Source organism: Pyrus communis, chromosome 11 (genome assembly GCF_041283825.1).
Source record: "Pyrus communis isolate YQ-2024b chromosome 11, ASM4128382v1, whole genome shotgun sequence".
NCBI classification, from domain to species: domain Eukaryota; kingdom Viridiplantae; phylum Streptophyta; class Magnoliopsida; order Rosales; family Rosaceae; genus Pyrus; species Pyrus communis.
In genome coordinates this window covers 17,106,938-17,179,026 of record NC_142575.1, presented here as the reverse complement: position 1 = coordinate 17,179,026, position 72,089 = coordinate 17,106,938, and the positions used below count along the sequence as shown (strand labels likewise).

The 72,089-nt window shown below is 38.2% G+C and overlaps 1 protein-coding gene and 1 pseudogene across 1 annotated transcript; both read right to left on the bottom strand.

Annotated features, from left to right (window-relative positions):
• Window positions 1–14,888: 14,888 nt before the first annotated feature.
• Window positions 14,889–17,688, bottom strand: LOC148692991 (uncharacterized; annotated as a pseudogene).
• Window positions 17,689–31,821: 14,133 nt separating this feature from the next.
• On the bottom strand, window positions 31,822–62,981 carry LOC148692990 (uncharacterized). The gene is made up of 3 exons (XM_088680279.1): window positions 61,573–62,981; window positions 32,598–33,023; window positions 31,822–31,825 (listed from the first exon to the last, which is right to left on the bottom strand). The coding sequence occupies exons 1-3, from the start codon at window positions 62,979–62,981 to the stop codon at window positions 31,822–31,824; spliced, it is 1,839 nt and encodes a 612-aa protein (XP_088536405.1).
• Window positions 62,982–72,089: the final 9,108 nt, after the last annotated feature.

Sequence of the window (72,089 nt, the reverse complement as noted above, 5' to 3'; positions counted from 1 at the left end):
CTAAAATGATTTCTAACTAAATTGACATTAAAGTAAAGGGGGATTTAAGTTTATACGAAAATTGAAATAACGAAACAAGTTAAATAAACTAGACAGAATGTAAATATGAAATTGATGAAATGGAATGAATGGATGATAGAATAGCTAAGGGGGTCATCTCCACATATGTTACACTTGCATAATAAAAAGATTTCCAGTTGATCTTTCGATAAATTATGAAACTCATCACCCCGGGTTAATTAGGTCCGCTTAAATTAACCGTCAAGTTTTCCTTAAGTTAATGAATTGGATGGGTTAGCGCAACGCAATTCACAACATTCTCCAAAAGTCCTTTACGTGAACAGCACAATAAAGATACAATCAAAGATCATTAAGCATTATGAAAACTATAAGTGTTGACGAGGCATTCGTTACTATGATGAGCATGAAACTCGTGCCAAGAATTCATTTAACACGATTGTTTATAAGCAACCTCCACTACTTGTGAATATAAGTTCATAACGATTAGGTGAAAATCACTTATATTCTAGCGTCATATTCATGCATGAAAATTAAGCGCGCATTCTTAATAAACATACATAAATAAGTTATCAATCAAACGGTTAAACAAATTGAATCAACAACTTATGAAATGCAATTAGAAGTAATCAAATCAAAATGCAAGCATAAACATATATTTCGAATCACCCCCTAGCTAAGGGGGGGTTTAGTTCCTCATACAAAACAAAGAGAATTAAAATTAAACATTGAAATCAAAGAAACACCTAAACATTCCAACAACTCAAACTTGAATTGTATGAACGTTTAGGCCCTCTTCTCTTCCTCTTTATTGTAGCATAAGGTCTAAGGATAGTTGGTTTGGGGGAATGGAAGTGTGGAATGGAGTGAGGAGTGATGGAAATGGAAAGATGGTTTTTGGATTCTAAGGGAGACTCACGGCTAAGAGAGAAAGGGATGTGTTTGTGGTGTGTTGTGTATGAAATGAGATCTCCTTGAATGAATGAATGCAAGGGTATTTATAGGAGTAGTGGAGGGAACATATGGCTATGTCATTTGTAGGTGAAGTAGGTGGATGTTGTAGGTGAAGTAGGTGGATGTTGTAGGTGAAGTGGATGTTGTAGGTGAAGTAGGTGGATGTTGTAGGTGAAGTAGGTGGATGTTGTAGGTGAAGTGGATGTTGTAGGTGAAGTAGGTGGATGTTGTAGGTGAAGTAGGTGGATGATATGTTAAGTGATAAGTGATAAGTGATATGATATGTGGTTATGATATGTGATAAGTGCATGTGGGTTAACTAATGAAGGAAATGCATGTGCAATGACAATGTGTTAGAATGGATGTGTGTTATGCATGGCATGATTGGGATTAGGAAAGGTTTAAATGTCCTAAAACTAAAGAGAACAAGGTTCCAACACTTTGGCTCCAATTAGGTCTTCAATTTCGTCCAACACTTTGGCTTCAAGCATAAGCTATCCGTCCTTAGCCCAAAAGTGCTCCAAAAGTCTCCAAAATGCATCTTTTTGCTCCTTTAGCCCTTTGGACCTACAAACACACGAAAATAGCTTAAAGTACTAAAATAACTAAAGAAACATAACGTAAATGTACGAGAACAAGCCATTTAAGTCGCATAAATATGCTCCTATCAATAATGACGGGCAATGTCTCATCCTCGCCCAAGAAAACATACTTCAAATGACTAGGCAACGGCTTAAGTTCAAGTGTAGGTGGTTGCACAACTGAGGGAAGCATTTTATTAGCCGAAACTGAACTTTAAATAGGGTCCAAAAACTTACCCGATTGTGATGGCAATGACTCGAGGGCAGCCACCATCTCAATAATATCCTCATTAGGGGGCACGGCCAAGGATTCCTCATGCATGCCGTGGGGTTCCTTGGTGGTTGTTTCCATGTTTTGCATGTCCCTTCCTTGTGCAATGACCAATTCAAGTGCATCGTCCTTCAAATTGTCCAAATGGTTCTGCGCCAAAGAGTCAATTATATCAATAGCAAAACATGAATGATTCTCACTAGGGTACTTCATAGAATCAGAAAGATTGAAATTAATAACTTCCCCATCAAATTCCATCGTCAAAGTGCCATTATAGACGTCAATCTTCGTACGAGTGATGCGAAAATAGTTAAGCACACAAATTAACCCTCTTGTTGTCAAATTGTAGTAAGGATGCAAGTAGGGATCGTTCTAGGCCGGGGATTAGGAGGGCTTGCTAAAACCTCTAAACTGACTCAAAAACATGAAAGAAAGTTAAAAACGTTCATGAAGACTCAAAGGACTCAAAACAGGTTCAAAAGACTCAAAACTACCTAAAAACACTAAATAGGCAGTTTCTGACCTTAAACACAGTTTTGGACGAATTTAAGGTTATGGGTTGATTCAAAACACTTTAAAACACAAATTAAACAGATTCTAAACAATATAGAACAAGAAAGTAAAGGGGGGTTTTGATTTGACGAAAATTGAAATAACAAAACAAAGTATAGAACTAGGCAGATTGTAAAACGAATTTTGAAAACAAGATGATGGATGGATTAGTTAGAGGTCCATTCTCCACACATGACATATTTGTATATGAAACGACTTTCCAATTGCTTTTCATTAACTATGATGCTCAACACCCCAAGTTAATCGTGATGCACTAATTAACCATCAGATTTCCTTATGTTATTGAATTGGATGATGCATGCGACAATTCAAATCATTCTCCAACGGTCCTCAACATGAATGCATAGAAGAGATACAGTGAGAGATCATTATGCTCCATGAAAATCATAAGTGTTGACGAGGCAATTGTAACTATGAATGCATGATACTCTTGCCAAGAATTCAATTAACGCGGTTGTGACTAGCAACCTTCACTACTCATGTTTATAAACTTGTGACGATTAGGTGAAACTCGTTTATAAACTAGCATCAAGTTCATGCGTGAAAACTAAGTATGCATCCTTAATTAACATACAAGAACAAGTTTTTAATAAACAGATAATTGAATTGCAATCACAACTTAACAAATCACAATTGGAAGAAATCAATTCATATTTCAAACATGTTCATGGCTTCAAACTTTCCCCTAACTAATTAGGGGTTTAGCCACTCATGATTACAGCAAACTCAGAGATTAATAACAAAATAAACATTGAAAACAAGAACGAAGTACACCTAAGAACACTCCAATCTGCAAGCATGAAACGTTCAAGGCTTCCTTCCTCTCCTAATTGCTGCGGCACAAGGGTTTATGGTGAGTTTAGGGGGTTATGGATGATGTAGAATGATGTGTTTAGGATAGGGATGGATGTAGGGGACGGCAAGGGTTATTTTTGGGCAGAAAGTATGAAGAATGGTGAAGTATGGATGTGTTAGAGGGAGGGGATGAATTTCTGGCGTGAATGGTGAATGAATGAATGTTTTGTGGCTGCAACAAGGAGGTTTATTAATAGGATTTCAGGAATTAAAACCCTGGGTTATTTAGGTAATAAGAATTTAAATCAAAAGCTCTTTAAAATAGGAAATCAAATCAGAAATCTAAGGGAAAGTAGTGAATAGGTGTGGCAAGGCAATACAACACAAAAGGAATGTGTTTTAATGCAAGGAAACAGGAAAGAAACATCTCCCTTGCACGGCAAGGAAGAGGAAGGGTCCAGGGATGTGCACGGCAAGGCTTTTAAGAAATAGGTAAGTGTTTTAATTCCCTAAATCAATTCTAAGAATCAGGAATTATGTTAAATCCCTTTAGAATAGGTAATTGCAATCAGGAATTAGGGAAACAAAGCTAAGTCTTGCGGCACAAGGGATGAAAAGAAAGGGAAAGTGCATTTAACTTGCAGATTTTGGGAGACAAGGAATGTATAGGTTCGGCTAAGAAAAGAGAAAGGCTTTAAAGTCAGAAATTTGGAGAGAAAAAGGAAGGTAACTCACGGCACACTTTAGGACATGTCTAGGGCTTCTAGAACATGTGATTTAGGCAACCAACATTAATTGGAAACTTGCACAATTGGAAACCTTTCAAGAATAGAAACTCCCCGTAATGGAAACTGGTTTCCACTTCTTGATTCCTCCTTCTTCCTTCGATTCTAGGCTCACTTGGTCTTCAATTTCGTCCAACACTTTGGCTCCAAGCTCAAGCTATCCATCCTTAGCCCAAAAATGCTCCAAAAGGCTCCAAAATGCACTTCTTTGCTCCTTTAGCCCTTAGAACCTAAAAACATACGAAATTGGCTTAAAAGACTTAGAGAACTAAGAAACAACAACATAAATGCACAAGAACAAGCCAACTAAGTCGCCTAAATATGCTTCTATCAACAAGCAGTTTTCATGAATGGCCTTCCAAGGAGAATGGGTAATGACGGGGTGTGGTCCGATTCATCCATCTCAAGTACGTAGAAATCCGCCGGAAAGATTAAATGATTAACCTGCACTAAAACATCTTCCAAAACTCCCTTTGGATAGGCATTAGATCTATCGACCAATTGTATAATAACACCATCATTTTTCAACGCTCCTAGGTTCATAGATGCATAAATTGAATATGGCATGACATTTATGGATGCACCTAAGTCTAACATGGCAGATTCAAACCTAGAATTACCAATAACACACAGAATTGTGAAACTACCCGGATCTTTGCATTTAGGGGGCAGTTTGCGTTGCAAGATGGCTGAGACGTTTTCACCCACTTTTACAACCTCCTTGGTCGAAATCCTCCTCCTATTAGTGCAAAGTTCCTTCAAGAACTTGGCGTACCTCGGGACTTGCTTGATTGCATCCAAAAGAGGGATATTGACTTGAACTTTGCGAAACGTCTCGAGAATGTCCTTTTCCGCTTCCTCTTTTTTTTTTTTTTCTTAAACCTACTAGGAAAAGGAACATTCAAAGGCAAAGCATTAGTAGGAACTAAACTTGACACATTTTTACCTTTATTGGGTGAATTGGACGGTTTAGGATCACATGAGGCTTGCGGCAAAGGTGTTTCCACCTTGGCCGTGAGTGAGCTTTGTTCCTCCTCTTCAATTCTCAATTCTTCCTCCTCGTTGGAATGTGATGTGGGTGGTCTAGGATCAGATCCAACTTGTTTTCCACTTCGCAAACTCATAGCTTTTGTAGATTCGAATCCACCTTTCGGATTGACCACGGTTGAACTTGGCAACCTACCTTGCTCTCGAAATTGTCCCATGAACTCGGCAATTTGCCCCAATTGCTTCTCCAAATTGTCCACCCTTTTGTCTTGGATTTGTCTCTCCTTAGTATGAGTTTGTACTTCCTGCGTCAAAGTAGTAAGTAACTTAACAACTTGATCATTATCCAAAGACATACCTGAGCTTGTTGGGGTAGATTGCGATTGAGTTTGATTGGGGACGAATGGCTTTGTATAAAAGCCTGGTGGTTGCTGCCTAAATCCTCCTTGTTGTTGGGGTTGTTGAGGATCCCGCCATTTGAAATTTGGATGATCACGCCAACCGGGATTGTAGGTAGTGGAGAAGGGGTCACCACGATTTTGGTATTGATTCCCATATCCCACGGCATTGAGTGTCTCCCACCCTCCATGCTCGATCAATTGTGGGCACTTATCCGTGGGATGTCCTTGCATGGAGCACACACCACAAGAAGCTACGGTTTGGACTTTTGGACCGTCTATCACCTGAGAAAGCAAAGTAGTGAGGTTAGCCATTTGATTTTGAAGTTCGGTTATGGCACTTACCTCATTTACTTCGTGTTGCCGTGGGGTACTCCTCTGTCCAACGCCTTGATAGGAGCATATTTATGCTACTTAGTTATGTTGTTTCCTTGCATTTAGTGAGTTAATTACTATTTATTTCAGTCTTTTAAGTTATTTTCGTGTGTTTTTAGGTCCTAATGGCAAAAGGAGCAAGAAAGAGCATTTTGAGGCTATTTGGAGCATTTTTGGGCATGGATTGGATAGCTTAACCATGGAGCAAAGAGGATGGACGAAATTGAAGTCAAGAAGGGCTAGGAAAGGCTACAAATCTGGTGGAGGAAGCCCAAATGCAAAGAGGATAAGGAAGAAGCAAGAAACAAGGAATCTTATCCAACCTTATCCAACCTTATCCAACCTTATCTTATCCTATCCTAGAAATCTTATCCTATCCTATCTCCAACATTATCCTATTCTATCCTATCCAAATCAGGTTAGGACTAAAACCTAGCTAATTAGAGGGAATTAAGTACACATTTAGGCACCTAAATCAGTTTCTAGGAACCTTATCCACTTAATTGCCGCAAAAACTCATTTCCTTGTAGGTTTAGGAATTGCAAATCCTTCTCCTACACAAATTTCATGTATCCTTGGCCCTTTAGGTTTAGGAATCTGCCCTAAACCATCCCTTCTAGAAACCTTATCTCAGCCCTATGCACATGCCGCACCAAAACCTTCTAGAATTCCTAAATCCTAGCCGAACTCCCTAATCCAATTCCCATTTGATTTCTGCCTTGAATTAACCCTTTTTCAATGGGATTGTGCAATCCTTTTCCTTCACTAAGTGTGCCTAATTAAAGCCTATATAAACAGCCATATGCCGCACCATTCAATCATCCACTCACACATTCATTCATTCATACTTTCATCCATCAAACACCACAATCCATTCTACAACACCCTAGTGCCGCAAGCAAGGAAGCAAGGAAAGGAGGAATTGTGCAACCTGTCATCCAAGGGAGTGTCGTGCATGCCATTGGAGTGTGGAGCGTTTTTCTTGGTTCTTTCTATCCTTAGTCTTAGTTCAATGTTTAAATTTAATTATCTTTGCAAAATTTGATGTGAAATATTCTAACACTCAAATTAAAACCCTATGAAAGTAGGGATCGTTTTAGGCCGGGGATTAGAAGGGATGCTAATCAACACAATTAAGACTCAAAAACACTAAACTAGACTCTATAGACTCTAAACTAACTTAAAACACTCAAAACAGCAATAAACACTTAAAAAGACTCAATTTTAGACCTAACAAGTGTTTTGGACGAAAATAAACTTTAACTAGACTCAAAAGACTCAAAGAAAACAGATTTTGACTCAAATAACAAGACTAAATGAAATGGGGATTATTTTTGACGAATTTAAAACTTAAAACAAAAACTTTGTAGAAAACACTTTGGAAAAACGAATTTAAGTGAAATAAATGGGTGAAAGGCTAGTTAGAGGGTCCTTCTCCACACATGATATATGCATACAAACCAATTTCCAGTTATTTTCCTTTAGACTATGAATGACAACACCCCAAGTTAGTTGCACCGCACAACTAACCATCAGATTTTCCTTATTTCAATGAATTGGATGGAATACGCATCTAAACCAAATTATCTTTCTCAAGTTCCCTATATGAAACGCATGATAGAGATACATGTCAAAAGTCATTAAGTTCTATGAAAATCATAAGCATTGACAAGGCATTCATCACTATGAAACGCATGAGACTCATACCAAGGATTTACTTAACACGATTGTGACTAGCAACCTCCACTACTTGTGAATATAAGTGAATAACTATTACGTGAAATCCCGACCACCCTCTACCACAAATTCACACCACACCATCCACCACACCTCAAGAGCCTAAATTCACACAAATCCCCATTGTTGGCAGCAAGGAAGGAAAGAGGAGCCACCTGGAGTGTTTCTAGGTGTATTCTATCTTTGTTTTTAATGTTTAAGTTTAGTTATCTTTGTTTTGTGAACATGTGGAACTAATTTCTTTTTAGTTAGAGGTGAATTCGAAGCCATGATTATATGTTTTATATGAACTAATTACATCCAGTTATTGTTTCTTAAGGCATGAATGTGATTTGCTTATCTAAGTTATTAAAACTTGTTTATGTATGTGGGTTGGGGGTCGACACTTAATTTGCATGCATGAATTTGATGCTAGAGTATAAGGGGGTTTCACGTAATAGTTATTCACTTATATTCACAAGTAGTGGAGGTTGCTAGTCACAATCGTGTTAAGTAAATCCTTGGTATGAGTCTCATGCGTTTCATAGTGATGAATGCCTTGTCAATGCTTATGATTTTCATAGAACTTAATGACTTTTGACATGTATCTCTATCATGCGTTTCATATAGGGAACTTGAGAAAGATAATTTGGTTTAGATGCATATTCCATCCAATTCATTGAAATAAGGAAAATCTGATGGTTAGTTATGCGGTGCAACTAACTTGGGGTGTTGTCATTCATAGTCTAAAGGAAAATAACTGGAAATTGGTTTGTATGCATATATCATGTGTGGAGAAGGACCCTCTAACTAGCCTTTCACCCATTTATTTCACTTAAATTCGTTTTTCCAAAGTGTTTTCTACAAAGTTTTTGTTTTAAGTTTTAAATTCGTCAAAAATAATCCCCATTTCATTTAGTCTTGTTATTTGAGTCAAAATCTGTTTTCTTTGAGTCTTTTGAGTCTAGTTAAAGTTTATTTTCGTCCAAAACACTTGTTAGGTCTAAAATTGAGTCTTTTTAAGTGTTTATTGCTGTTTTGAGTGTTTTAAGTTAGTTTAGAGTCTATAGAGTCTAGTTTAGTGTTTTTGAGTCTTAATTGTGTTGATTAGCATCCCTTCTAATCCCCGGCCTAAAACGATCCCTACTTTCATATACTACAATCATAGGGTTTTAATTTGAGTGTTAGAATATTTCACATCACGCCTTCGTATTGTTGAGCGTTCAATGCTCGATTAGCAATCAAGGTCTTTGCAGCCGTGGGGGTCTTGTCCACCAAGGCTCCTCCCGCTGAGGCTAGCATTTGACGTTCGATTGGTAGAAGTCCCTCGTAGAAGTATTGTAAGAGAAGTTCCTCCTTCATCTGATGTTGTGGACATGAAGCAACAAGAGATTTAAAACGTTCATAATAAGTAGGAAAAGATTCACCTTCATCTTGTTGAATTCCACTTATCCTTTTTCGTAGGAGGATGACTCGAGAAGTTGGGAAAAACTTCTCCAAGAAAGCCTGTTTCATGCTCTCCCAAGATGTGACAGTTCCGGGAGCCAATTCATACAACCAATCTTTAGCTTTATCCATTAGAGAGAATGGAAAAGCTTTCATCTTCAAGATGCTTTCATCAACATTCACCGGGGTCATGCTCAAACAAACAACTTCGAACTCCTTTAAGTGTTTGTTTGGATCCTCCATGGACAGCCCATGGTACTTCGGAATGTGATGTAACAAACTTGACTTCAATTCGAACTCGGCAGTCTTATCTGGAGCCGCCCTAGGATATTGAATACATAGGGCTGCGGCATTGTCCAATCCCGAAGCGAAAAGCTCCTTGATTGTTAGGTTGTCCGCTGCCATGTCTACTTCACCCACTCTTGTCGTGGGTTCCTCTTCTTCAAATTCAGAAACGGACTCAGAACTTTCACTTGATTCGCTAGGTTCTTGGTTCTTTTTCTTTCGTCTCAACTCTCGCTCGAAATCGTCGTCAAAGTCCAAGATATGTTCACGAATTGGATGAGAACTCCGAGTCATAAACTAGTACCTAAAACAAGAAACAAAACAAGATTAAGAATCTGGAATAAAATAAAACAAACGAAAATAAAACAATCCAAGGGATTAGCAAAGTTGCTAATCCCTGGCAACGGCGCCAAAATTTGATGTGAGAATTATACGCACACAAATTAAACCCTTTTTTATCAATTGTAGTGAAGAATGTAAGTAGGGATCGTTTTGGACCGGGGATTAGGAGGGATTGTTAATCACTTGGATTTGACTCAAAAACGTAAAAACACAATATAAAACACCAAACTAGACCCAAAGAATGCAAAACTAAAGTTTAAAACACTCAGACAAACCAAAAGACTCAAAACAGCAAGAAGACACTCAAAACTGCCTTAAAACTACTTTTTGAGCAGTTTTGAGCACTAGAGAAGAATTTGGACGAAAATCGTTATAACTTGACTCAAAATACTTTAAAAACACAAACTAAATTGATTTCTAACTAATTTGACACTCCAAGTAAAGGGGGATTTTGATTTTGACGAATTTGAAAACAAAACTTAAAACTTTGTAAAACGAACAGATTTTAAAACGAATTTGGATTTAATGAATGGAATGAAGGCTAGCTAAGGGGTTCATCTCCACACATGCCATACTTGCACACAAAACGATTTCTAATTGCTTTTCAATAAACCATGAATTCTCAACGCCCCAGATTAACCGTGAATTGCACTAATTAACCCTCAGATTTTCCTAACGTTATTGAATTGGATGATTGCATACGACAACCCAAAGCATTCCCCACAAGTTCCCTACATGAATTGCATAATAGAGATACAAGCAAGAATCATTAAGTTCTTTGAAAACCATAAGCATTGACGAAGCACTCGTTACTATGAATTGCATGAAACTTATGCCAAGAATTTACTTAACGCAATTGAGATCATCAACTTTTACTACTTGTGAATATAAGTTTGTAACGATTAGGGGAAACTTCCTTATACCCTAGCATTAGATTTATGCATGATAAATAAGCGTGCACTCTCAACCAACACACACAAATCAGTTTAATTCAAATAGATAAGTGAATTGAATTCACAACTTATGAAACGCAATTAGAGGTAATCAAATCATATAGCAAGCATGATCATGGTTTCGAATCCCCCCCTAGCCAAGGGGGGGTTTAGTTCCTCATACGTACAAGACAAAGAGAAGTAAATTTAACCATTGAAATCAAAGGAGAGGAAACACCTAAAAATTCCAGCAACTCGAACTTGAATTGCATGAACGTCCAAGCCCTCTTCTCCTCCTCTTTGTTGCGGCACAAGTTCTAAGGACAGGTTTTGGGTGGTATTTGTATGGAGGAATGGATGTGTGATGGTAGGGTAGTGTTTAGGAGGGATGGGGAGTGCGGCAAGGTGGGAAAATATGGAGAATGGTGAAGGATAGTTGCGGCAAAGGGTTGGGAATGTATTTCTGGCGAATTTCTGAATGTGGAGGAGTGAATGATGATCAATTGGTGCGGCAAGGGGGTGTATTTATAGTGCAAAATCCCTCTCAATCAGCAAGGAAAAGGACTAAGTATTTGAAGATGACAAGGAAATCAAAACCCATCAGGAATAGGCCATCTAGAAGGTAGGAAACCCCAAAGGAAAAGGAATAGAGGCGCCAGATTTTTAGGGTTCTAGAAACAAAGTGTTTTGTGGCAGAAATTGGCACTTCTAGAAGGATTTGGGGCGCCACCTTTGTAGGAGATAAGATAAGGTTTCTAGAATCATGATTTAAGTGCCAGATTTGTAGGGAAAAAGAGATAAGGGTGCGGCACCTTCTTAGGGATAATGTTAGGGCTTCTAGAAAGCCTAAAAACTAAGGGGAGTGATGCGAGAATTATACGCACACAAATTAAACCCTCTTTTTATCAATTGTAGTGAAGAATGTAAGTAGGGATCGTTCTGGACCGGGGATTAGGAGGGATTATTAATCACTTGGATTTGACTCAAAAACGTAAAAACACAATATAAAACACTATACTAGACTCAAAGAATGCAAAACTAAACTTTAAAACACCAAAACAAACCAAAAGACTCAAAACAGCACCAAAACACTCAAAACTGCCTTAAAAACACAATCTGGGCAGTTTTGAACACTAGACACAACTTTGGACGAGAATTGGTTTTACTTTGACCTAAGACACTTAAAAACACAAACTAAAGTGATTTCTAACTACTATGACTCAACAAAGTAAAGGGGGATTGGTTTTGGACGAATTTAAAAACAAAAAAAACTTTTTAAATTAGAACAGATTGTAAAACGAATTTGATGGAATTGAATGGATGGGAAGCTAGCTAAGGGGTTCATCTCCACACATGTTATACTTGCATATAAAACGATTTCCAATTGCTTTTCAATAACCCATGAATTCTCAACGCCCCAAGTTAATTAGTTTCGCTTAAATTAACCTTCAGATTTTCCTAACGTAATTGAATTGGATGATTGCATACGATAACCCAAAACATTCCCCACAAGTCCCCTACATGATTGCATAATAGAGATACAAGCAAGAATCATTAAGTTCTATGAAAACCATAAGCATTGACGAAGCACTTGTTACTATGATTGCATGAAACTTATGCCAAGAATTTACTTAACGCGATTGAGATCATCAATCTTTACTACTTGTGAATATAATTCCATAACGATTAGGTGAAATTTCCTTATATCCTAGCATCCAATTTATGCATGATAATTAAGCGTGCACTCTCAACCAACACACACAAATCAATGTAATTCACATAGATAAGTAAATTGAATTCACAACTTATGAAACGCAATTAGAAGTAATCAAATCATATCGCAAGCATAAACATGTATTTCGAATCCCCCCTAGCCAAGGGGGGGGGGGTTTAGTTCCTCATACGCACAAAACAAAGAGAATTGAAATTAAACATTGAAAGCAAAGGAAAAGAAACACCTAGAAATTCCAGCGACGCGAACTCGAATTGCATGAACTTCCAAGCTCCCTTCTCCTCCTCCTTGGTGCGGCAAGGGTCTAGGGACAGGTTTAGGGCCTTAGGTGTATGGATGCATGGTTATGGAGGGATGTAGTAGTGTTTAGGGGAAGGGGATGGTGCGGCAAAGCTTAAAACTAAGGAGAAAGGTGTTTGGTGGCTGCGGCAAGGGTGTGGAGAGGGTTGGACGAATTTCTGGAATTAATGAATGTGTATGAGAGGTGGTAATCTGATCTAGGGGTTAATATGAGTATATATAGGCACTTAAAACCCTAGGGTAATCAGATATGGACTTGAATAACCCAACTCCACAAGGAAATAGGCCATCTAGAAGGTAGGAAACCCCAACGGAAAAGGAATAGAGGCGCCAGATTTTTAGGGTTCTAGAAACAAAGTGTTTTGTGGCAGAAATTGGCACTTCTAGAAGGATTTGGGGCGCCACTTTTGTAGGAGATAAGATAAGGTTCCTAGAATCATGTTTTAAGGGCCAAATTTGTAGGGAAAAAGAGATAAGGGTGCGGCACCTTTGTAGGGATAATGTTAGGGCTTCTAGAAAGCCTAAAAACTAAGGGGATTTGGATAAAACCCACGGCAAAGATAGGATAGGGCATCTAAGGCTTCTAGAAACCCTCCAAGATAAGGTAAAGTGCATGGCATCCCTATAGGATTAGGATAAGGTGTCCTAAAGTGTTTAGGACTCCTCTTTGTGGCTGAAAACCTTGTGCATTAGGATTAGGAAAGCTAATCCTTCTTCATCTTGGAATTCTTCTCCTTCTTGGACTTGGAAAACTTCTTTGTTGCTTCACTTGAGACCATTTGGATTTTGCTCACATATATGTATGACAAAGAAAGCACTTTTCGGAGTTAATAACATGTTTAGATATGATCTCATGAATGGAACGCTACTACTTAGATGCGAGAACCAGTGACACCATATGCTCGTACCAATTTTAGACTCCACAAATTGAAACACATAACACTCAAGATTAAAGTCAAGGGTTGTAACGGGGCTAGGGGTATTGGCTAACAAAGAAAGGTAAAGGATAAAACAAACGTTCTTAAAACAATAGTAAGCAAAGCAATGAACTTGATACTTAGAATTCACTTTAGAGTGCAGAAAATAACTTTAAACACAAAGGGGAAAACACGTGCATACTTAGGGTCAAATGCAACGTTTTGGACCCTTTCTTCAATAACCAACAACTTAGAGCTCATTTTATGCTCTTCCAACTCCTTTTCATACTATTCACAACTTTTTCTTTTTTTTCTTTTTATTTTGCACGAATTTTTCTCTTTTTTTTTTTTTTTTTTTTCTTTGCCGTGCTTCATTCAAGACTTTGGCACACCCATATATCAAGAATCCTTCCCCCACACTTGTTTTCTGCAATGCAATGATCAAAAGGAATTCATCCTTGAGTTTATGCTTTTACTATGCTTCAAGAACAAAGGTATGGGTGGTCCTACTCTAGGCTAGGTGAGGATAATTGTGGGTTAACAAAGAAAGTAGGCTACACAAGGCTCAACGGGGTTAAATCCTACAAACAAATGAAATAGGGAAATATGGCAATTTGGCTATGGTGGTCACTACTAACTTCATCTTGAATATGTGTTATGCAATTCAATAACATGTTTTGAATGAAATTGGCATGAGTTCTAGTATTTGGAACTAAATGATAAAACGCCTTCTAAGTAGTAACCAAGCAAAGAAAAATGAGATCATGCAACGACTTTAGAAAACAAGAATGCACAGATTTTAACTCTCCAAATAAACGTTTAGGCTCAAGTCTCACAAGGTTGTAGCATTAGTTTGAGTTCCTTCCTTCAAGCATGTTACAAAAACTAATTTTTTTTCTTCTTTTTGATTACATGTGAAGTCATAAGTTATAACCACAACCAAGCATAAACAAAGAGTAAATCAAACTTTCATCCATGTTAATCATTCTCTTTAACAGTCATGCAATTACAAACCGAATCCTCATCATTGTGTTGGAAGGTACCCTAAGACACAAACAAACACACAAAAACAACTTAACAACAACTCTTTTTGGGTTTTCAAAACAATGTTTTCAATTTTTTCTGGGATTTTCGGATTTTTAGAACAACAAACTCTAAAACACTCTAAAACGGCTTAAAAACACTTAAAAACAGCAAGAAACAACATTTGAAATTATGGGTGAAAAAACCCTACGAATTTGCATCAAAACACTTTGGTTACCCCCCCCCCCCCACACTTAAATCAAACATTGTCCTCAATGTTTCAAGCATAGACTCACACAAATAACAAACAAACAAACAAAACAACATCTAACAACCTAACATGGCAGAAACAAAATCAACAACAAAGAGAAGAGTTTAGGAACGCAAATCTGGAATTGGAGTGCTTTCTCGGTCTTCCTTTATTGAATGCATGGGTTGCCTCCCAAGTAGCGCTTGCTTTAACGTCGTACAGCCGGACGAACATGCTTCTTAGCCTCACTTAGAGCCCACGACATGGAGTGTATGGTCCTCCACAACCTGCCCTTCAACACTTTCATAATATGGCTCAATGAATGGGAGGGGATAGTGATCCTCCCTGATGGTGGTGTTTTGGTTCCGAAAGTCCATGTAAATGCTCCCACCACCTTTAAATCGATTGGTCACCTGCACCAAAGAAGGTAACAACCTATTAGTTGAAATGGGAATTGAAATTGGGATTGACGACTTACAAACATATTGTGGTGAAGGCTCAAAATCGGCAGCCCTATCAACAATGTCACCATGGCTACTTTCGGCCATGTTGGGTGGTTGTAGGGCAATCACTCCAAGTTCTTCTCCAATGGTGGTTCTTGATACATCCTTCTTGATAAGTGTGGATCCTTTCGGTCCTATATCCTTATGCACATGTATGACAAAACAAGAATGACTATCATTAGGATTCTTAATAGAGTCATAAACATTGAATTTAATTATATCACCACCAAACTCCATTGTTAGTGCTCCTTTGGCCACATCAATCTTTGTTTGGGCTGTTTTCATGAACGGTCTTCCAAGTAGGAGTGGCAAGGGTGGAGAATGAACCGAATCGTCCATTTCAAGCACATAAAAATCCGCCGGGAATATCAAGTTATTCACCTGCACTAAAACATCTTCCAAAACTCCCTTTGGATAGGCATTAGATCTATCGGCCAATTGAATAATCACACCATCATTTTTCAATTCACCAAGGTTCATTGAAGCATAAATAGAGTAGGGCATGACGTTAATTGAAGCCCCTAAGTCTAACATAGCATTTTCAAACTTAGTTTTACCAATAATACAAGGAATTGTAAAGCTACCTGGATCCTTGCATTTTGGTGGTAACTTCCTTTGTAAAACAGCGGAAACGTTTTCACTTACTACCTCTTTATGTGACGCCCTCTTCCTTGTAGTGCACAATTCCTTCAAGAACTTAGCGTATTTGGGCACTTGCTTGATTGCATCCAAAAGGGGAATATTGACTTGAACTTTCCGAAACGTCTCCAAAATGTCCTTTTCTGCTTCTTCTTTCTTTGTTTGCTTAAACCTACTAGGAAAAGGAACATTCGCAGGAAAATCATTAGTAGGAACCGAACTTGACACGTTTTTACCTTTATTGGATGAATTGGACGACTTGGGATCACTTGGAACTTGCGGCACATTTGGTTCCACCTTGGCCGTGAGTGGCCTTTGCTCCTCCTCTTCAATTCTCAACTTGTCCTCCTCGTTGGAACGTGATTTGGATGGTTTGAGGTCAGATCCGACTTGCTTTCCACTTCGCAAATGCATAGCTTTTGCAGATTCGAATCCACCTTTCGGATTGACCACCGTTGAGCTAGGCAACCTTCCTTGCTCACGAAATTACCCCATGAATTCGGCAATCTGTCCCACTTGCTTCTCCAAGTTGTCCACCCTCTTGTCTTGGATTTGCCTCTCTTTGTTTTGAGTTTGGACTTCCTGCGTCAAAGTAGTAAGTAATTGAAAAATCTTATCATTATCACTTGAATTACCTACATTGCTTTGGGCAGGTTGTGCTTGGGCTTGTGGTGGTGCCAACGGCTTTTGATAGAAACCCGGGGGTTGTTGCTTAAATCCGCTTTGTTGTTGACCTTGTTGGGGGTCTCGCCATTTGAAATTCGGATGATCACGCCAACCGGGATTGTAAGTATTAGAAAACGGATCACCACGTGTTTGGTATTGGTTGCCATATCCCACGGCATTGAGTGTCTCCCACCCTCCATTCTCGATCAATTGTGGGCACTTGTCCGTAGGGTGTCCTTGCATGGAGCATACGCCACAAGAAGCTACGGTTTTGACTTTTGGACCTTCCACCACCTGAGAAAGCAACGTAGTAAGGTTAGCCATTTGATTTTGAAGTTCGGTTATGGTACTTACCTCATTGACTTGGTGTTGCCGTGGGGTACTCCTCTGTCCAACGCCTTCGTATTGTTGAGCATTCAATGCTCGATTAGCAATCAAGGTCTTTGCAGCCGTGGGGGTCTTGTCCACCAAGGCTCCTCCCGCTGAGGCATCTAGCATTTGACGTTCAATAGGTAGAAGTCCTTCGTAAAAGTATTGTAGAAGTAGTTCCTCCTTCATTTGATGCTGTGGACATGAAGCAACAAGAGATTTAAAACGTTCATAATAAGTAGGAAAGGATTCACCTTCATCTTGTTGAATTCCACTTATCCTTTTTCGTAGGAGGATGACTCGAGAAGTTGGGAAAAACTTCTCCAAGTAAGCTCGTTTCATGCTCTCCCATGATGTGACAGTTCCGGGAGCCAATTCGTACAACCAATCTTTCGCTTTCTCTTGGAGAGAAAAGGGAAAGGCCTTCATCTTCAAGATGCTCTCATCTACGTTCACCGGAGTCATGCTTGAGCAAACGACTTCAAACTCCTTCAAGTGCTTGTTCGGATCTTCCATGGATAGCCCATGGTACTGTGGAATGTGATGTAACAGGCTTGACTTCAATTCGAACTCGGCAGTCTTGTCTTGAGCCGCCCTTGGGTATTGGATGCACAAGGGTGCGGTATTGGCCAATCCCGAAGCGGAAAGCTCCTTGATTGTTCGGTTGTCCGCTGCCATGTCTTCCACTTCTTCTTCAAATTCAGAAACGGACTCGGAACTTGCACTTGATTCACTAGGTTCCGGGTTCTTCCTCTTACGTCTCAACTCACGCTCAAAATCGTCGTCAAAGTCTAATATATGTTCGTGAACCGGATTAGAACTCCGAGTCATAAACAAGTACCTAAAACAAGAAACAAAATAACATAAGAATCTGATCTAATAAGAAAAACGAAAATAACAATCCAAGGGATTAGCAAAGTTGCTAATCCCCGGCAACGGCGCCAAAATTTGATGCGAGAATTATACGCACACAAATTAAACCCTCTTTTTATCAATTGTAGTGAAGAATGTAAGTAGGGATCGTTCTGGACCGGGGATTAGGAGGGATTATTAATCACTTGGATTTGACTCAAAAACGTAAAAACACAATATAAAACACTATACTAGACTCAAAGAATGCAAAACTAAACTTTAAAACACCAAAACAAACCAAAAGACTCAAAACAGCACCAAAACACTCAAAACTGCCTTAAAAACACAATCTGGGCAGTTTTGAACACAACTTTGGACGAAAATTGGTTTTACTTTGACCTAAGACACTTAAAAACACAAACTAAAGTGATTTCTAACTACTATGACTCAACAAAGTAAAGGGGGATTGGTTTTGGACGAATTTAAAAACAAAACAAACTTTTTAAATTAGAACAGATTGTAAAACGAATTTGATGGAATTGAATGGATGGGAAGCTAGCTAAGGGGTTCATCTCCACACATGTTATACTTGCATATAAAACGATTTCCAATTGCTTTTCAATAACCCATGAATTCTCAACGCCCCAAGTTAATTAGGTTCCCTTAAATTAACCTTCAGATTTTCCTAACGTAATTGAATTGGATGATTGCATACGACAACCCAAAACATTCCCCACAAGTCCCCTACATGATTGCATAATAGAGATACAAGCAAGAATCATTAAGTTCTATGAAAACCATAAGCATTGACGAAGCACTTGTTACTATGATTGCATGAAACTTATGCCAAGAATTTACTTAACGCGATTGAGATCATCAATCTTTACTACTTGTGAATATAATTCCATAACGATTAGGTGAAATTTCCTTATATCCTAGCATCCAATTTATGCATGATAATTAAGCGTGCACTCTCAACCAACACACACAAATCAATGTAATTCACATAGATAAGTAAATTGAATTCACAACTTATGAAACGCAATTAGAAGTAATCAAATCATATCGCAAGCATAAACATGTATTTCGAATCCCCCCTAGCCAAGGGGGGGGGGGTTTAGTTCCTCATACGCACAAAACAAAGAGAATTGAAATTAAACATTGAAAGCAAAGGAAAAGAAACACCTAGAAATTCCAGCGACGCGAACTCGAATTGCATGAACTTCCAAGCTCCCTTCTCCTCCTCCTTGGTGCGGCAAGGGTCTAGGGACAGGTTTAGGGCCTTAGGTGTATGGATGCATGGTTATGGAGGGATGTAGTAGTGTTTAGGGGAAGGGGATGGTGCGGCAAAGCTTAAAACTAAGGAGAAAGGTGTTTGGTGGCTGCGGCAAGGGTGTGGAGAGGGTTGGACGAATTTCTGGAATTAATGAATGTGTATGAGAGGTGGTAATCTGATCTAGGGGTTAATATGAGTATATATAGGCACTTAAAACCCTAGGGTAATCAGATATGGACTTGAATAACCCAAATCCACAAGGAAATAGGCCATCTAGAAGGTAGGAAACCCCAACGGAAAAGGAATAGAGGCGCCAGATTTTTAGGGTTCTAGAAACAAAGTGTTTTGTGGCAGAAATTGGCACTTCTAGAAGGATTTGGGGCGCCACTTTTGTAGGAGATAAGATAAGGTTCCTAGAATCATGTTTTAAGGGCCAAATTTGTAGGGAAAAAGAGATAAGGGTGCGGCACCTTTGTAGGGATAATGTTAGGGCTTCTAGAAAGCCTAAAAACTAAGGGGATTTGGATAAAACCCACGGCAAAGATAGGATAGGGCATCTAAGGCTTCTAGAAACCCTCCAAGATAAGGTAAAGTGCATGGCATCCCTATAGGATTAGGATAAGGTGTCCTAAAGTGTTTAGGACTCCTCTTTGTGGCTGAAAACCTTGTGCATTAGGATTAGGAAAGCTAATCCTTCTTCATCTTGGAATTCTTCTCCTTCTTGGACTTGGAAAACTTCTTTGTTGCTTCACTTGAGACCATTTGGATTTTGACTTTCCTTCATCAAGTAGGAAACCTTATTTGAGCAGGAATCTTCATTCTTCTAGGAATCCTAATTCAACTAGGAAACCCATCTTAACTAGGAATCCTAATTCAACTAGGAAACCATCTTCCATTTAGGGACTTTCCTACTTCAACTAGGAAACCTTGCTCAAGTAGGAATCATCATCTTCAAGTCTTCAATTTCGTCCATCCTCTTGGCTCCAAGCATATGATGTCCATTCCAAGCTCTAATTTGCTCCAAAAGGCTCCAAAATGCATCCTTTTGCATACTTTGCCCTTAAAACCTGAAAACACATAGAACTAGCTTAAAAGACTACTTTACTAAGGAAAAACACTATAAATGCACAAAAACAAGCTAAACTAAGGTGCGTAAATATGCTCCTATCAAATTCCCCCACACTTAGCTTTTGCTAGTCCTCGAGCAAAACAAAATGAAACAAAGTAAATAAACGAAGTAAAACGAGTAAAACGCAACCTACACCTTCCAACAATCGCCTCAGGGATTTCCAATGCACATGACATGTTAAAAATCATCATTCCCACAGATTTTAGCCATCTTTACGCTTAAGCATTTACTTAATCATGGTCACTACTCATTAGTTCACAAATGACCAATTAAAACATGATTTTGAATGTAGTAACATGCCTTAGAGAATTTCCTCAATTCCTTACAAGATATGCACTCTATTTTCACACAGATTTTCTGACTACACACCCTATACTAGTTATATGTGAGAAGATAGATGTAAATATGAAAACGAATGCTCACATATATGTATGACAAAGAAAGCACTTTTCGGAGTTAATAACATGTTTAGATATGATCTCATGAATGGAACGCTACTACTTAGATGCGAGAACCAGTGACACCATATGCTCGTACCAATTTTAGACTCCACAAATTGAAACACATAACACTCAAGATTAAAGTCAAGGGTTGTAACGGGGCTAGGGGTATTGGCTAACAAAGAAAGGTAAAGGATAAAACAAACGTTCTTAAAACAATAGTAAGCAAAGCAATGAACTTGATACTTAGAATTCACTTTAGAGTGCAGAAAATAACTTTAAACACAAAGGGGAAAACACGTGCATACTTAGGGTCAAATGCAACGTTTTGGACCCTTTCTTCAATAACCAACAACTTAGAGCTCATTTTATGCTCTTCCAACTCCTTTTCATACTATTCACAACTTTTTCTTTTTTTTCTTTTTATTTTGCACGAATTTTTCTCTTTTTTTTTTTTTTTTTTTTCTTTGCCGTGCTTCATTCAAGACTTTGGCACACCCATATATCAAGAATCCTTCCCCCACACTTGTTTTCTGCAATGCAATGATCAAAAGGAATTCATCCTTGAGTTTATGCTTTTACTATGCTTCAAGAACAAAGGTATGGGTGGTCCTACTCTAGGCTAGGTGAGGATAATTGTGGGTTAACAAAGAAAGTAGGCTACACAAGGCTCAACGGGGTTAAATCCTACAAACAAATGAAATAGGGAAATATGGCAATTTGGCTATGGTGGTCACTACTAACTTCATCTTGAATATGTGTTATGCAATTCAATAACATGTTTTGAATGAAATTGGCATGAGTTCTAGTATTTGGAACTAAATGATAAAACGCCTTCTAAGTAGTAACCAAGCAAAGAAAAATGAGATCATGCAACGACTTTAGAAAACAAGAATGCACAGATTTTAACTCTCCAAATAAACGTTTAGGCTCAAGTCTCACAAGGTTGTAGCATTAGTTTGAGTTCCTTCCTTCAAGCATGTTACAAAAACTAATTTTTTTCTTCTTTTTGATTACATGTGAAGTCATAAGTTATAACCACAACCAAGCATAAACAAAGAGTAAATCAAACTTTCATCCATGTTAATCATTCTCTTTAACAGTCATGCAATTACAAACCGAATCCTCATCATTGTGTTGGAAGGTACCCTAAGACACAAACAAACACACAAAAACAACTTAACAACAACTCTTTTTGGGTTTTCAAACCAATTTTTTCAATTTTTTCTGGGATTTTCGGATTTTTAGAACAACAAACTCTAAAACACTCTAAAACGGCTTAAAAACACTTAAAAACAGCAAGAAACAACATTTGAAATTATGGGTGAAAAAACCCTACGAATTTGCATCAAAACACTTTGGTTACCCCCCCCCCCCCCCACACTTAAATCAAACATTGTCCTCAATGTTTCAAGCATAGACTCACACAAATAACAAACAAACAAACAAAACAACATCTAACAACCTAACATGGCAGAAACAAAATCAACAACAAAGAGAAGAGTTTAGGAACGCAAATCTGGAATTGGAGTGCTTTATCGGTCTTCCTTTATTGAATGCATGGGTTGCCTCCCAAGTAGCGCTTGCTTTAACGTCGTACAGCCGGACGAACATGCTTCTTAGCCTCACTTAGAGCCCACGGCATGGAGTGTATGGTCCTCCACAACCTGCCCTTCAACACTTTCATAATATGGCTCAATGAATGGGAGGGGATAGTGATCCTCCCTGATGGTGGTGTTTTGGTTCCGAAAGTCCATGTAAATGCTTGATGTGAAAATTACTTGACACTCAAATTAAACCCTCTTTTTGTCAAATTGTAGTATAGGTGCAAGTAGGGATCGTTCTGGACCGGGGATTAGGAGGGATTGCAAAACTCTTGGAAACTGACTCAAAAACGTAAAATAAAGTTTAAAACACTAAACTAGACTCAAAGAATGTAAAACTAAACTTTAAAACACTAAAACAAATCAAAAGACTCAAAATGCTTTAAAAACACAAACTAAATTGAATTCTAACTAAAATGAACATTAAAGCAAAAGGGGGATTGAGGTTTTTACGAAAATTGAAATAACGAAACAAGTTAATAAACTAGACAGAATGTAAATATGGAATTGATGAAATGGAATGAATGGATGATAGAATAGCTAAGGGGTTCATCTCCATACATGTTACACTTGCATACAAGATTGATTCTCAGTTGGTCTTTCGATAAATTATGAAACTCAACGCCCCAGGTTAATTAGGTCCGCTTAAATTAACCGTCAAGTTCTCCTTAAGTTAATGAATTGGATGGGTTAGCGCAACGCAATTCACCACATTCTCCAAAAGTCCTTTACGTGAAAAGCACAATAAAGATACAATCAAAGATCATTAAGCATTATGAAAACTATAAGTGTTGACGAGGCATTCGTTACTATGGAATACGCATGAAACTTATGCCAAGAATTCGTTTAACGCGATTGTTTATGAGCAACCTCCACTACTTGTGAATATAAGTTCGTAACGTTTAGGTGAAACTCACTTATATTCTAGCGTCATATTCATGCATGAAAATTAAGCTTGCAATCTCAATGAACATACATAAATAAGTTATCAATCAAACAATTAAACGAATTGAATCCACAACTTATGAAATTCCAACGAAAGTTTAATCAATTCATATGCAAGCATAAACATTTATTTCGAATCACCCCCTAGCTAAAGGGGGTTTTAGTTCCTCATTACGTTGAAATCAAAGAAACACCTAAACATTCCAACAACTCAAACTTGAATTGTATGAACGTTTAGGCACTCTTCTCTTTCATTCCTTATACGTACAAAACAAAGAGAATTAAAATGAAACATTGAAATCAAAGAATCACCTAAACATTCCAACAACTCAAACTTGAATTGTATGAACGTTTAGGTCCTCTTCTCTTCCTCTTTATTATGGCACAAGGTCTAAGGTGAGGTTTGGGGGATTATGGAAATGGTAGAGGAGTGGTTTGGAGGGTTGGGAAGTGGTGGAAATGGAAAGATGGTTTTGGATTCTAAGGGGACTCACGGCAAAGAGAAGGAATGGAAGTGTTTGTGGTGTGTTGTGTATGAAATGAGATGATGCAATAAATAATGCATGTAGGGTTAGGAAATAAAATCATAACTTAAAGGGGGATGATTAAAGGGTGTTGAAAGGTTTGAAATGCATGTGTTGAATTGGTGGTTGAATGATGAAAGAATAAGTGAATGATTATGATAAGTGATAAGTGAATGATTATGATAAGTGTATGATATGTTAAGTGATAAATGAATGATATGTTAAGTGATAAATGAATGATATGTGGTGAGTGATAAGTGAATGGAAGTGATAAGTGAATGGTTTGATAATTGATAAATGAATGATATGCTAAGTGATAAATGAATGATATGTTAAGTGATAAATGAATGATATGTGGTGAGTGATAAGTGAATGGTTTGATAAGTGATAAATGAACTAGTTTAAAGGGCTAGGGTTTAAGTACATAGAATGGGCCTAAAATAGGTTGGTTTGTATGGCATAATGTGTTAAGCTCATGGCAAGGTGTTATGTGATTGGGTTAGGGCCATTGTTTTGTGTCTTCAAGTGCATACAAGGCCTTCAAATTCGTCCATCCTCTTGGCTCCATGGATAAGCTATCCAATCCATGCCCAAAAATGCTCCAAATGGCCTCAAAATGCACTTTCTTGCTCCCTAGGCCCTTAGAACCTGAAAACACACAAAAGAAGCATAAAGGACTAAAATAACGAGAGAAACATAACGTAAATGCACGAGAACAAGCCATTTAAGTCGCATGAATATGCTCCTATCAAATACCCCCACACTTAGCTTTTGCTAGTCCTCGAGCAAAACAGAATAAAAACAAATAAACAAAACGACACTAAACACGTAAAACACAACCTAAACCTTCCAACAACCGTCTTTAGGGATTTCCAATGCACATGACAAGTTAAAAATCATCATTCTCACAGATTTTAGTCATCTTCACACTTAAGTACATTCTTAATCATAGTCACCATATACTAGTTCACAATTAAGCATTTAAAACCATGTTTTGAATGTAGTAACATGCCTTAGAGAATTTGCTCAATTCCTTACAAGATATGCACTCGATTTTCACTCAGAATTTCTAACTACACACCCTAATCTAGTTATATGTGAGAAGATTGATGTAAACATGTAGACGAACACTCACATATGTTATAACAAGGAAAGCATTTTCTGGATTTACGATAATGACATGAATATGATCTCATGAATGGAATGCTACTACTTAGAATGAGAACCAGTGATTCCATAAGCTCATATCAATTTCAAACTCCACATTATTGAACACATAACGATCAAGATAGAAGTCAAAGGGGTGTAACGGGGCTAAAGGTGTTTGGCTAACAAAGAAGGTATATGGAAAACAAAGGTTCTTAAAGAAATAGCGAGCAAAGCATTTGAATTAACGTAGAATTCACTTTTGAATGAAAACTCAACTTTTGAACAACAAGGGGGAACAAGCTCTTTTTTCTTTCTTTCTTTCTTTTCTTTTCTGTTTTTCTTTTTCATATGTTTTTCACAATTTTTTTCTTTTCTTTTGACTCTCAAAACATACATAAACGCTTAAGAACAAAACATTCTCTCCCCCACACTTATTTTCTTTCATAATGTAACTAAAAAGGAATTCAATTAAGTCATGCTCACTATCTTTTAAGAACAAGGGTGGGGATTGTCCTAAACTAGGCTAGGTGAGGAAAATGTGGGTAAACAAAGAATAAAGGCTAAACAAGGCTCAACGGGTTAAAACTTACAACAATACGAAGTATGGGAAGTAAGGCTATTTGGCTATGGTGGTGGTCACTACACAACTTCTTCTTGAATATGTGTTATGCAAATCAATAACATGCTTTGAATGAAATGGGCATGAGTTCTAGCATTTGGAACTATATGATGAAACGCCTTCTAAGTAGTAACCAAGCAAAGAATAATGAGATCATGCAACGACTTTAGAAAACAAGAAATCACAGATTATACTCTCCAAAGAACGTTATAGGCTCAAGTCTCTCAGGGATGTAGCGTTATTATGAGTTCCTTCCTTCAAGCATGTTACAAAAACGAATTTTTCTTTTATGATTGCATGTGAAGTCATACATTATAACCATAACCAAGCATATACCAAGAGTAAATCAAACTTTTCTCTATGTTCATAACTCTTTTTAACAGTCATGCAATTAGAAACCAAATCCTTATCATTGTGTTGGAAGGTAACCTACGACACAAAAACAACTCAAAACACTCTTTTTAGGCTTTTCAAAACATTTTTTTCAAATTTTTATGTGTTTTTCGGAGTTATAAAACAAAACACGCTAAAACAGTTTAAAAACACCTTCAAAACATTTAAAACAGCAAGGAACAACACTTGAAGTTATGGGTGATAAAATTCAACGAATTTGCATCAACATACTTAGTTACCCCCCCCACACTTAAATCAAACATTGTCCTCAATGTTTTAAGCATAGATTCACACAAAGCATAAGTAAATACACAAAAAGCACTTAAACATACTAAACATGGCAAAATGTAATTAACAAAGAGAAGAGTTTAGGGACGCAAATCTGGTTATGGAGTGTAAATTCCATCTTCTCCTTGGTAATTGCATTGAGGCTTTTGATCTTTGTGATTCCACAGGCTTACTCTTGAACTGGTTTCTGCCCATCGTTGATTTTCCTTTGTGCTACTTTTTGAACTGGGCAGCAGGATGGTTCTTTTGGTCTCCCCCGAAGGTCTGAGCATACCCTTTTGGTCTGTTTCTTTGTTCAATCTTTCCAATTCGTATTGAAAAGGGTTGGAGGATAACTCAGCCTATGTTTGTCTCCACATGCTTCAATGTATCATTTTCACTTGCCTTACTCGCTCCCCTTTGCAGAAGTGGTCCCTTCTCCGGAAGTGTATCAACCGTTGAAGATGACTACTCGAGAGCAACGCTAGGTAAGCAATCAGGAATAGATTCGAGGCAGTTGGCTCCAGATCGGAAGACTGACTCCAAGTGCCGGCTGATTGCTTCTTTTACTTTGCCATGCGAGTAAGAACAAGGACAAAGAAAAAGACAGGGAAAGAGCATGATATGAGATACTTTTGCTTTTGACCTTTATGATATGAGATACCTTTGCTTTTGAAGAAGCGGTGAATGAATCAGCACATGTATTTGTTGTGCTGCTTCCTCCTGGGTCATCTGTACTCCAGGCATCTGGTATCATCTTTGGGGAAGAAGAAAGAATTGAGTATTTCGAAAGGCCTTGCTGGGAGTGCACCCTCAGAGGTAAGGGAGAGTTGGGCATTTTCTTCAGGTTTGCCCTGCCATAAAAGACGAAGGTCGACATATATAGAGATAATATCATGTGGTGGTACTTTTTACCTTTGTCGACAAACGTTTTGATCCCGCAAATCCGGCTTTTTGAAATAGTGGCGCCTCTTCGATCTCTGAACATGCCTCTTCGATTTCTGAGCAGGCGCCCCTTCGATTTCTGAACGACGCCCCTTCGCTTTCTGAACGACACGTGGTAGTGCAGATGCGGCTCCTTTTGACAAAGCTGCACGCGTCTTCTGAAAAGCTGAGAAAGCGTCGCCGAACTTTGCGCTTGTCGGCTAAAGATGTGTAGTTGCGATGATGGCCTCCACGTGTTGTCTGAAAAGAAGAACTCTTTTGACAAAGTTGAACACGTCTTCTGAAAAGCTGAGAAAGCGTCGCCTAAATTACGCCGGAAATTCCGGCTTTTTGAATTGGTGGACGCGTCGCCTTGGCTTTTTTATTGAGCTATCGATCACCACAACAAACACACTCTGAAGATTTCCCATTCTTGAAAACCGACTCCGGCCCTTTGAAAATTTACTCCATCCACCAATTCTCTTTGAACACTTTTGAAAAAAATGGCAAACTCATCGAACCTTAGCTTAGATTTGAGTCTCAGCAGCGATCCGGTTGCGCCCCGTCAAGGTAATGTATGGCGCCCTTCTTTTTTTTCTTCTAACGGTCCTCTTTCAGGTGAAGACTCTGTGATGCAGGACGCCACAACAGCTACAATAGTAGCTAGGAACCTCCTCACACCAAAAGATAGTAGGCTGCTGTCAGGACGGTCCGATGAGTTGGCCGTTCAAGAGTCCCTCGCACTTAGTGTTCAGTGTGCGAGCTCTGTGTCCAACATGGGCCTACGCCTGCTTGCTCGGTCCCGCCAAGTGGAATCGTTGATGGCAGAGGTGGAAAGTCTTAAGCAGGAAATCAAACAGCTTAAGTACGAGAATAGAAGTTTGCATGTGCTTGCAAATAACTATTCGGCGGGCATGAAGAGGAAGCTTGATGAGCTGCAAGAATCTGAGGGTCGAATTCACAATGACCGCCAAAGGCTTGCGTCTTATCTCCAGAGGCACCTTTTTCCTGGGTCATCCAGCGCTTGGCCAAGTATTGAGGCCTGGAATGCTCTAGCTCCGATGCCTCCCGCTCCGATGCCTCCCGCTTCTATGCCTCCCGCTTCTGCGCCTTCCGCTTCTGCGCCTCGTAGTGGGGCTTCACGTAAACAACCTTTGTGAAGCTCCACCTTTCTCCATGTTTAGTATCTTTTTTTTTTTTTTTTTTTTTTTTTTTTTTTTTTTTTTTTTTACATAAATAAAATCAAACGGCATGGAATTTATCTTTGAATGGGCGGTGATACTTGAAATGATCCGGTAATAGTTTAAATTCCAGATTGGGTGCCTGAATCATTAACCACATGTTAGTATAAAAGAAAATTGAAATTCGGGGAGGCGGCTTACCTGTGTGCTCCAAAATGAACTCCAGAATAAACACCCATTCGAAAGTTATGACTTGTCCCGTGTCATAAAATCCAACTTCCTTGGGAATTGTGGTTTCAAATATGTCCTCTTTGATGCCTTCTACATCTTCTCCAGCCACTACCTTCTCTTGAATCATTCTTCTTGGTGTACAAAGTCCTTTGAAGAATTCAACACCATCTAAAACTTGCTGTGTTGCACCAAGAATTTGAATAGCATTTTGCTCCTTTGGGAAGGCTTCCACGATGTCCTTTTTACTCTCTTCTTGGTTGGGAATCAAAAACCTGCTAGGAAAAGGGACATTGGGTGGAATAACATCAGAATAACATGAAATTGGGACGTCCTTACTGGTGGTGGGTGGTTTAGAGGGCTTAGGGGGCTGCGGCAAGGGTTGTTCTACCCTTGCCGTGTGCATGTTTTCTTCCTCCTCCTCAATTAGCAGCTCTTCATCCACTTCTAGGCTATGTTTGGACATTTTTAGGTCAGCTCCAACCTCCATAGCACTTCCCAAAGTGATAGCATTATGGATTTCAAAATCTTCCTTCGAGTTTTCAATAGTTGAGTTGGAAAGTTCACTTTGCTCTTGAATTTGTTTCATGAACTCCATAATCTGCCCAAATTGCTCGTCCAATTTACCCAACTTCTTGTCTTGATTTTGTTCGTCCTGCGTCAAAGAGGTTAGTAATTGAAAATTTTTATCATTATCCATGGACATACTTGAACTTGATTGGAATTGTTGTGGGGGAGGTTGTGGTGGCTGCATAGGTGTTGTATTGAACTCCTCATATGGTTGCCAATATGCTTCTTGTTGAGCCTCCTTGGCTTGATTTTGTGACCCCTGCGCCAAAGAATTTATTTCATTAAGAATTTGAATATAATCTATTGGCGAACTTGAATTTAATTGAGCATATTGCATATGAAGTTGTGGTGGCTGCATAGGTCTTGAACAAAACTCCTCATATGGTTGCCAATATGCTTCACGTTGAACTTGTTGATCTTCCCACCATATAGAGTTTGAATGATCCCTCCAATCTCTTTGTGGACATTGATTGGCTTGAAATCCTTGCCTATATGAAGCACCAAATGTAGGGACACTCTGCATTGTGGTCCTTTCGGCATACGGCGACAATTTAGAAGTAAGATTTGCCAATTGAGCTTGAATGCTAGCAAAATCCATATCTTACTTCTCTAGTACCTAAAATCAAAGAAAGAGAACTAAATCAAATATCAAAAGTAACAACAAACAAAGAAAACAACACTAAGTTTAGAAACTAAAACGAAAACAACTAAACAAAAAAAAAGAAAAGAACCAAGGGATTAGCAAAGTTGCTAATCCCCGGCAACGGCGCCAAAATTTGATGTGAAAATTACTTGACACTCAAATTAAACCCTCTTTTTGTCAAATTGTAGTATAGGTGCAAGTAGGGATCGTTCTGGACCGGGGATTAGGAGGGATTGCAAAACTCTTGGAAACTGACTCAAAAACGTAAAATAAAGTTTAAAACACTAAACTAGACTCAAAGAATGTAAAACTAAACTTTAAAACACTAAAACAAATCAAAAGACTCAAAATGCTTTAAAAACACAAACTAAATTGAATTCTAACTAAAATGAACATTAAAGCAAAAGGGGGATTGAGGTTTTTACGAAAATTGAAATAACGAAACAAGTTAATAAACTAGACAGAATGTAAATATGGAATTGATGAAATGGAATGAATGGATGATAGAATAGCTAAGGGGTTCATCTCCATACATGTTACACTTGCATACAAGATTGATTCTCAGTTGGTCTTTCGATAAATTATGAAACTCAACGCCCCAGGTTAATTAGGTCCGCTTAAATTAACCGTCAAGTTCTCCTTAAGTTAATGAATTGGATGGGTTAGCGCAACGCAATTCACCACATTCTCCAAAAGTCCTTTACGTGAAAAGCACAATAAAGATACAATCAAAGATCATTAAGCATTATGAAAACTATAAGTGTTGACGAGGCATTCGTTACTATGGAATACGCATGAAACTTATGCCAAGAATTCGTTTAACGCGATTGTTTATGAGCAACCTCCACTACTTGTGAATATAAGTTCGTAACGTTTAGGTGAAACTCACTTATATTCTAGCGTCATATTCATGCATGAAAATTAAGCTTGCAATCTCAATGAACATACATAAATAAGTTATCAATCAAACAATTAAACGAATTGAATCCACAACTTATGAAATTCCAACGAAAGTTTAATCAATTCATATGCAAGCATAAACATTTATTTCGAATCACCCCCTAGCTAAAGGGGGTTTTAGTTCCTCATTACGTTGAAATCAAAGAAACACCTAAACATTCCAACAACTCAAACTTGAATTGTATGAACGTTTAGGCACTCTTCTCTTTCATTCCTTATACGTACAAAACAAAGAGAATTAAAATGAAACATTGAAATCAAAGAATCACCTAAACATTCCAACAACTCAAACTTGAATTGTATGAACGTTTAGGTCCTCTTCTCTTCCTCTTTATTATGGCACAAGGTCTAAGGTGAGGTTTGGGGGATTATGGAAATGGTAGAGGAGTGGTTTGGAGGGTTGGGAAGTGGTGGAAATGGAAAGATGGTTTTGGATTCTAAGGGGACTCACGGCAAAGAGAAGGAATGGAAGTGTTTGTGGTGTGTTGTGTATGAAATGAGATGATGCAATAAATAATGCATGTAGGGTTAGGAAATAAAATCATAACTTAAAGGGGGATGATTAAAGGGTGTTGAAAGGTTTGAAATGCATGTGTTGAATTGGTGGTTGAATGATGAAAGAATAAGTGAATGATTATGATAAGTGATAAGTGAATGATTATGATAAGTGTATGATATGTTAAGTGATAAATGAATGATATGTTAAGTGATAAATGAATGATATGTGGTGAGTGATAAGTGAATGGAAGTGATAAGTGAATGGTTTGATAATTGATAAATGAATGATATGCTAAGTGATAAATGAATGATATGTTAAGTGATAAATGAATGATATGTGGTGAGTGATAAGTGAATGGTTTGATAAGTGATAAATGAACTAGTTTAAAGGGCTAGGGTTTAAGTACATAGAATGGGCCTAAAATAGGTTGGTTTGTATGGCATAATGTGTTAAGCTCATGGCAAGGTGTTATGTGATTGGGTTAGGGCCATTGTTTTGTGTCTTCAAGTGCATACAAGGCCTTCAAATTCGTCCATCCTCTTGGCTCCATGGATAAGCTATCCAATCCATGCCCAAAAATGCTCCAAATGGCCTCAAAATGCACTTTCTTGCTCCCTAGGCCCTTAGAACCTGAAAACACACAAAAGAAGCATAAAGGACTAAAATAACGAGAGAAACATAACGTAAATGCACGAGAACAAGCCATTTAAGTCGCATGAATATGCTCCTATCAATGCTCCCACCACCTTTAAAACGATTGGTCACCTGCACCAAAGAAGGTAACAACCTATTAGTTGAAATGGGAATTGAAATTGGGATTGACGACTTACAAACATATTGTGGTGAAGGCTCAAAATCGGCAGCCCTATCAACAATGTCACCATGGCTACTTTCGGCCATGTTGGGTGGTTGTAGGGCAACCACTCCAAGTTCTTCTCCAATGGTGGTTCTTGATACATCCTTCTTGATAAGTGTGGATCCTTTCGGTCCTATATCCTTATGCACATGTATGACAAAACAAGAATGACTATCATTAGGATTCTTAATAGAGTCATAAACATTGAATTTAATTATATCACCACCAAACTCCATTGTTAGTGCTCCTTTGGCCACATCAATCTTTGTTTGGGCTGTTTTCATGAACGGTCTTCCAAGTAGGAGTGGCAAGGGTGGAGAATGAACCGAATCGTCCATTTCAAGCACATAAAAATCCGCCGGGAATATCAAGTTATTCACCTGCACTAAAACATCTTCCAAAACTCCCTTTGGATAGGCATTAGATCTATCGGCCAATTGAATAATCACACCATCATTTTTCAATTCACCAAGGTTCATTGAAGCATAAATAGAGTAGGGCATGACGTTAATTGAAGCCCCTAAGTCTAACATAGCATTTTCAAACTTAGTTTTACCAATAATACAAGGAATTGTAAAGCTACCTGGATCCTTGCATTTTGGTGGTAACTTCCTTTGTAAAACAGCGGAAACGTTTTCACTTACTACCTCTTTATGTGACGCCCTCTTCCTTGTAGTGCACAATTCCTTCAAGAACTTAGCGTATTTGGGCACTTGCTTGATTGCATCCAAAAGGGGAATATTGACTTGAACTTTCCGAAACGTCTCCAAAATGTCCTTTTCTGCTTCTTCTTTCTTTGTTTGCTTAAACCTACTAGGAAAAGGAACATTCGCAGGAAAATCATTAGTAGGAACCGAACTTGACACGTTTTTACCTTTATTGGATGAATTGGACGACTTGGGATCACTTGGAACTTGCGGCACATTTGGTTCCACCTTGGCCGTGAGTGGCCTTTGCTCCTCCTCTTCAATTCTCAACTTGTCCTCCTCGTTGGAACGTGATTTGGATGGTTTGAGGTCAGATCCGACTTGCTTTCCACTTCGCAAATGCATAGCTTTTGCAGATTCGAATCCACCTTTCGGATTGACCACCGTTGAGCTAGGCAACCTTCCTTGCTCACGAAATTGCCCCATGAATTCGGCAATCTGTCCCACTTGCTTCTCCAAGTTGTCCACCCTCTTGTCTTGGATTTGCCTCTCTTTGTTTTGAGTTTGGACTTCCTGCGTCAAAGTAGTAAGTAATTGAAAAATCTTATCATTATCACTTGAATTACCTACATTGCTTTGGGCAGGTTGTGCTTGGGCTTGTGGTGGTGCCAACGACTTTTGATAGAAACCCGGGGATTGTTGCCTAAATCCGCTTTGTTGTTGACCTTGTTGGGGGTCTCGCCATTTGAAATTTGGATGATCACGCCAACCGGGATTGTAAGTATTAGAAAACGGATCACCACGTGTTTGGTATTGGTTGCCATATCCCACGGCATTGAGTGTCTCCCACCCTCCATTCTCGATCAATTGTGGGCACTTGTCCGTAGGGTGTCCTTGCATGGAGCATACGCCACAAGAAGCTACGGTTTTGACTTTTGGACCTTCCACCACCTGAGAAAGCAACGTAGTAAGGTTAGCCATTTGATTTTGAAGTTCGGTTATGGTACTTACCTCATTGACTTGGTGTTGCCGTGGGGTACTCCTCTGTCCAATGCCTTCGTATTGTTGAGTGATAGGAGCATATTCATGCGACTTAAATGGCTTGTTCTCGTGCATTTACGTTATGTTTCTTTAGTTATTTTAGTACTTTAAGCTATTTTCGTGTGTTTATAGGTCCAAAGGGCTAAAGGAGCAAAAAGATGCATTTTGGAGACTTTTGGAGCACTTTTGGGCTAAGGATGGATAGCTTATGCTTGGAGCCAAAGTGTTGGACGAAATTGAAGACCTAATTGAAGACCAAAGTGTTGGAACCTTGTTCTCTTTAGTTTTAGGACATTTAAAACCTTTCCTAATCCCAATCATGCCATGCATAACACACACCCATTCTAACACATTGTCATTGCACATGCATTTCCTTCATTAGTTAATTCACATGCTCCATACTTATCATCACCACTCATTACTTATCACATATCATCACCACTTATCACTTATCATTCACCACTTATCATATCATACATTCATTTATCACTTATCATAATCATTCACTTATCACTTAACATATCATACACTTATCACTTATCACTCATAATCATCTACAACATCCACCTACTTCACCTACAACATCCACCTAATTCACCTACAACATCCACCTACTTCACCTACAAATGACATAGCCATATGTTCCCTCCACTACTCCTATAAATACCCTTGCATTCATTCATTCATGGACATCTCATTTTTCATACACAACACACCACAAACACTTCCATCTTCTCCCTAGCCATGAGTCTCTCCATTTTCTGCACCATTCCCTTCCCTTTCTCCTCCATTTCTTCCATTTCCATAATTCCCCAATCCATTCAACACACCAACAACATCCCTTAGTCCTTGTGCTACAACGAAGACGAAGAGAAGAAGGCCTAAACGTTCATACAATTCACGTTTGAGTTGTTGGAATGTTTACGCGTTTCTTTGATTTCAATGTTTAAATTCAATTCTCTTTGTTTTGTAATATGAGGAATGGAAGAGAAGAGTGCCTAAACGTTCATACAATTCAAGTTTGAGTTGTTGGAATGTTTAGGTGTTTCTTTGATTTCAAAGTTATGAGGAACTAAACCCTTTTTGGCTAGGGGTGATTTCAATACCATGATTATTTATGTGATATGAATTGATGAATTCCGGTTATGAACTCTTGATTCGTGAATGCAATTGGCTTAACTATTTGATGATTAACTTATTTGTGTTTGTTGATTGAGGGTCGATACTTAATTAGCATGCATGAATATGTGGCTAAAGTTTAAGAAGGTTTCACATAATCGTTACTAACTTATACTTGAAAGTAGTGAAGGTCGCTTGTCACGATCGCGTTAAGTTTAATTCTTAGCATGAGTAACATGATGTCATAGTTGCAAATGCTTTGTCAATGCTTATGGTTTTCATTATTCTTAATGATCTTCGATTGTATCTCTATTATGATGACATGTAGGGAACTTTTGAGAATGTTTTGGGTTGTCGAATGATGCCATCCAATCCAATAATATAAGGAAAATCTGAGGGTTAACTAGTGATGTCACGGTTAATTTGGGGCATTGTCGTTCATAATTCAATGAAGGAATAACTGGAAATTGATTCATATGCATAAATATCATGTGTAGAGAAAGAACCCTTAGCTAGCTTCCCATCCATTCATTTCCGTCAAATCCATATTTACAATTTGTTTTGTTTTCAAGTATTCATTCTAGTTTAAATTCGTCCAAATCCAATTCCCCCCTATTTCGTTGAAATCTTAGTCTTAATCTTTCTTATTTTTAGTTTTGCTTTCTTCGAGCATTAAATAGTGTTTTATATTGTGTTTTTATGTTTTTAAGTCAATTTAGAAGGTTTTAGCAAGCCCTCCTAATCCCCGGTCTAGAACGATCCCTCACTTATCCATTCTACTACAATTGTCAAACGAGGGTTTAATTTGAGTGTCAAGTAATTCTCGCATCAAATTTTGGCGCCGTTGCCGGGGATTAGCAACTTTGCTAATCCCTTGGTTCTTTTCTTTTTTTTTGGTTTAGTTGTTTTCGTTTTAGTTTCTAACTTAGTGTTGTTTTCTTTGTTTGTTGTTACTTTTGATATTTGATTTAGTTCTCTTTCTTTGATTTTAGGTACTAGAGAAGTAAGATATGGATTTTGCTAGCATTCAAGCTCAATTGGCAAATCTTACTTCTAAATTGTTGCCGTATGCCGAAAGGACCACAATGCAGAGTGTCCCTACATTTGGTGCTTCATATAGGCAAGGATTTCAAGCCAATCAATGTCCACAAAGAGATTGGAGGGATCATTCAAACTCTATATGGTGGGAAGATCAACAAGTTCAACGTGAAGCATATTGGCAACCATATGAGGAGTTCTATTCAAGACCTATGCAGCCACCACAACTTCATATGCAATATGCTCAATTAAATTCAAGTTCGCCAATAGATTATATTCAAATTCTTAATGAAATAAATTCTTTGGCGCAGGGGTCACAAAATCAAGCCAAGGAGGCTCAACAAGAAGCATATTGGGAACCATATGAGGAGTTCAATACAACACCTATGCAGCCACCACAACCTCCCCCACAACAATTCCAATCAAGTTCAAGTATGTCCATGGATAATGATAAAAATTTTCAATTACTAACCTCTTTGACGCAGGACGAACAAAATCAAGACAAGAAGTTGGGTAAATTGGACGAGCAATTTGGGCAGATTATGGAGTTCATGAAACAAATTCAAGAGCAAAGTGAACTTTCCAACTCAACTATTGAAAACTCGAAGGAAGATTTTGAAATCCATAATGCTATCACTTTGGGAAGTGCTATGGAGGTTGGAGCTGACCTAAAAATGTCCAAACATAGCCTAGAAGTGGATGAAGAGCTGCTAATTGAGGAGGAGGAAGAAGACATGCACACGGCAAGGGTAGAACAACCCTTGCCGCAGCCCCCTAAGCCCTCTAAACCACCCACCACCAGTAAGGACGTCCCAATTCCATGTTATTCTGATGTTATTCCACCCAATGTCCCTTTTCCTAGCAGGTTTTTGATTCCCAACCAAGAAGAGAGTAAAAAGGACATCGTGGAAGCCTTCCCAAAGGAGCAAAATGCTATTCAAATTCTTGGTGCAACACAACAAGTTTTAGATGGTGTTGAATTCTTCAAAGGACTTTGTACACCAAGAAGAATGATTCAAGAGAAGGTAGTGGCTGGAGAAGATGTAGAAGGCATCAAAGAGGACATATTTGAAACCACAATTCCCAAGGAAGTTGGATTTTATGACACGGGACAAGTCATAACTTTTGAAGGGGTGTTTATTCTGGAGTTCATTTTGGAGCACACAGGTAAGCCGCCTCCCCGAATTTCAATTTTCTTTTATACTAACATGTGGTTAATGATTCAGGCACCCAATCTGGAATTTAAACTATTACCGGATCATTTCAAGTATCACCGCCCATTCAAAGATAAATTCCATGCCGTTTGATTTTATTTATGTAAAAAAAAAAAAAAAAAAAAAAAAAAAAAAAAAAAGGTGGAGCTTTGATGCGTGATTTATACGCACACAAATTAAACCCTCTTTTCGTCAAATTGTAGTATAAGTATAAGTAGGGATCGTTCTAGACCGGGGATTAGGAGGGATTGTTAATCACTTGGATTTGACTCAAAAACGTAAAAACGCAATATAAAACACTAAATTAGACTCAAAGAATGTAAAACTAAACTTTAAAACTCTAAAACAAACCAAGAACTCAAAATGCTTTTAAAAAACACAAACTAAAATGATTTCTAACTAAATTGACATTAAAGTAAAGGGGGATTTAAGTTTATACGAAATTAAATTAAATGAACAAATTAAAACAGAATGTAAATATGAAATTGATGAAATGGAATGAATGGATGATAGAATAGCTAAGGGGGTCATCTCCACATATGTTACACTTGCATAATAAAAAGATTTCCAATTGCATTTCAATAAATTATGAAACTCATCACCCCGGGTTAATTAGGTCCGCTTAAATTAACCGTCAAGTTTTCCTTAAGTTAATGAATTGGATGGGTTAGCGCAACGTAATTCACAACATTCTCCAAAAGTCCTTTACGTGAACAGCACAATAAAGATACAATCAAAGATCATTAAGCATTATGAAAACTGTAAGTGTTGACGAGGCATTCGTTACTATGATGAGCATGAAACTCGTGCCAAGAATTCATTTAACGCGATTGTTTATAAGCAACCTCCACTACTTGTGAATATAAGTTCGTAACTATTAGGTGAAACTCACTTATATTCTAGCGTCATATTGATGCATGAAAATTAAGCGCGCATTCTTAATAAACATTCATAAATAAGTTATCAATCAAACGGTTAAACAAATTGAACCACAACTTATGAAACGCAATTAGAATTAATCAAATCAAAATGCAAGCATAAACATATATTTCGAATCACCCCCTAGCTAAGGGGGGGTTTAGTTCCTCATACAAAACAAAGAGAATTAAAATTAAACATTGAAATCAAAGAAACACCTAAACATTCCAACAACTCAAACTTGAATTGTATGAACGTTTAGGCCCTCTTCTCTTCCTCTTTATTGTAGCATAAGGTCTAAGGATAGTTGGTTTGGGGGAATGGAAGTGTGGAATGGAGTGAGGAGTGATGGAAATGGAAAGATGGTTTTTGGATTCTAAGGGAGACTCACGGCTAAGAGAGAAAGGGATGTGTTTGTGGTGTGTTGTGTATGAAATGAGATGTTTTTGAATGAATGAATGCAAGGGTATTTATAGGAGTAGTGGAGGGAACATATGGCTATGTCATTTGTAGGTGAAGTAGGTGGATGTTGTAGGTGAAGTAGGTGGATATTGTAGGTGAAGTGGATGTTGTAGGTGAAGTAGGTGGATGTTGTAGGTGAAGTAGGTGGATGTTGTAGGTGAAGTGGATGTTGTAGGTGAAGTAGGTGGATGTTGTAGGTGAAGTAGGTGGATGATATGTTAAGTGATAAGTGATAAGTGATATGATATGTGGTTATGATATGATAAGTGGTTAAGTGGTGATGATAAGTGATAAGTGATTAAGTGATATGATATGTGGTGATGATAAGTGATAAGTGCATATGGGTTAACTAATGAAGGAAATGCATGTGCAATGACAATGTGTTAGAATGGATGTGTGTTATGCATGGCATGATTGGGATTAGGAAAGGTTTAAATGTCCTAAAACTAAAGAGAACAAGGTTCCAACACTTTGGCTCCAATTAGGTCTTCAATTTCGTCCAACACTTTGGCTTCAAGCATAAGCTATCCGTCCTTAGCCCAAAAGTGCTCCAAAAGTCTCCAAAATGCATCTTTTTGCTCCTTTAGCCCTTTGGACCTACAAACACACGAAAATAGCTTAAAGTACTAAAATAACTAAAGAAACATAACGTAAATGTACGAGAACAAGCCATTTAAGTCGCATAAATATGCTCCTATCAAGCTTCACAAAGGTTGTTTACTAAACATGGAGAAAGGTGGAGCTTCACAAAGGTTGTTTACGTGAAGCCCCACTACGAGGCGTAGAAGCGGAAGACGCAGAAGCGGGAGGCATAGAAGCGGGAGGCATCGGAGCGGAAGCCATCGGAGCGGGAGGCATCGGAGCTAGAGCATTCCAGGCCTCAATACTTGGCCAAGCGCTGGATGACCCAGGAAAAAGGTGCCTCTGGAGATAAGACGCAAGCCTTTGACGGTCATTGTGAATTCGACCCTCAGATTCTTGCAGCTCATCAAGCTTCCTCTTCATGCCCGACGAATAGTTATTTGCAAGCACATGCAAACTTCTATTCTCATACTTAAGCTGCTGGATCTCCTGCTTGAGACTTTCCACCTCTACCATCAATGATTCCACCTGACGGGAGCGGGCAAGCAGGCGTTGGCCCATGTTGGACACAGAACTCGCACACTGAACACTAAGTGCGAGGGACTCTTGAACGGCCAACTCATCGGACCGTCCTGACAGCAGCCTACTATCTTTTGGAGTGAGGAGGTTCCTAGCTACTATTGTAGCTGTTGTGGCGTCCTGCATCACGGAGTCTTCACCTGTGAGAGGACCGTTAGAAGAAAAGAAAGAAGGGTGCCATACGTTACCTTGACGCGGCGCGCCCGTATCACTGCTAAGGCTCAATTCCAAGCTAAAGTTCGATGAGTTTGCCATTTTTCAAAAGTGTTCAAAGAGAAGGGATGGAGTTAAATTTCAAAGGGCCGGAGTCGATTTTCTTCAGAGTGTGTTTGTTGTGGTGATCGATAGCTCAATAAAAAAGCCAAGGCGACGCGTCCACCAATTCAAAAAGCCGGAATTTCCGGCGTAATTTAGGCGACGCTCCCTCGGCTTTTCAGAAAACGCGTTCAACTTGTCAAAAGATTTCTGACAAAGCTGAAAACACGTGGAGGCCATCATCGCATCTACACATCTTTAGCCGACAAGCGCAAAGTTCGGCGACGCTTTCTCTGCTTTTCAGAAGACGCGTGCAGCTTTGTCAAAAGGAGCCGCATCTGCACTACCACGTGTCGTTCAGAAATCGAAGGGGCGTCTGCTCAGAAATCGAAGAGGCGTATTCAAAGATCGAAGAGGCGCCACTATTTCAAAGAGCCGGATTTGCGGGATCAAAACGTTTGTCGACAAGGGTAAAAAGTACCACCACTTGATATTATCTCTATATATGTTGACCTTCGTCTTTTATGGCAGGGGCGCCTGCTCAGAAATCGAAGGGGCGTCGTTCAGAAATCGAAGAGGCGTATTCAAAGATCGAAGAGGCGCCACTATTTCAAAGAGCCGGATTTGCGGGATCAAAACGTTTGTCGACAAGGGTAAAAAGTACCACCACTTGATATTATCTCTATATATGTCGACCTTCGTCTTTTATGGCAGGGCAAACCTGAAGAAAATGCCCAACTCTCCCTCACCTCTGAGGGCGCACTCCCAGCAAAGCCTTTCAAAATACTCAATTCTTTCTTCTTCCCCAAAGATGATACCAGATGCCTGGAGTACATATGACCCAGGAGGAAACGGCGGATTGAAGCATGTGCTGATTCATTCACCGCTTCTTCAAAGCAAAGGTATCTCATATCATCAAGGTCAAAAGCCAAAGTATCTCATATCATGCTCTTTCCCTGTCTTTTTCTTTGTCCTTGTTCTTACTCGCATGGCAAAGTAAAAGAAGCAATCAGCCGGCACTTGGAGTCAGTCTTCCGATCTGGAGCCAACTGCCTGGAATCTATTCCTGATTGCTTACCTAGCGTTGCTCTCGAGTAGTCATCTTCAACGGTTGATACACTTCCAGAGAAGGGACCACTTCTGCAAAGGGGAGCGAGTAAGGCAAGTGAAAATGATACATTGAAGCATGTGGAGACAAACTTAGGCTGAGTTATCCTCCAACCCTTTTCAATACGAATTGGAAAGATTGAACAAAGAAACAGACCAAAGGAGTAAGCTCAGACCTTCGGAGGAGACCAAAAGAACCATCCTGCTGCCCAGTTCAAGAAGTAGCACAAAGGAAAATCAACGATGGGCAGAAACCAGTTCAAGAGTAAGCCTGTGGAATCACAAAGATCAAAGCCTCAATGCAATTACCAAGGAGAAGATGGAATTTACACTCTATAACCAGATTTGCGTCTCTAAACTCTTCTCTTTGTTAATTACATTATGCCATGTTTAATATGTTTAGTTGCTTTTTGTGTGTTTACTTATGTTTTGTGTGAATCTATGCTTAAAACATTGAGGACAATGTTTGATTTAAGTGTGGGGGGGGTAACTAAACTAAGTATATTTAATGCAAATTCGTGGGATTTTATCACCCATAACTTCAAATGTTGTTCCTTGCTGTTTTAAGGTGTTTTTAAGTTGTTTTAGAGTGTTTTAGTATGTTTTGTTTTTATAACTCCGAAAATCACATAAAAATTTGAAAAACATGTTTTAAAAAAAAAGCCTAAAAAGAGTGTTTTGAGTTGTTTTTGTGTGTTTGTGTCTTAGGGTACCTTCCAACACAATGATAAGGATTTGGTTTATAGTTGCATGACTGTTAAAAAGAGTTATAAACATAGATGAAAGTTTGATTTACTCTTGGTATATGCTTGGTTATGGTTATAATGTATGACTTCACATGCAATCATAAAAGAAAAATTCGTTTTTTTTGTAACATGCTTGAAGGAAGGAACTCAAACAAACGCTACATCCCTGTGAGACTCGAGCCATTACCTTCTTTGGAGAGTTATTTTCTGTGATTCTTTGTTTTCTAAAGTTGTTGCATGATCTCATTATTCCTTGCTTGGTTGCTACTTAGAATGCAATTGTATCATGATAGAACTAAATGCTAGAACTTATATCCGTTTCATTCAAAGCATGATATTGATTGCATAACATACAATAAGATGAAGTTGTTAGTCAAGCCAAAGCCAAAAAGCCTATCCCTTTTCACATGTATTGTAGGATTACCCCTTTTGAGCCTTTTCAAGCTTATTTTCTTTGTTAACCCCTTGTTCTTAAAGGATAGTGAAGCATGACTTAGAATGAACTCCTTTTGATCAATATACTGCAGAAAATAAGTGTGGGGGAAGATAATAGGGCACGGCCAAAGAATGAAATAAAGAAAAAAAAAAATTGTTGAAAAGAAAAAAAAAAAAAAAAAAAAAAGAGTTGAAAAATAAGTGAGAATGATCTCACAAGCATTGGTTATTGAAGGAAGGGTCCAAAAGAGTCAATTTGACCCTAGTTGTTGCATGAATCTTCCCTTGTGTTTAAAAGTTGATTTATGCCATTAAAAGTGAGTTTAAGTGTCAATTTCATTACTTCGCTTCCTATTACTTTAAGAACCTTTGTTTTACTTTACCTTTCTTTGTTAAACCATTACCCTTAGCCCCGTTACAACCCTCAACTTCTATCTTGATGTTATGTATTCAATATGTGGAGTTTGGAATTGATATGAGCTTATGGAATCACTGGTTCTCATTCTAAGTAGTAGCATTCCATTCATGAGATCATATTCATGTCATTATCGTAAATCCAGAAAATGCTTTCTTTATTATAACATATGTGAGTGTTAGAATTCATATTTACATCAATCTTCTCACATATAACTAGTGTAGGGTGTGTAGTCAGAAAATCTGTGTGAAAAACGAGCGCATATTTTGTAAGGATTTGAGCAAATTCTCTAAAAGCATGTTACTACTTTCGAAATGTGTTTTAAATGCTTAATTGTGAACTAGTATGTGGTGACTATGATTAAGAATGTACTTAACTGTAAAGATGGCTAAAAATCTATGGGACTAATGATTTTTAACTTGTCATGTGCATTGGAAATCTGAGACGATTGTTGGAAGGTGTAGGTTGTGTTTTGTTCGTTTTGTTTTGTTTTTGGTTTCTTTTGTTTTGTTTTGCTCGAGGACTAGCAAAAGCTAAGTGTGGGGGTATTTGATAGGAGCATATTCATGCGACTTAAATGGCTTGTTCTCGTGCATTTACGTTATGTTTCTTTAGTTATTTTAGTACTTTAAGCTATTTTCGTGTGTTTATAGGTCCAAAGGGCTAAAGGAGCAAAAAGATGCATTTTGGAGACTTTTGGAGCACTTTTGGGCTAAGGATGGATAGCTTATGCTTGGAGCCAAAGTGTTGGACGAAATTGAAGACCTAATTGAAGACCAAAGTGTTGGAACCTTGTTCTCTTTAGTTTTAGGACATTTAAAACCTTTCCTAATCCCAATCATGCCATGCATAACACACACCCATTCTAACACATTGTCATTGCACATGCATTTCCTTCATTAGTTAATTCACATGCTCCATACTTATCATCACCACTCATTACTTATCACATATCATCACCACTTATCACTTATCATTCACCACTTATCATATCATACATTCATTTATCACTTATCATAATCATTCACTTATCACTTAACATATCATACACTTATCACTTATCACTCATAATCATCTACAACATCCACCTACTTCACCTACAAATGACATAGCCATATGTTCCCTCCACTACTCCTATAAATACCCTTGCATTCATTCATTCATGGACATCTCATTTTTCATACACAACACACCACAAACACTTCCATCTTCTCCCTAGCCGTGAGTTTCTCCATTTTCTGCACCATTCCCTTCCCTTTCTCCTCCATTTCTTCCATTTCCATAATTCCCCAATTCATTCAACACACCAACAACATCCCTTAGTCCTTGTGCTACAACGAAGACGAAGAGAAGAAGGCCTAAACGTTCATACAATTCACGTTTGAGTTGTTGGAATGTTTACGCGTTTCTTTGATTTCAATGTTTAAATTCAATTCTCTTTGTTTTGTAATATGAGGAATGGAAGAGAAGAGTGCCTAAACGTTCATACAATTCAAGTTTGAGTTGTTGGAATGTTTAGGTGTTTCTTTGATTTCAAAGTTATGAGGAACTAAACCCTTTTTGGCTAGGGGTGATTTCAATACCATGATTATTTATGTGATATGAATTGATGAATTCCGGTTATGAACTCTTGATTCGTGAATGCAATTGGCTTAACTATTTGATGATTAACTTATTTGTGTTTGTTGATTGAGGGTCGATACTTAATTAGCATGCATGAATATGTGGCTAAAGTTTAAGAAGGTTTCACATAATCGTTACTAACTTATACTTGAAAGTAGTGAAGGTCGCTTGTCACGATCGCGTTAAGTTTAATTCTTAGCATGAGTAACATGATGTCATAGTTGCAAATGCTTTGTCAATGCTTATGGTTTTCATTATTCTTAATGATCTTCGATTGTATCTCTATTATGATGACATGTAGGGAACTTTTGAGAATGTTTTGGGTTGTCGAATGATGCCATCCAATCCAATAATATAAGGAAAATCTGAGGGTTAACTAGTGATGTCACGGTTAATTTGGGGCATTGTCGTTCATAATTCAATGAAGGAATAACTGGAAATTGATTCATATGCATAAATATCATGTGTAGAGAAAGAACCCTTAGCTAGCTTCCCATCCATTCATTTCCGTCAAATCCATATTTACAATTTGTTTTGTTTTCAAGTATTCATTCTAGTTTAAATTCGTCCAAATCCAATTCCCCCCTATTTCGTTGAAATCTTAGTCTTAATCTTTCTTATTTTTAGTTTTGCTTTCTTCGAGCATTAAATAGTGTTTTATATTGTGTTTTTATGTTTTTAAGTCAATTTAGAAGGTTTTAGCAAGCCCTCCTAATCCCCGGTCTAGAACGATCCCTCACTTATCCATTCTACTACAATTGTCAAACGAGGGTTTAATTTGAGTGTCAAGTAATTCTCGCATCATTGAGCATTCAATGCTCGATTAGCAATCAAGGTCTTTGCAGCCGTGGGGGTCTTGTCCACCAAGGCTCCTCCCGCTGAGGCATCTAGCATTTGACGTTCAATAGGTAGAAGTCCTTCGTAAAAGTATTGTAGAAGTAGTTCCTCCTTCATTTGATGCTGTGGACATGAAGCAACAAGAGATTTAAAACGTTCATAATAAGTAGGAAAGGATTCACCTTCATCTTGTTGAATTCCACTTATCCTTTTTCGTAGGAGGATGACTCGAGAAGTTGGGAAAAACTTCTCCAAGTAAGCTCGTTTCATGCTCTCCCATGATGTGACAGTTCCGGGAGCCAATTCGTACAACCAATCTTTCGCTTTCTCTTGGAGAGAAAAGGGAAAGGCCTTCATCTTCAAGATGCTCTCATCTACGTTCACCGGAGTCATGCTTGAGCAAACGACTTCAAACTCCTTCAAGTGCTTGTTCGGATCTTCCATGGATAGCCCATGGTACTTTGGAATGTGATGTAACAGGCTTGACTTCAATTCGAACTCGGCAGTCTTGTCTTGAGCCGCCCTTGGGTATTGGATGCACAAGGGTGCGGCACTTAGGCTTGGGTTCGCTTACTTTTATTTGGTTTTGTGGAATTGGCTTTTGGTAAACGCACCTTTTGCTGTTGGCCAATCCCGAAGCGGAAAGCTCCTTGATTGTTCGGTTGTCCGCTGCCATGTCTTCCACTTCTTCTTCAAATTCAGAAACGGACTCGGAACTTGCACTTGATTCACTAGGTTCCGGGTTCTTCCTCTTACGTCTCAACTCACGCTCAAAATCGTCGTCAAAGTCTAATATATGTTCGTGAACCGGATTAGAACTCCGAGTCATAAACAAGTACCTAAAACAAGAAACAAAATAACATAAGAATCTGATCTAATAAGAAAAACGAAAATAACAATCCAAGGGATTAGCAAAGTTGCTAATCCCCGGCAACGGCGCCAAAATTTGATGCGAGAATTATACGCACACAAATTAAACCCTCTTTTTATCAATTGTAGTGAAGAATGTAAGTAGGGATCGTTCTGGACCGGGGATTAGGAGGGATTATTAATCACTTGGATTTGACTCAAAAACGTAAAAACACAATATAAAACACTATACTAGACTCAAAGAATGCAAAACTAAACTTTAAAACACCAAAACAAACCAAATGACTCAAAACAGCACCAAAACACTCAAAACTGCCTTAAAAACACAATCTGGGCAGTTTTGAACACTAGACACAACTTTGGACGAAAATTGGTTTTACTTTGACCTAAGACACTTAAAAACACAAACTAAAGTGATTTCTAACTACTATGACTCAACAAAGTAAAGGGGGATTGGTTTTGGACGAATTTAAAAACAAAACAAACTTTTTAAATTAGAACAGATTGTAAAACGAATTTGATGGAATTGAATGGATGGGAAGCTAGCTAAGGGGTTCATCTCCACACATGTTATACTTGCATATAAAACGATTTCCAATTGCTTTTCAATAACCCATGAATTCTCAACGCCCCAAGTTAATTAGGTTCGCTTAAATTAACCTTCAGATTTTCCTAACGTAATTGAATTGGATGATTGCATACGACAACCCAAAACATTCCCCACAAGTCCCCTACATGATTGCATAATAGAGATACAAGCAAGAATCATTAAGTTCTATGAAAACCATAAGCATTGACGAAGCACTTGTTACTATGATTGCATGAAACTTATGCCAAGAATTTACTTAACGCGATTGAGATCATCAATCTTTACTACTTGTGAATATAATTCCATAACGATTAGGTGAAATTTCCTTATATCCTAGCATCCAATTTATGCATGATAATTAAGCGTGCACTCTCAACCAACACACACAAATCAATGTAATTCACATAGATAAGTAAATTGAATTCACAACTTATGAAACGCAATTAGAAGTAATCAAATCATATCGCAAGCATAAACATGTATTTCGAATCCCCCCTAGCCAAGGGGGGGGGGGGTTTAGTTCCTCATACGCACAAAACAAAGAGAATTGAAATTAAACATTGAAAGCAAAGGAAAAGAAACACCTAGAAATTCCAGCGACGCGAACTCGAATTGCATGAACTTCCAAGCTCCCTTCTCCTCCTCCTTGGTGCGGCAAGGGTCTAGGGACAGGTTTAGGGCCTTAGGTGTATGGATGCATGGTTATGGAGGGATGTAGTAGTGTTTAGGGGAAGGGGATGGTGCGGCAAAGCTTAAAACTAAGGAGAAAGATGTTTGGTGGCTGCGGCAAGGGTGTGGAGAGGGTTGGACGAATTTCTGGAATTAATGAATGTGTATGAGAGGTGGTAATCTGATCTAGGGGTTAATATGAGTATATATAGGCACTTAAAACCCTAGGGTAATCAGATATGGACTTGAATAACCCAAATCCACAAGGAAATAGGCCATCTAGAAGGTAGGAAACCCCAACGGAAAAGGAATAGAGGCGCCAAATTTTTAGGGTTCTAGAAACAAAGTGTTTTGTGGCAGAAATTGGCACTTCTAGAAGGATTTGGGGCGCCACTTTTGTAGGAGATAAGATAAGGTTCCTAGAATCATGTTTTAAGGGCCAAATTTGTAGGGAAAAAGAGATAAGGGTGCGGCACCTTTGTAGGGATAATGTTAGGGCTTCTAGAAAGCCTAAAAACTTAGGGGATTTGGATAAAACCCATGGCAAAGATAGGATAGGGCATCTAAGGCTTCTAGAAACCCTCCAAGATAAGGTAAAGTGCATGGCATCCCTATAGGATTAGGATAAGGTGTCCTAAAGTGTTTAGGACTCCTCTTTGTGGCTGAAAACCTTGTGCATCAAGATTAGGAAAGCTAATCCTTCTTCATCTTGGAATTCTTCTCCTTCTTGGACTTGGAAAACTTCTTTGTTGCTGCAACTTGAGGCCATTGCTGAAACTTTGTTCTTCTAGGAATCCTAATTCAACTAGGAAACCCATTTTAACCAGGAATCCTAATTCAACTAGGAAACCATCTTCCATTAGGGACTTTCCTACTTCAACTAGGAAACCTTGCTTAAGTAGGAATCATCATCTTCAAGTCTTCAATTTCGTCCATCCTCTTAGCTCCAAGCATATGATATCCATCCCAAGCTCTAATTTGCTCCAAAAGGCTCCAAAATGCATCCTTTTGCATACTTTGCCCTTAAATCCTGAAAATACATAAAACTAGCTTAAAAGACTACTTTACTAAGGAAAAACACTATAAATGCACAAGAACAAGCTAAACTAAGGTGCATAAATATGCCCCTATCACTAGCTCACATTTCATCAATTAAAACAACATTTTGAATGTAGTAACATGCCTTAGAAAATTTCCTCAATTCCTCACCGGATATACTCTCTATTTTCCCTCAGATTTTCTGACTACACTCCCTACACTAGGTATATGTGAGAAGATTGATGTAAACATGTAGACGAACACTCATATATGTTATAACAAGGAAAGCATTTTCTGGAATTATTAACATGTATATATATGATCTCATGAATGGAATGCCACTACTTAGACGCGAGAACCATGGATACCATATGCTCAAACCCATTTTAAACTCCACATATTGAAACACATAACAATCAAGATGGAAGTCAAAGGGTTGTAACTGGGCTAGGGTATTGGCTAACAACGAAAGGTGAAGGATAAACAAACATTCTTAAAGCAATAGTGAGCAAAGTATTGAATTAGGCACTTAGAATTCCCTTTAGAATGCAGAAGTCAACTTTGAACACCCAAGGGAGAAACACAAAAACTTAGGGCCATATTCAAACTTTTTGGACCCTTTCTTCAACAATCAACACTTGTGAGTTCATTCTCACTTATTTTCACTCCTTTTCTTTCTTTTCTTCTTCTTTTTCACAATTTTTTTTTTCCTTTCGTTTTTTCTTTCTTTTTCCCGTGCCTCTTTTACGACTTTGGCGCACACACACTCACAAAATCCCTTCCCCCACACTTGTTTTCTGCACAAATGTCACTCAAAAGGAATTCCTTCCATTGTCATGCTCCACTATACTTCAAGAACAAGGGTATGGAGAGTCCTATTCTAGGCTAGGTAAGGGTGATGTGGTTAACAAGAAAATAGGCTAAATGAGGCTCAAAGGGGTTTAAACCTACAATACAAATGACAAGGGTGGATTCGGCTATTTGGCTATTGATAGGAGCATATTCATGCGACTTAAATGGCTTGTTCTCGTGCATTTACGTTATGTTTCTCTCGTTATTTTAGTCCTTTATGCTTCTTTTGTGTGTTTTCAGGTTCTAAGGGCCTAGGGAGCAAGAAAGTGCATTTTGAGGCCATTTGGAGCATTTTTGGGCATGGATTGGATAGCTTATCCATGGAGCCAAGAGGATGGACGAATTTGAAGGCCTTGTATTCACTTTGGACATAAAACAAAGGGCCTAGCCCATTCTCTCTTATTCTCTCCCTTATAGCCATGCAAAGAACCATCTATTCCATCAAAAACAATCCATCAATTCACATGCAAAACCACCATTAACACACATGCACCCAAACAAAGCCAACCTAGCTAACCCTACATGCATTCTTTATTCACTCTTCATCATTGCATTCATTCTCCAAACACTTTCATTAATTAAAACACATTTGCACATCCATTCATTCTTTCCCCAAAGCCGTGCATTCCCAATCCCTTTCCAACATTTCACATGCATTTCCACCTTGGTCATGCTTTCCCATTTCATTATTCATTCACTTTGCATTCATTCAATCAACCCACATGCACTTTAATCATTCAAACATGTAGCCACATAATCATTCACCCTATCCATTCTTTGTCACAAAACAATGTCACATACACTCATCATCACACAACCTAGCTAACCCTACATGCATTATTTATTAACTCTTCATCATGCATCAACATTTTAAATCATCAAAAACCAACCCATTGCCGTGCATAATCTCTCATCATTTCAGCCACATTTCTAACTCACATGCATCACATTCATTTCCAAACAAAATCACTTCAAATGCCATGCATTCACATGCATTTACACCACCAAAAACCCCTTTGCCGTGGGCTTTCAATGCCTTTCCAGCTTTCCCTTTTATTTTCCAGCTTTCATTCTTCATCATTGCAGCCATTCCACATGAAATTCTTCATCATTGCACCACAAATCTTCCCATACATTCAAATGCCATGCATTCACATGCATTTCCAGCAAGAAAACACCTAACCCGTGCAAACACACCCCATTTCCAGCTTTCACATGTTGTCCTAGCTGTTTTTCCATCATTCCTCCACACAAACACCTTAAACAAACAACCATATACATCTCCACTCCTCCTATAAATACCCTTGCATTCCCATCATTCAAAATCATCTCATTTCATACACAACACATTACAAACACATTCTCCCTTCCCTAGCCGTGAGCTTCCCATCTCTCCCCTTATAATCCAAACACCATTTTTCCATTCCCCTTCCACTTCTACACCACTCCTCATCCATTTCCATAATCCCCCAAACCTCACCTTAGACCTTGTGCTACAACAACGAGGAAGATAAGAGGGCCTAAACGTTCATACAATTCAAGTTTGAGTTGTTGGAATGTTTAGGTGTTTCTTTGATTTCAAAGTTTAAATTCAATTCTCTTTGTTTTGTACGTATGAGGAATGGAAGAGAAGAGTGCCTAAACGTTCATACAATTCAAGTTTAAGTTGTTGGAATGTTTAGGTGTTTCTTTGATTTCAAAGTTATGAGGAACTAATCCCCCTTTAGCTAGGGGGTGATTCGAAACTATGTTTATATTTGCAATATGAATTGATTAACTTTCGTTGGAATTTCATAAGTTGTTGATTCAATTTGTTTAACCGTTTGATTGATAACTTATTTATGTATGTTTATTAAGAATGCGCGCTTAATTTTCATGCATGAATATGACGCTAGAATATAAGTGAGTTTCACCTAATCGTTATGAACTTATATTCACAAGTAGTGGAGGTTGCTTATAAACAATCGCGTTAAATGAATTCTTGGCACGAGTTTCATGCTCATCATAGTAACGAATGCCGCGTCAACACTTATAGTTTTCATAATGCTTAATGATCTTTGATTGTATCTTTATTGTGCTGTTCACGTAAAGGACTTTTGGAGAATGTTGTGAATTGCGTTGCGCTAACCCATCCAATTCATTAACTTAAGGAAAACTTGACGGTTAAGTTAAGCGGACCTAATTAACCCGGAGTGTTGAGTTTCATAATTTATCGAAAGACCAACTGAGAATCAATCTTGTATGCAAGTGTAACATGTATGGAGATGAACCCCTTAGCTAGCATTCATCCATAAATTTCATATTTACATTCTGTCTAGTTTATTAACTTGTTTCGTTATTTCAATTTTCGTAAAAACCTCAATCCCCCTTTTGCTTTAATGTTCATTTTAGTTAGAATTCAATTTAGTTTGTGTTTTTAAAGCATTTTGAGTTTTTGGTTTGTCTTAGTGTTTTAAACTTTAATTTTGCATTCTTTGACTCTAGTTTAGTGTTTTAAACTTTATTTTACGTTTTTGAGTCAGTTTCCAAGAGATTTGCAATCCCTCCTAATCCCCGGTCCAGAACGATCCCTACTTATACTACAAATCGACAAAAAGAGGGTTTAATTTGTGTGCGTATAAATCTCGCATCAGCTATGGTGGTGACTACTACACAACTTCATCTTGTTATTTGTTATGCTAATCAATTTCATGCTTTGAATGAAACGGGTATGAGTTCTAGTATTTGGAACTATAGTGATGAAACGCATTCTAAGTAGCAACCAAGCAAAGAATAATGAGATCATGCAACGACTTTAGAAAACAAGAATGCACAAATTAATAACTCTCCAAATAAATGTTTAGGCTCAAGTCTCTCAGGGATGTAGTGTTTGGTTGAGTTCTTTCCTTCAAGCATGTTACAAAAACTGATTTTATCCTTTGTGATTACATGTGAATTCGTAAACTATAACTACAACCAAGCATAAACCAAGGAGCAAATCAAACTTCCATCATTGTTTGTAACTCTCTTTAACAGTCATGCATTAAAAACCAAATCCTCATCATTTTGTTGGAAGGTACCCTAAGACACGAACAAACACACAAAAACAACTCTTTTTGGTTTTTTCAAAACACTTTTTTCGATTTTTTTTGAAATTTTCGGATTTTTACTTCAAAACACACCAAAACAGCTTAAAATGCACTAAAAACACTTAAAAATGATGTGAAAATTAACTTAACACACAAATTAACCCTCTTTTGACAATTGTAGCATATAAATAAGTAGGGATCGTTCTTAAACCGGGGATTAGAAGGGATTGCTAAACACTTTAAACTGACTTAAATAAATAAAACTAACCTTTAAAACACTTAACTCAACTTCAAAAGACTCAAAACAAGTTCACAAGACTCAAAATAAGCTAAAAACACTCAAAACTGCCTAAAAACACAAACTGGGCAGTTTTGACTCTAAACACCAAATTGGACGAAAATTAGTTCAAACTTGACTCAAAACACTCAAAAACACAATCTAAAACATATTCTAACTATTTAGACACTCTAGAATAAATGGGGGTTTGGTTTTGGACGAAAATAAAATAAACAAAACAAGACTTTAAACTAGGCAGATTTGGACGAATTTGATGGAATTAAGTGGGATGATGGGATAGCTAGGAGGTTTTTCTCCACACATGGCATACTTGCATACAAAACAATCTCCAGTTGCTTATTCAATGAATCATGAACCTCAACACCCCAAGTTAATTAGGTACGCTTAAATTAACTCTCAGATTTCCCTTAGGTCATTGAATTGAATAGAATTAGCGCATTGCAATCAAATTATTCCTCAAAAGTTCTCTATATGAAAGCGCATAATAGAAAAACAATCAAAGATCATTAGGTTCTATGGAAATCATAGGTGTTGACGAGGCATTCGTAACTATGAAAGCGCATGATACTTATGCCAAGAATTTACTTAACATGATTGTGACCAACAATCTTAACTACTCATGAATATAAGTTCCCAATGATTATGTGAAGTTTCCTTATACCCTAGCATCAAATTTATGCTTGCAAATTAAGTGTGCACCCTCAATTCATTTACATAAACAAGTTTTAATTCAAACAGATAAGTAAATTGAATTCATCATTCATGAAATCACAACTGAACGTAATCAAATCATCATGCAAATATAGCCATGGTTTCGAAATTCCCCCTAGCCAAAAAGGGGATTAGTTCGTCATACTCGCAAAACAAAGATTATTGAATTTAAACATTGAAATCATAAGAAAGATTACACCTAAACATTTCAGCAATTCCAGGATGAATTTGATGCACGGCTAGGGCTCCTCTTCCTCCTCCTTGCTGCGGCACTTGGTGTGGGTGGTGGTTTTGGGGCTTATGAACGATGTATTCTTGGTTAGGAGGATGAATGATGGCTGATTATGGTGGTAGGGTGTGGCAGGTTATTGATGCGAAAATTAGCTTAACACACAAATTAACCCTCTTTTGACAATTGTAGCATATAAATAAGTAGGGATCGTTCTTACACCGGGGATTAGGAGGGCTTGCTAAACACTCTAAACTGACTCAATTAAATAAACTTAATCTTTAAAACACTTAAACTCACTTAAAAAGACTCAAACACGTTCACAAAACTCAAAATAGGCTAAAAACACTCAAAACTGCCTTAAAAACACAATCTGGGCAGTTTTGAGCCTAAACACAATTTTGGACGAAAATTGGTTCTAACTTGACTCAAAACTCTTAAAAACACAATCTAAAACATATTTGAACCAATTAGACACTCTAAGACAATTGGGGATTTGGTTTTTGACGAAAATCAAACAAACAAAACAAATATGTAAAATAGGCAGATTCTGACGAAATTGGTGAAATTAAATGGATGGTGAGATGGCTAGGAGGTTTTTTGTCCACACATGGCATACTTGCATACAAAATAATCTCCAGTTGCTTATTCGATGAATTTATGAACCTCAACACCCCAAGTTAATTAGGTACGCTTAAATTAACTCTCAGATTTCCCTTAGGTCATTGAATTGAATGGAATTAGCGCATTGCAATCAAATTATTCCTTAAAAGTTTTCTATACGAAAGCGCATAATAGAAAGACAATCAAAGATCATTAGGTTCTATGGAAATCATAGGTGTTGACGAGGCATTCGTAACTATGAAAGCGCATGATACTTATGCCAAGAATTCACTTATCATAATTGTGACCAACAATCTTAACTACTCATGAATATAAGTTCCCAACGATTAGGTGAAGTTCCCTCATACCCTAGCAGCATGTTTATGCATGCAAATCAAGCGTGCACTCTCAATTCATATACATAAGCAAGTTTTAATTAAAATAGATAAGTAAATTGAATTCATCATTCATGAAATCACAACTGAAAGTAATCAAATCATCATGCAAATACAACCATGGTTTCGAATTTCCCCCCTAGCCAAAGGGGGGATTAGTTCCTCATGCTTGCACAACAAAAAGTATTGAATTTAAACATTGAAATCATAAGAAAGAATACACCTAAATGCTCAGCAATTCCAAGATGGATTCGATGCACAGATTGGCTCCTCTTCCTCCTCCTTGCTGCGGCACAAAGTGTGGGTGATGGAATTGGGGTTTTGGATGGTGTTTTCTAGTTTGGAGGGATGGAGGATGGTTGATTATGGTGGGGAAGGGTGCGGCAGAGGTGTATGGATGTGGAGGGAGGTCTATGGAGGTCAAGAGTGGGGAATGGAGGTGCGGCACAAGGGTTTTTTGTCTAGCATAAGGGGTGTACGAATTTGTGGCTGAAAATATGTTTATATAGTCCTAGGGTTTATTAGATTAGGGTTTACTTAACAGGTTTGGTGGATTAGGGCCCTAGAATTCGGCTAGGGTTAATCAAATCCACTTAGGAGGAGGTTTTGGCCCACCTAGTTTTATAAACTGATTTGTGTACCCAAATCCACAAGGATTAGGCCTTGGAATTCAGAATCCCAAAGGGATTGGGCCTAGGGAGGTGCGGCTGACTTAGGGGAGAGGGTTGCTTGGCTTGCAAGGTAAGCCAAAGCCTTCTAGAATGGATTGGGTCGCCACTTTTCTAGGGCTTATAGAAAGAATAGGTTTTGTGGCAGATTTGGGCCTTCTAGAATAGGATGCTTCTAGAAATAGGTTCTAGAATGATCCATTTAAGTCCCCATGTAATTAGGAGTAAGACATGATAAGGTTTGGATAGGATAAGATGAGATAAGGTTTGGATAATGTTTTGGATAATTGGATAAGGTTGGATAAGGTTGGATAATGTTTAGATAATGTTTTGGATAAGGTTTCCTCTTTTGAGCTCCTTCCTTATCCACTTTGTCCTTAGCTTAGTTCCTTCCTCTTCTTATCACATTTCCACCTTCTTGAAGTCCAAATTCGTCCATCCATGTTAGCCCACATGCAAGCTCACCACCTAGTGTCCAAAATAGCTCCAAAATGCACCAAAATGCACTTTCTTGATACTTTAACCCATAGGACCTACAAACACACGAAATTGAGTTGTAATACGACATTAACTAAGAAATAATAGCACAAATGCACAAGAATAAGCTAGTTAAGTCGCCTAAATATGCTCCTATCAAATTCCCCCACACTTATCTTTTGCTAGTCCTCGAGCAAAACAAATAAACAAAAGAAACAAAACACAACTCTAAACCTTCCAACGTTGCCTCAGGGATTTCCAATGAAACATAACATGTTAAAGATCACTACTCACATAGATTTACGCAATCCTTACCCTCGAGCATACTTAATCATAGTCACCATTCACTAGCTCGCATTTAATCAATTAAAACAACATTTTGAATGTAGTAACATGCCTTAGAGAATTCCCTCAATTCCTTACTAGATGTACTCTCAATTTTCACACAGATTTTCTAACTACACTCCCTACACTAGGTATATGTGAGAAGATTGATGTAAACATGTAGACGAACACTCACATATGTTATAACAAGGAAAGCACTTTCTGGAATTATTAACATGTATGTATATGATCTCATGAATGGAATGCTACTACTTAGACGCGAGAACCAGGGATACCATATGCTCAAACCAATTTTAAACTCCACATATTGAAACACATAACAATCAAGATAGAAGTCAAAGGGTTGTAACGAGGCTAGGGTATTGGCGAACAACGAAAGGTAAAGGATAACAAACATTCTTAAAGCAATAGTGAGCAAAGTATTGAATTAGGCACTTAGAATTCCCTTTAGAATTCGGAAGTCAACTTTGAATACCCAAGGGGAAGTCACACAAAACTTAGGGCCATATTCAAACTTTTTGGACCCTTTCTTCAACAATCAACACTTGTGAGTTCTATCTCACTTCTTTTCTTTATTTTCTTCTTTTTCACGATTTTTTTTTTTTTTTCTTTTTCTTTCGTTCTTTTTTTTTTCTTTTTTTTTCCTTTCTTTTTCTTGTGCCCCTTTTGAGACTTTGGCACACACACACTCACCAAATCCTTTCCCCCACACTTGTTTTCTGCAAGAATGTCACTCAAAAGGAATTCCTTCTAAGTTATGCTCCACTATACTTCAAGAACAAGGGTATGGAAAGTCCTATTCTAGGCTAGGTAAGGATGATGTGGTTAACAAGAAAATAGGCTAAATAAGGCTCAAAGGGGTTTAAACCTACAATACAAATGACAAGGGTGGATTCGGCTATTTGGCTATGGTGGTGACTACTACACAACTTCATCTTGTTATTTGTTATGCTAATCAATTTCATGCTTTGAATAAAACGGGTATGAGTTCTAGTATTTGGAACTATAGTGATGAAACGCATTCTAAGTAGCAACCAAGCAAAGAATAATGAGATCATGCAACGACTTTAGAAAACAAGAATGCACAGATTAGTAACTCTCCAAATAAATGTTTAGGCTCAAGTCTCTCAGGGATGTAGCATTTGTTTGAGTTCCTTCCTTCAAGCATGTTACAAAACTGATTTTATCCTTTATGATTACATGTGAATTCGTAAACTATAACTACAACCAAGCATAAACCAAAGAGCAATTCACACGTCCATCATTGTTTGTAACTTTCTTTAACAGTCATGCATTAAAAACCAAATCCTCATCATTGTGTTGGAAGGTACCCTAAGACACAAACAAACACACAAAAAACAACTCTTTTTGGCTTTTTCAAAACACGTTTTTCGATTTTTTTTTTCAAATTTTCGGATTTTTACTTCAACACACACCAAAACAGCTAAAAACGCACTAACAACACTTAAAAACAGTGAGAAACAACATTAGAAGTGATAGGTGATAGAATCCCACGAATTTTTGCATAAAAACACATGTTTACCCCCCCACACTTAAATCAAACATTGTCCTCAATGTTTCACACAAAGACTCACATAAAAGCAAACAAATAATAAACAACTAAGCATGATAAAATAAATAGCAAGGAGAAGGGTTTAGAAACGCAAATCTGGGTTTGGAGTGGAAGTTCCATCTTCTCCTTGTTGAATGCATGGGTTGCCTCCCAAGGAGCGCTTGCTTTAACGTCTTCCAGCCGGACGAATACACCATGCTAAGCTTCACTAGTAGTACCCACGGCATGGAGGGGTACATCATCCACCACATGCTCCTCGAAATTCTCATAGTAAGGCTTTAATCGATGGCCATTCACCGTGAACTCTTGTCCTGTTTTCAAGCTTTGAACTTGGACTGCACCATAAGGAAAAACATTAGTAATAACAAACGGGCCAACCCACTTAGAACGCAACTTACCAGGAAACAAGCGAAGGCGGGAATTAAAGAGTAGCACTTTCTGCCCAATGGAGAATGATTTGCCTCGAATCATCTTATCATGAAAAGCCTTTGTCTTTTCCTTGTAAATTCGAGCGTTGTCATACGCCTCGTTCCTAATCTCTTCTAATTCATTCAATTGGAGCTTCCTGTGAAGTCCAGCCGCATCAATGTCCATGTTGAATGTCTTGATGGCCCAATGCGCCTTGTGCTCCAATTCCACGGGAAGATGGCATGGTTTGCCATAAATGAGCCGAAATGGGGACATGCCCAGTGGGGTCTTGTAAGCCGTGCGATATGCCCACAACGCATCCTCCAATCGTACACTCCAATCCTTCCTTGTAGGGCCCACGGTTTTTTCTAGAATCTGCTTAATCTCCCTATTGGAAACCTCGGCTTGCCCATTGGTCTGAGGATGATAAGGTGTTGAAACCTTATGCGTGACGTTGTACTTCTTGAGCAAAGCCTCAATGGTTCGATTGCAAAAGTGAGATCCTCCATCACTTATGATCACTCGTGGCATTCCAAACCTTGCAAATAGGTTAGTTCTAATGAAATCTGCAACCACTCGAGAATCATTAGTTCGGGTGGCTTTTGCTTCCACCCATTTTGACACATAATCCACAGCAAGTAAGATATACAAGAAACCATGTGAGGAAGGAAAAGGACCCATAAAATCAATACCCCAAACATCAAAAATTTCAACCGGGAGAATAACATTTTGCGGCATTTGATCCTTTGCACTAATGTTGCCCATTCTTTGGCAACGATCACAAGACATACAAAAGTTTCTAGCATCCTTAAATAAAGTTGGCCAATAGAATCCACATTCTAAAACCTTAAGGGCTGTGCGTTGTGTCCCAAAGTGTCCCCCACATGCATAAGTGTGACAAAATGTTAAAATAGAAGTGAATTCCATGTCATGCACACACTTACGTATAATCTGATCCGAGCAATATTTCCACAAGTATGGATCATCCCAAACATAAAACCTAGCGTCTTTTTTCAATTTATCACGTTGGTTTCTATTTAAAGTGTTAGGAACTTGTTTAGTCACCAAATAATTTACCAAATCTGCATACCAAGGCTCACTTACCTTAATGGATAACAATTGCTCGTCGGGGAAGGTCTCTACAATAGGGTACGGCTCCTCTTCATGTATCATGCGGCTTAGGTGGTCAGCCACCACATTTTCACTTCCCTTTTTGTCCTTGATTTCGATGTCAAACTCTTGAAGAAGTAGCATCCATCGAATTAGTCGTGGTTTGGCTTCCTTCTTCGTGAACAAGTACTTTAAAGCTGCATGATCAGTGAAAATAATAACCTTAGTACCAAGTAAATACGATCGAAATTTATCTAAAGCAAAGACAATGGCAAGAAGTTCTTTTTCAGTAGTTGAATAGTTCAATTGAGCGTCATTCAACGTCCGAGATGCGTAGTAGATAACATGCGGCTGCTTGTCCTTCCTTTGGCCTAAAACAGCCCCTAATGCATAGTCGGATGCATCACACATTAGCTCGAACGGAAGGCTCCAATCTGGTGGCACAATGATGGGTGCCGTGGTTAGCATGTCCTTGAGGAGTTGGAAAGCTGCCGTGCATTCCTTGGTGAAGTCGAAAGGTGCCTCTTTTTGTAGGAGGCGGCATAAAGGTTGGGAGATCTTCGAGAAGTCCTTGATGAACCTCCTATAAAAACCTGCATGGCCAAGGAACGAACGAACCTCTCTAACCGAAGTAGGAGAGGGTAAGTGACGCACAAGATCTATTTTTGATTTATCTACCTCAATACCTTTTTCAGAAATAATATGACCTAAAACTATGCCTTGTTTAACCATGAAATGACATTTCTCCCAATTTAACACAAGGTTAGTTTCAATGCATCGTTTTAAAATCAAACTAAGATTATTCAAACAACCATCAAATGAATCACCAAAAACGCTGAAATCATCCATAAAAACTTCAATAATTTTCTCAACATAATCGAAAAATATGCTCATCATGCATCTTTGAAATGTGGCAGGTGCATTACATAAACCAAATGGCATACGACGATAAGCAAATGTACCAAAAGGGCATGTGAAAGTGGTTTTTTCTTGATCTTCCGGAGCTATCACAATTTGATTATAACCTGAATATCCATCAAGAAAACAATAAAAAGCATAACCCGCTAACCTTTCAAGAATTTGATCAATGAATGGCAAGGGAAAATGATCTTTCCTTGTCGTGGCATTGAGCTTCCTATAGTCAATACAAACCCTCCAACCTGTTTGGATTCGCGTAGGAACAAGCTCATTTTCGGCATTTGTTACCACAGTTACTCCGGATTTCTTTGGAACACATTGCACCGGAGACACCCACCGACTGTCTGAAATTGGATAGATCACTCCACAATCCAAGAGCTTGATTATCTCCTTCTTCACAACTTCCATCATTGGAGGGTTGAGTCGGCGTTGAGCCTCTCGAGATGTTTTGGACCCCTCCTCCAAAAGTATACGATGCATGCACGTAGTCGGGCTTATTCCCTTGATGTCGGCCAAGGTCCACCCAATGGCGGTTTTGTACTCCTTTAACACCCTCACTAACTTACCTTCTTCTTGTGCCGTGAGTGAGGAGGATATGATGACGGGCAAGGTCTCTTGATCTCCCAAGAAAACATACTTCAAATGACTTGGCAATGGTTTAAATTCAAGGGAAGGTGGCTGCACAACTGAAGGAATGGGCTTATCAGTCGAAATTGGAATTGAAATTGGGTCCGAGGACTTACCAGATTGTAGTGGCAATGACTCAAGGGCAGCCACTATCTCAACCATGTCATTACTAGGGGGCACGGCATGGTGCTCACCATGCATGCCGTGGGTATGCACTTGCCCTACTTCCTTGTCCTTGAGTTCCATTCCCTTTGTGATGACCAATTCAAGTGCATCTTCGTTCAATTGTTCAAAATGGTCCTGCGCCAACGAATCAATTACATCAATAGCAAAACATGAATGATCATCAAGAGGGTACTTAATAGATTCAGAAAGATTGAAATTAATCACTTCCCCATCAAATTCCATTGTCAAGGTCCCATTAAACACATCAATCTTTGTGCGGGCGGTTTTCATAAAGGGCCGGCCAAGAAGAATTGGCAAGGACGGGGCATGGTTTGATTCTTCCATTTCCAATACATAGAAGTCCGCCGGAAAGATTAGATGATTAACCTGCACTAACACATCTTCCAAAACACCCTTTGGATAGGCATTAGATCTATCGGCCAATTGAATAATCACACCATCATTTTTTAACTCACCTAGGTTCATAGATGCATAAATTGAGTAAGGCATAACATTAATAGATGCACCTAAGTCTAGCATGGCATGTTCAAACCGATTATTGCCAATAACACAAGGAATTGTAAAACTACCCGGATCTTTGCATTTAGGGGGCAATTTACGTTGTAAGATGGCTGAGACATTTTCACTTACCTTTACAACCTCTTTGTTAGAAATTCTCTTCCTAGTGGTGCAAAGTTCTTTTAAAAACTTAGCATACCTTGGAACTTGCTTAATTGCATCCAAAAGTGGTATATTGACTTGTACTTTTCTAAATGTCTCTAAAATGTCCTTTTCAACTTCCTCCTTCTTTGTTTGCATGAATCTGCGAGGAAAGGGTACATTTGGAGGAATAGCATTAGAAATAATCGAACTTGGAACATTCTTACCCTTGGAAGCCGAATGGTGTAGGTTAGGTGGCTGCGGCAAGGTACTTTTTACCCTTGCCGTGGCTTGTTCTTGCTCCCCCTCCTCCAATTGCAACTTTTCATCCTCCTTTTGGGTTGACAACGGTTGAACTAGGCAACTTACCTTGTTCTCTAAATTGGCCCATGAACTCCGCAATCTGCCCTACTTGCTTTTCTAATTCATCAACCTTTTTGTCCCTAGTTTGCATTCCCTGCGCCATAGAAGTTAGTAATTGAAAAATTTGATCATTATCTATGGACGAACCTGATTTCGGTTGTGTAGGTTGTGCTTGGGGTGGTGTGGGTGCATGCGGCCTTTGGTAGAACCCCGGAGGTTGCTGCCTAAATGTGCTTTGTTGTTGAGGTTGTTGTGGCTCCCTCCATTTGAAATTTGGATGATCTCTCCAACCGGGATTGTATGTGTTAGAGAAAGGATCATTCCTTGGTTGGTTTTGGTTCCCATAACCCACGGCATTGGCAGATTCCCACCCTCCGTTCTCAATCAATTGAGGGCACTTGTCCGTGAGATGTCCATTCATGGAGCACACGCCACAAACAACCACACTTTGTACCTTCGGTAATTCAACCACCTGCGAAAGTAGAGAAGTAAGATTAGCCATTTGATTTTGAAGTTCGGAAATAGCACTTACCTCATTAACTTGTTGCTGCCGTGGCATGTCTCTTTGGCCAACTCCTTCGTATTGTTGAGCATTCAAAGCTCGGTTGGCAATGAGAGTCTTGGCGGCCATAGGTGTTTTGTCCACTAAAGCTCCACCCGCTGAGGCGTCTAGCATTTGACGTTCAATTGGTAGAAGCCCTTCGTAGAAATATTGAAGAAGAAGCTCCTCCTTCATTTGGTGCTGTGGACATGAAGCAACAAGGGTTTTAAAACGTTCATAATAAGTTGGAAATGATTCACCTTGATCTTGCTGAATGCCACTAATTCTTTTACGTAAAAGAATGACTCGAGAAGTTGGGAAAAACTTCTCTAAAAACGCCCTTTTCATACTCTCCCATGACGTGACAGTTCCGGGGGCTAGTTCATACAACCAATCTTTAGCCTTTTCCAAGAGAGAAAAGGGAAAAGCCTTCATTTTTAAAATGCTCCCATCAACATTCACCGGGGTCATACTTGAGCAAACAACCTCGAACTCCTTCAAGTGTTTATTAGGATCTTCCATGGACAACCCATGGAACTTAGGAATATGGTGCAATAAACTGGACTTGAGTTCGAACTCGTCAGTCTTGTCGGGGGCTGCCCTTGGATATTGAATGCATAGAGGCGTGGCATTAACCAATCCCGAAGCGGAAAGCTCCTTGATTGTTCGGTTGTCGGCTGCCATAACTTGTTCTTCCTCAACAACCCTTGCCGTGGCCTCCTCCTCCACTTGTATTTCGTCCTCTTCAAGCTCAGGTGCAGGTTGAGATGGTTGAGGCTCTTGTTGATTCTTCTTTCTTCTCAAGGCTCGCTCAAAATCGTCGTCAAAGTCTAAGATATGCGCATGAACCGGTTGAGAACTCCGAGTCATAAACTAGTGCCTAAAACAAGGAAACAAATAGGTCAGAAACTAAAACAAATAACAAACTAATAACACACGAAAATAACTAAAAAGAAATAACAAGGGATTAGCAAAGTTGCTAATCCCCGGCAACGGCGCCAAAATTTGATGCGAAAATTAGCTTAACACACAAATTAACCCTCTTTCGACAATTGTAGCATATAAATAAGTAGGGATCGTTCTTACACCGGGGATTAGGAGGGCTTGCTAAACACTCTAAACTGACTCAATTAAATAAACTTAATCTTTAAAACACTTAAACTCACTTAGAAAGACTCAAACACGTTCACAAAACTCAAAATAGGCTAAAAACACTCAAAACTGCCTTAAAAACACAATCTGGGCAGTTTTGAGCCTAAACACAATTTTGGACGAAAATTGGTTCTAACTTGACTCAAAACTCTTAAAAACACAATCTAAAACATATTTGAACCAATTAGACACTCTAAGACAATTGGGGATTTGGTTTTTGACGAAAATCAAACAAACAAAACAAATATGTAAAATAGGCAGATTCTGACGAAATTGGTGAAATTAAATGGATGGTGAGATGGCTAGGAGGTTTTTTCTCCACACATGGCATACTTGCATACAAAATAATCTCCAGTTGCTTATTCGATGAATTTATGAACCTCAACACCCCAAGTTAATTAGGTACGCTTAAATTAACTCTCAGATTTCCCTTAGGTCATTGAATTGAATGGAATTAGCGCATTGCAATCAAATTATTCCTTAAAAGTTTTCTATACGAAAGCGCATAATAGAAAGACAATCAAAGATCATTAGGTTCTATGGAAATCATAGGTGTTGACGAGGCATTCGTAACTATGAAAGCGCATGATACTTATGCCAAGAATTCACTTATCATAATTGTGACCAACAATCTTAACTACTCATGAATATAAGTTCCCAACGATTAGGTGAAGTTCCCTCATACCCTAGCAGCATGTTTATGCATGCAAATCAAGCGTGCACTCTCAATTCATATACATAAGCAAGTTTTAATTAAAATAGATAAGTAAATTGAATTCATCATTCATGAAATCACAACTGAAAGTAATCAAATCATCATGCAAATACAACCATGGTTTCGAATTTCCCCCTAGCCAAAGGGGGGATTAGTTCCTCATGCTTGCACAACAAAAAGTATTGAATTTAAACATTGAAATCATAAGAAAGAATACACCTAAATGCTCAGCAATTCCAAGATGGATTCGATGCACAGATTGGCTCCTCTTCCTCCTCCTTGCTGCGGCACAAAGTGTGGGTGATGGAATTGGGGGTTTTGGATGGTGTTTTCTAGTTTGGAGGGATGGAGGATGGTTGATTATGGTGGGGAAGGGTGCGGCAGAGGTGTATGGATGTGGAGGGAGGTCTATGGAGGTCAAGAGTGGGGAATGGAGGTGCGGCACAAGGGTTTTCTGTCTAGCATAAGGGGTGTACGAATTTGTGGCTGAAAATATGTTTATATAGTCCTAGGGTTTATTAGATTAGGGTTTACTTAACAGGTTTGGTGGATTAGGGCCCTAGAATTCGGCTAGGGTTAATCAAATCCACTTAGGAGGAGGTTTTGGCCCACCTAGTTTTATAAACTGATTTGTGTACCCAAATCCACAAGGATTAGGCCTTGGAATTCAGAATCCCAAAGGGATTGGGCCTAGGGAGGTGCGGCTGACTTAGGGGAGAGGGTTGCTTGGCTTGCAAGGCAAGCCAAAGCCTTCTAGAATGGATTGGGTCGCCAGTTTTCTAGGGCTTATAGAAAGAATAGGTTTTGTGGCAGATTTGGGCCTTCTAGAATAGGATGCTTCTAGAAATAGGTTCTAGAATGATCCATTTAAGTCCCCATGTAATTAGGAGTAAGACATGATAAGGTTTGGATAGGATAAGATGAGATAAGGTTTGGATAATGTTTTGGATAATTGGATAAGGTTGGATAAGGTTGGATAATGTTTAGATAATGTTTTGGATAAGGTTTCCTCTTTTGAGCTCCTTCCTTATCCACTTTGTCCTTAGCTTAGTTCCTTCCTCTTCTTATCACATTTCCACCTTCTTGAAGTCCAAATTCGTCCATCCATGTTAGCCCACATGCAAGCTCACCACCTAGTGTCCAAAATAGCTCCAAAATGCACCAAAATGCACTTTCTTGATACTTTAACCCATAGGACCTACAAACACACGAAATTGAGTTGTAATACGACATTAACTAAGAAATAATAGCACAAATGCACAAGAATAAGCTAGTTAAGTCGCCTAAATATGCTCCTATCAGTTATGTATGGAGGTGTATGGAGTGGATGGAGGATGAAGAATGGGGAATAAGGCTTGCGGCAAGGTGTTTTCTGTATAGCATAAGGGGTGGTACTAATTTGTGGCTGAAAATATGTTTATATAGTCCTAGGTGATGCGTTACGAATTTGACATGCAAATTAAACCCTATTTGTGACAATTGTAGTAATGATGTAAGTAGGGATCGTTTTAACCGGGGATTAACTAGGGGTGCTAAACACTTTAAACTGACTCAAATAAATAAAACTAACCTTTAAAACACTTAACTCACTTAAAAAAAACTCAAAACAAGTTCACAAAACTCAAAATAAGCTAAAAACACTCAAAACTGCCTAAAAACACAAACTGGGCAGTTTTGAGCCTAAACACAAACTTGGACGAACATTGGTTCTAACTTGACTCAAAACTCTTAAAAACACAATCTAAAACATAATTGAACCAATTAGACACTCTAAGAAAATTGGGAATTTGGTTTTGGACGAAAATCAGACAAACAAACAATAATGTAAACTAGGCAGATTTGGACGAATTTGAAGGTGTTTATGACTCCAAATACTTAAAAACACAAAATAAGACAGATTGTAATGACTAAGACTTAAGAAAATATGGGGGGATTGTGTTTGGACGAAATTAAATTAAATGGACAGATTGTAAAGAAATTGTAAGACAAATTGTGATAAACCAATGGATGATGGAATAGCCAAGGGGTTCTTCTCCACACATGAAATATATGCAACGTAAATCAATTTCCAGTTATCAATTCAATAAGTTATGAACCTCGACACTCCAAGTTAATTAGGTCCGCTTAAATTAACCTTCAGATTTCCATAGAATCATTGAATTGGATGAATATGCATTGCAAACAAATTATTCCTAACAAGTTCTCTATATGAACAGCATGATAAAGATACAAGTCAGAATCATTACGTTCTTTGGAAATCATAAGCATCGACAAGGCATTTGTAACTATGAAAAGCATGATACTCTTGCCAGGAATCTACTTAACATGATCGTGACTAGCGACCTTCACTACTTGTGAATATAAATTCATAATGATTAGGTGAAACAAACTTATATCCTAGCACCAAATTCAAGCATGCAAATTAAGCGTGCACTCTCAATCAACATACAAGAATAAGTTCTAAATCAAATGGTTAAGCAAATTGTATTCACGACTTATGCAACGATAACTGGAAGTAATCAACTTATTTCACATATATAATCATGGTTTCGAATACACCCTTAGCCAAAACGAATTTAGCCAATCATTCTCAAAGCAAAACAAAGATTACATTAATTAGACATTGAAATATAAGAGAGAATACACCTAAAATTGTTCAACAACTCATAATGAAGAGCTAAACAATTGAGTGAATCTATCTCCTTTCCCTTGCTTGCGGCAGATTGGATGGTGGTGGTTTCTGGGCTGTTTTGATAATGTAGAATGGATTTTGGGGTGGTTAGAGACACGGCAAGGGGTGTAGGTTGGGTGTGGATGAGTGTTTGATGGTTGGAAGGTGGTGGAGAACTCGACAAAGAGAGTGGAAGAAGGTGGTGTGATGCGTGATTTACTTGACACTCAAATTAAACCCTCGTTTGACAATTGTAGTAGAATGGATAAGTGAGGGATCGTTCTAGACCGGGGATTAGGAGGGCTTGCTAAAACCTTCTAAATTGACTTAAAAACATAAAAATACAATATAAAACACTATTTAATGCTCGAAGAAAGCAAAACTAAAAATAAGAAAGATTAAGACTAAGACTTCAACGACATAGGGGGGAATTGGATTTGGACGAATTTAAACTAAAATGAATACTTGGAAACAAAACAAATTGTAAATATGGATTTGACGGAAATGAATGGATGGGAAGCTAGCTAAGGGGTTCATCTCCATACATGTTACACTTGCATAATAAAATGATTTCCAATTGCATTTCAATAAACCATGAATTCTCAACACCCCGGGTTAATTAGGTCCGCTTAAATTAACCGTCAAGTTTTCCTTAAGTTAATGAATTGGATGATTGCATACGACAACCCAAAGCATTCCTCACAAGTTCCCTACATGAATTGCATAATAGAGAAACAAGCAAGAATCATTAAGCATCATGAAAACTATAAGTGTTGACGAGGCATTCGTTACTATGATTGCATGAAACTTATGCCAAGAATTCGTTTAACGCGATTGTTTATAAGCAACCTCCACTACTTGTGAATATAAGTTCATAACGATTAGGTGAAACTCACTTATATTCTAGCGTCATATTCATGCATGAAAATTAAGCGCGCATTCTTAATAAACATACATAAATAAGTTATCAATCAAACGGTTAAACAAATTGAATCCACAACTTATGAAACGCAATTAGAAGTAATCAAATCAAAATGCAAGCATAAACATATATTTCGAATCCCCCCCTAGCTAAAGGGGGGTTTAGTTCCTCATACAAAACAAAGAGAATTGAAATTAAACATTGAAATCAAAGAAACGCCTAAACATTCCAACAACTCAAACTTGAATTGTATGAACGTTTAGGCCCTCTTCTCTTCCTCTTTATTGTAGCATAAGGTCTAGGGATAATTGGTTTGGGGGATGGAAGTGTGGAATGGAGTGGGGAATTATGGAAATAGGTGAGGAGTGGTGGAGAAAATGGTGCAGAAAATGGAGAGAAACTCACGGCTAGAGAAGGAATGGAGTGTTTGTGTTGTGGTATCTACAATGGAATGAGATGTTTTGAATGATGGGAATGCAAGGGTTTTTATAGGAGGAGTGGAGATGTATATGGCTATTTGTTTAAGGTGTTTGTGTGGAGGAATGATGGAGAATTGCATGTGGAATGGCTGCAATGATGAAGAATGAAAGCTGGAAAATAAAAGGGAAAGCTGGAAATCTGAAAATGCAAATGGGAATCCTGAAATGCAAAGGTGGCCACGGTTTTGAGTGTGTTTTGTGTTGGAAATGCATGTGAATGCATGTGAATGTTGTTTGTGTGAAGTGTGTGTGGGTTAAAGAGTGAATGGTGGTGTAATGATGAAGTGTGATGGCTGAAAATGTCAAGGGAAATGCATGTGATTGCATGGCAAAGAATTTCAGGATGCATGTGTGTGTTGAATGGTTTCTTGGTGAGGGATGTGGAGTGGTTGAATGTGGTGCAATGATAATGTTTTGTGGCTGAATTGGTGGTGGAATTATGATGGGAGTGCATATGATTAAAGAGTGGGAGTGCATGTGGGTGAATGTGAAGGGAATGCATGTGTTGATGACTAGGTTAGTGGGTGGAAATCTGAAAATGGCATAAGGGAATGGGAGCTCACGGTTTTGAGTTGTTTGTTTGTGTGAAGTGTGTGTGAATGCATGTGAAGATGCTAATAAATAATGCATGTAGGGTTAGGAAATAAAATCATAACTTAAAGGGAGATGATTAAAGGGTGTTGAAAGGTTTGAAATGCATGTGTTGAATTGGTGGTTGAATGATGAAAGAATAAGTGAATGATTATGATAAGTGTATAAGTGAATGATTATGATAAGTGTATGATATGTTAAGTGATAAATGAATGATATGTTAAGTGATAAATGAATGATATGTGGTGAGTGATAAGTGAATGGAAGTGATAAGTGATAAGTGAATGGAAGTGATAAGTGAATGGTTTGATAAGTGAATGCCTATAATAAGTGAATGATATGATAAATGAATGCTTTAAGTGTTTAAAATAGGGAACAAAGCCCTTCCTTGCATGGCAAGGAAGGGAGACACAAGGAAACACACGACAATGTCCTAAGGTTGCAAGGAATGTTGTTTTTGTGTTCTAAAATGCGTAGGAGTCTTCAATGATGCTTAAACATGAGGTCTTTTAGGATTTAACTTTCCTACTTCAAGTCTTTAATTTCGTCCATCCTCTTGGCTCCAAGCATATGATATCCATTCCAATCTCTAATTTGCTCCAAAAGGCTCCAAAAGGCATCCTTTTGCATACATTGCCCTTAGAACCTGAAAACACACAAAAGAAGCATAAAGGACTAAAATAACTAGAGAAACATAACGTAAATGCACGAGAACAAGCCATTTAAGTCGCATGAATATGCTCCTATCAAATACCCCCACACTTATCTTTTGCTAGTCCTCGAGCAAAACAGAAAGAAAAACAAAACAAAACCAAACGAAACAAAACAAGTAAAACACAACCTAAACCTTCCAACAACCGTCTTAGGGATTTCCAATGCACATGACACGTTAAAAATCATCATTCCCACAGATTTTAGTCATCTTCACACTTAAGTACATTCTTAATCATAGTCACCATATACTAGTTCACAATTAAGCATTTAAAACCATGTTTTGAATGTAGTAACATGCCTTAGAGAAATTGCTCAAATCCTTACAAGATATGCACTCGTTTTTCACACAGATTTTCTGACTACACACCCTACACTAGTTATATGTGAGAAGATTGATGTAAACATGTAGACGAACACTCACATATGTTATAACAAGGAAAGCATTTTCTGGATTTACGATAATGACATGAATATGATCTCATGAATGGAATGCTACTACTTAGACGCGAGAACCAGTGACACCATAAGCTCATACCAAGTTCAAACTCCACAAATTGAAATACACAACACTCAAGATAGAAGTCAAGGGTTGTAACGGGGCTTGGGGTATGTGGATAAAGAAGGGATATGGAAAACAAAGGTTCTTAAAGAAATAGTGAGCAAAGCATTTTAATCAACTTAGAATTCACTTTTGAATGAAAACTCAACTTTTGAACAAAAAGGGAGAATTTAGACAATTTACGCCCAGAATTGGTGTTTTGGAACCTTTCTTCAATCACTTATTCTTTTCTCTTTTTTTTTTTTTTTTTTTTTTTTTTTTTTTTTTTTTTTCTTTTGAATCTCAAAACAAAAACACTTAAACATTCTCTCCCCCACACTTATTTTCTTTCATAATGTAACTCAAAAGGAATTCAATTAAGTCATGCTCACTATCTTTTAAGAACAAGGGTAAGGACGGTCATATTCTAGGTTAGGTGAAGATAAAGTGGGTAAACAAAGAACATGGGTTAACATGGCTCAACGGGGGTAAAACTTACAACATATACGAAATATGGGAAGCGAGGCTATTTGGCTATGGTGGCAACTACACAACTTCATCTTGATATATGTTATGCAAATCAATAACATGCTTTGAATGAAATGGGCATGAGTTCTAGCATTTGGAACTATATGATGAAACGCCTTCTAAGTAGTAACCAAGCAAAGAATAATGAGATCATGCAACGATTTTAGAAAACAAGAAATCACAGATTATACTCTCCAAAGAACGTTATAGGCTCAAGTCTCTCAGGGTTGTAGCATTTGTTTGAGTTCCTTCCTTCAGGCATGTTACAAAAACTAAATTTTCTTTTATGATTGCATGTGAAGTTATACATTATAACCATAACCAAGCATATACCAAGAGTAAATCAAACTTTTCTCTATGTTAATAACTCTTTTTAACAGTCATGCAATTACAAACCAAATCCTTATCATTGTGTTGGAAGGTATCCTAAGACACAAACACACACACACAAACAACTTTAAAACAACTCTTTTTGGGTTTTTCAAAACAATTTTTCAAATTTTTATGGGATTTTCGAATTTTTAAGACAAAACACACTAAAACAGTTTTAAAACAGTGAGAAACAACATGTGAAGTGATAGGTGATAAAATCCAACGAATTTGCATCAAATATACTTAGTTACCCCCCCACACTTAAATCAAACATTGTCCTCAATGTTTTAAGCATAGATTCACACAAAGCATAAGTAAATACACAAAAAGCACTTAAACATACTAAACATGGCATAATGTAATTAACAAAGAGAAGAGTTTAGAGACGCAAATCTGGTTATAGAGTGTAAATTCCATCTTCTCTTTGTTGATTGCATTGAGGCTTGATCTTGATGATTCCACAGGCTTACTCTCGAACTGGTTTCCGCCCATCATTGATTTTCCTTTGTGCTACTGGGCTGGAGGATTCTTTTGGTCTTCCCCGAAGGTCTGAGCTTACCCTTTTGGTCTGTTTCTTTGTTCAATCTTTCCAATTCGTATTGAAAAGGGTTGGAGGATAACTCAGCCTATGTTTGTCTCCACATGCTTCAATGTATCATTTTCACTTGCCTTACTCGCTCCCCTTTGCAGAAGTGGTCCCTTCTCCGGAAGTGTATCAACCGTTGAAGACGACTACTCGAGAGCAACGCTAGGTAAGCAATCAGGAATAGATTCCAGGCAGTTGGCTCCAGATCGGAAGATTGACTCCAAGTGCCGGCTGATTGCTTCTTTTACTTTGCCATGCGAGTAAGAACAAGGACAAAGAAAAAGACAGGGAAAGAGCATGATATGAGATACTTTTGCTTTTGACCTTGATGATATGAGATACCTTTGCTTTGAAGAAGCGGTGAATGAATCAGCACATGCTTCAATCCGCCGTTTCCTCCTGGGTCATAAGTACTCCAGGCATCTGGTATCATCTTTGGGGAAGAAGAAAGAATTGAGTATTTTGAAAGGCTTTGCTGGGAGTGCGCCCTCAGAGGTGAGGGAGAGTTGGGCATTTTCTTCAGGTTTGCCCTGCCATAAAAGACGAAGGTCGACATATATAGAGATAATATCAAGTGGTGGTACTTTTTACCCTTGTCGACAAACGTTTTGATCCCGCAAATCCGGCTTTTTGAAATAGTGGCGCCTCTTCGATCTTTGAACACGCCTCTTCGATTTCTGAGCAAGCGCCCCTTCGATTTCTGAGCAGGC

Coding starts and splice junctions, on each gene's coding strand:
- LOC148692990 (XM_088680279.1), bottom strand. CDS start 62,981: ATGACTCGGAGTTCTCAACCGGTTCATGCGCATATCTTAGACTTTGAC. Junction 33,024..61,572: donor CAATTTAGAGAACAAGGTAA/GTTGCCTAGTTC, acceptor TGAGCAAGGAAG/GTTGCCTAGCTCAACGGTGG.